We start from the raw sequence: 70353 nt of genomic DNA, 5'->3' as shown, positions 1-70353 counted from the left end.
CACACACAGATGTGTTGGGGGGACAGGAGTGTCGCAGGGCAGGGTCAGTCCAAGGCTCCTGCAGCTCCAGGTCCTCCTACTGAGACCTTCTTCCTGCCTGTCCCCAGGGACCCAAAGCTGGCCCTTCACCCCGGGGACCCCAGCATCATCCTCCCTCCATTCACACGGAGTCCAGTGGACATTCCCCTAGGGCTCTCAGACCTGCCCCATTGCACTGGGTGCTGGGTGGCATCCCTGTGCCCGCTCTCCTGTGATGCCCTCGGAAGCGTCCCCCACCTCCATGCTGGCCCATTCCTGACCCCACAGCTCCCTACCATGTGGTCCCTCCTCCTGCACCCCAAAGCTCCCCACTGTGCACCCCTCCTGCACCCTACAGCTCCCCACTGTGCACCCCCTCCTGCACCCCACAGCTCCCCACTTGCACCCCCCTCCTGCACCACACAGCTCCCCACTGTGCAGCTCCCCGCCTGCACCCCACAGCACCCCACTTACACACCTCTCCTGCACCACACAACTCCCCACTGTGGGAACAGGGACTGCAGAGGTCCCCACACCTGGCCCACAGCCCTGCTCAGAGGCTGGCAGGAGCAACTGTAAGTTCCCATTTGAGTCCAGGCCAAGACCCCGTCCCCTCACTGTCCTTGAGCCTGCCTGGTGCTGCCGTGGGTAAGGGTCCCCCACCAGCCATTGACCAGTTGCACACGTGCAGATCCGTGTGGTCTGAGCTCTCTGCAGGGTGACCTCTGCCTCCCAGCACCTCCCTCGCCGCCTGGGCTGACCCCCTCTGGAGACGCAGGGCCATGTGTTGCCATAACAACCCTCCCGCTCCAGGAGGTCCTTGTGCAGCTCTCCTCTGGGGACTCTGCGGAGTGGCTTCCGTGAAGGAGACTGGAGGCCAGACCCTGCCCTCTGTTCACCCGAGAGAGGGCCAGCAGTGCCCTGGGCCTTCTGGGCACTGGTCAGCACTCAGCTGGGCCACTGGCGCTGGGCTCAGGCATCTGCACGTCCACTGAGGACATTGCGCCATAAAGCCTGGGGGAGAGAAGCGAGCCCAGGGCCCTTTCTCCTGGGAGCCCAAAGCCCCCCAGGGTGGGGTCGTGGCCCTGGGGTGTAGACCCAGGCCTGCTCTTGGTGGTGGTCCTCGGATCTTGGGTGGGCACCCTGCCCGTAGATTAGATGTGACTTGAGCATGTCCCCAAGGGCTCATGTGTCAGGAGTGGCCCTCAGCATGGGGATGTTGGGAGGTGGGATCTGTGGAGGACAAACCAAGGACAATGACAGGAAGAAGCAAGGCTGCTGTCCAGTGAGCCCCTGGTGGTAGGGCAGCCAGTCCCCTGAAGGTCCTCTGACCCCGTCTCAGGAGGCAGCCTCTTCCTCTCTTACATGGCCCCTGTCGTGCCACCGTCTGCCACCGGCTCCTCCCCAGAGGCCCAACTGGTGCCCCCCACTCCATCTCGGATGCGGAACCTCCAGATCCAGGAGTGAAATGAAGCTTGATTCGTCGCGACCTCCGCCTGCCAGGGTGACTCACCCAGGAAACGGTGATGACCAGCTCAGCTCTCCAGGGGCCACAGCCATTCAGCTCCCAGAACCCGGGATCGCTGGGAGAAGCTCACACGTCCGCCATATGCCGGGGGAGGCTCAGGGTGTGAGAAAGACTGGGTCTAGGTCAGGAGGGGCCCCGGAGGACCCTCCCCTGCTGCAGCTCAAAGCCCCAGAAAACAGGGGACGATGCTCGGGCTTCCTTGTCCTGCAGAATCCTGTGGACAGGACGCATAACTCTGGACAATCCCAAGGACACAGAAGTCTCTCTCCACGCACGTAGCCTTCCTGCCCCAGGGATAAGGCCCCGGAAATACATTTACTCTGGGAAACCCTCTTTTGGCAGCTGGGTCTAGTCAACCCTGACTTTCAAACAGGGGCTGTTAAATGCCAATCGCTTTGATTTTACATTTAAACCCAGTTGAAAGCTTTCCAGGCTCCTAAGAGAAAACGCTGGTCAGAGGACTTGGCTTTTCAACCGGTTTCTTTCAGAAACTCTTTTAAAACCGTAACCGCCACTCATAAATTATAGATTCTGTCCCTGGCCTCTCATGTTCGGTTACATAACCTTGTTAACATAAAAATTAAACACGAGAGATGAATCAGCTAAATTGGATTCACTTATATAGATCAAACGCTGAGCCCAACCGGGAGCCAGAGGCCCTAAGTGCAGCCAGGGAGGAATTGGTTCTTGGGTGGGTCTTGATTGGGTGGAGAAGAAGGGGAGGTCTGAGGACTAAGAGCCAGCCTTCAGGGTCGGCCGGTTCTGACCCTGCAGCCTGACAAGTTCTCACAAAGTGAGGAAGGGGCTGCTGGGGTCGACGGGGAGACCTGGGGGGTGTGCCAGGCACCTGGGCAGTTCTGGGTGCCCTCCCTCCCCGCTAGGCCATTTCCAAGCCTCTTTTCGTATATTATCTCCTCTGATGTTCCCCCAGCAGAGCGGGGTGGGGGGAAGCAAGTTCCGTCGTCCCAGTTCTGCTAATTGAAGTGCAGAGGCTGAAAGGCTTCCAGGCCCTCTGTAAACAGGGGCCTCCTCCAACGGAAGAGAATTCAATCAAGCCACTCGATTGTTACTAGTCTAGACGTGGCTTGGCCTGAGTGTCCAAGTCCTGGTCTAGCCCACCATCCGGATGCCAGTCCCCACACCCATCCACCCCACACTCGGAGCTCCAGCGCCCTGGAGCCATCCCTCGTCCATCCCAGGACTCCCTGCTCCTCAGCCCTGTCCTCAGCCTTTGGGGCTCAGGTTGGACACTGCCCCAGAGCCCTGGGTTCAGGGTTCTCCTCTGTGCTCAACAAGTCCTTGCCCTCTGCCCCTCGTAGCTCCATCGTTCCATTTGAGCAGCCTGTCTCCCTGCCTGCGACCCCTGGACTCCAGCCCTGGAGGCAGGTGCCTCCGTTTGGGCATCTGCAGGTGGCTGCACAGCAGGACTGTGTGTGTGTCAGCTGCGAGGCCTGGACACACAGCTCAGGCAGGACCTCAGCCACAGGTGTGGTGGTCGTTCCTCAGCAGTGTCCCCAAGACTGTCTGTCCTCTCCGAGCGGCCTTCTCCCTGGGGGTGCACGGTGTGTGCTCGGCTGGACTCGGGCCTCATCGACACTGGCCCACGTGCTCTCCAGCGCCAGCGCCCGAGGTTCCGACCTGACTCCACAGTGTCCCTCTGACCCCTACGGGCACCTGGCACCTTTTGCAGGAGGGGGAAGCACCATTGCCTTGGACGGTGCTGGGGTTCCCAGGAGGGCCGGAGCAGGGGCCAGGCTGGGGAGTCTCCTGGGAGTGCCTCTGGGGACCATGGCAGTGGGAGGAAGCTCTCCGGGCATCACAGGGTGGGGGCCTGCCACCACGGTCAACACTGGGGAGTCTACACCAGCTCCGAAGCCCAGTGGTTAGTGTCAGGAGCTCAGGTGGGGGTCGGAGAAGGTCTGATGTGGCATTCCCAGGGGGAGCTTACCAAGTTCTCACGTGCAGAATACCATCAAAAGCCCCATCAAAGGCAGGGTGCCCGCTGCAGCCAGCACTGCGTGGCCAATCAGCAGGTCATGCAATGGTTTTAAAGCTACCTGCCAGCGTGGAAATGAGAAGGCAGGCCCAGGGGTTCTCGCAGGTGGCAGGTGACGGGAGGTGGCACGTGAGGGCAGGCCCCACTCTGCCCTCCACACATGGCCGTGGTCTGCAGGAACCTCTGGGAGCCGCCCCTCTGTGGTGGAAAGTAGTGTTCACGTCCCGATAGACTGAAGCTGACCGAGGACTTCGGTGGCTTTGGCTGACCGCAATCTGGTCCCTGCCCTTGGCTCTGGGCAGGCCCTGCTGCCCCACGTGGTGGTTGACACAGCCCCAGGGATACTTTGGGTCTTCCAAGGCAGGGTCATGAGAAGCTCAAAGTGGCCACCTGGGCCTTGTGGAAGATGGGCTCTTGGGATTCCTGCTGGGCAGGGAGTCAGACACCCTGTAACAGACCTGACACCCAGGTTCAGCCACACCGTGAAAGCCAAGCCCGGGGAGGATGCTGACCCTGCAGAGAGAGCACATGCAGATCCCAGAGCTGGGGCCCAGTGCCCGAGCCAGCCAGGAAGCCATCATCCAGGAACAAACCCCAATGTCGAGTCTTCCTCACATCTCAAATGCAAAACCAACGAGATCGTGAGCACAAGAACCTGGCTGTTCCCAGCCCGTGAGCTTCAGAGTGGTCTGTGCTACAGCAAGAGATCCCCAGAGCCAGAGCCCAGACTCCCACCGAGTTCAGAAGGATTTGAGCCCGAGTCCTGAAGACAAGCATGATTAGCACCAGCTCCACAAACCCCCCACTTAGTCTCCATTTTTTTTCCAGTAAATGTCATGCTCCAAGGGAGAATAACCAAGGAAAGTTCAAAGTAATAATATCAGAAATCTGCTTTCATTTTTCTCTTTTGACATTTTATTGTGATATGAAGGCAGATGATGAAGGCCCTGATGGGTATATTTAGTTCCTTTTGTTGGTGAGTGTTCAAAGGTAGGTTCTGTGTTGCCCTGATTAGCACCAAGGATGCAAATACCTGAGCTGCTCCTTCACCACACTGAGTCACGCTGCAGACACGGGGCCCGTCCACCTCCAGGACCAAGCGTCTCATTAATGGGTCCCTTTTCATGAGCCCAGGAGCTTGGCTCCGTCACAAACTCCCCTGGCTCTGGCTGGGGCACAGCCCAGATAGCCCCACACCTGCCCCCCAGCAAGTGCGCCATTTTCCTCAAGGTCTCTAGAGAGCAAGGGATTGCCTCCCCAGTCACATGCCACTCTGGGATTCAGTGAGCACTCTCTTCTGTCACATGTCACCTCTGGGAGCCAATGGGGGCTGTCACTTCAGTCACATGTCACTTTCAGGATCCTTGGGAGCCCCTGGGAGGCCCTGCTCTGTCCAAGGGGCGGCAAGGCCTGGTCAGGGGCAGGACTACCACCTTCCACCTTGGCAGACACCCTCCTGTCTTGGTCAGTGCCAGCAGGTGGCCCCTGCCCCTGTTGTGCGGCTCAGCCTCTCTCTGGCAGGGCTGCTTGCTTAGCCTCGGGGGCCAGGTGGGCTGCACACCGAGGCCTGGCCCTCTGCTGGTGGCCGTTTGGGCATTGCTGTTGTTTTTAGGAGCAGGCTCCTTGGTATTACCTCTTCCTTCCTCACACGGGGCTCTCAGGATCCCCATGCAGAGGGAGTGTGACTGGCCTTCGGATGCTCCATGTCCACCCAGGTGCTGCCCCGGCCGCGCAGGAAGCCATTGGGAGCAAACCTGCTTGGGGTCCCCATCCACGCGCGGCATCTCCAGCAGCCCGCTGGTCAGGGGTTTTCCAGATGAGATCCACGGGCATCACCGGGGCTTGCGCTGGTGGGGAAAGAGAGGAGGTCACCCTCCCGTGTGGCTTAAGTCCTAGGCCAGACAGCCCAAAGCCATCAACCTACGGGCAGGTAAGTGCAGGTACTGAGAGTGACAAAAGAAGACGGGGTGACAGGGTGCCCTGCGTGGGCCAGGGCCTCCAGATGGGGAGGTGGGGAAGGCTCTGCTGGGACAAGGAGGGACCTGGAAATCCAGGCAGAGGGACAGCAAGGGCAAGGACAAGGAAGCAAGGACCTCGGAGCGTCGAGGAGCACCAGGAGGTCAGGACGGAAAGCGCAGGGTGGCCCTCACCCTCCATCAGCCCCCGCGCCATCGGAGGCCAGCTCCCCCCGACCGCTCTGCTAAGAGGTGGCTCCCACTGGGCACCTTTCTGTGTCTAAGCAGCTTTCTAGGCCTCTAGTCCCTCAGCTCCGTCTGCTGGCCACGTCCCCTGCAGGAGCGCAGCGGGGAAGGGTGGTCTCTGCCTTCAGGGCACAGCCCATGCCTCCTGCTGCTCCCGGAGCATGGTGGGTGCCCAAGGAGTCACCACTGAGTGGCTGAGTGAGCGACTCACCCACATGAGCCACCTCGCCCTCGGGGACTTCGTTCCAAGCTCTCCAGGGATGCCAGGAACTGCAGATGGGACCAAACCCTATAAGTGCTGTGGTTTTCTTTTCCTGCCTGCGCCTGGCTGTGGTGACGTTGAGTTATAAAATAGGCACAGGAAGAGATGAGCGAGGACGGCTGATCATAAAATAGAACAGCTGGGACAAGAGACGGCCGTGACGCTCCGAGGTGGCACTTCCTCTGTCCCTCCTTCACTGTGCCATGCTGACCACAGGTGACGGCAGGGAGCAGACACCATGGACACTGGGGGTTTGCTGCAGCTGGGAAGGATTTAGCACGTGGGTGTCCATCTTCGGGCCTGGAGGACAGGCCTCCCGCTGTCCTCGCACACACCATTGTGACAACGGCACAGCCCCACTTGCTGCGGGCTCTTGTTCACCAGGTTTGTCTGAGAAGTTAGTCACCTCCAGGGTGGGATTGTGGTGGTGTCTGTTCTGTGGATGAGGTGATGAGAGCGTGAGAGGTCACACCTCACCCAGTGTCACGCAGATGCTAAGGGACAGGAATGGGACTCTCTGGAATCTGTAGCCTGCAGAGCTCGGACACCCGGCATGGAGCAGGACTGGGTGCAGGGCCTCTTCCCCCCGGCTTCTGCCTCCTGTCTACACCCTCTCTGTCACCGAGCAGCACATCAGCTTCTGTCCCCCAGGTGGAGTGTCGTGGGGCCGTGAGACCCTCTGGAGCCAAACTGGGCTCTACCTCCCGGGAGCCGCTCATCTCGGGCAAGTGAGTATGCTTCCCTGTGCCTGGGTCTTGCCATCTGTAAGACAGAAGTCATCAGGACGGCGGCCTCGCACATCTCTCAGGAGGCTGAGCACACTCATTCTGGAGAAGCTCCGTGTGACAGTGGGGCCAGCCTTGCTGGCACCCTAGAGACAAGGCAAGGTGGGGAATCCAGCAAGGTCCCACCCTTCCCGGTGGCCATGGGGGTGGGGCAGCCAGACAGCCAGGGAGCTGGGTCCCCAAGGGCGACAGCTCCTCTGCTAAGAGAGGGAACCTGTGAGCTGCCTGTCTGGAGACGCACTGGAGGATAAGGTGGTCCCAGGCAGAGAAGGGAGCAGAAAAGCCCTGAACTTTTAGCAAGTTCTGAAGACAGCACGAGGGCAGTGTGGCAGGGCGCTGTGTCCACCCACAGTCACCAGCTCTTCCCAGGTCCTCAGGGAGGGACATGCTGTGCAGGGACTGAGCTAAACCTGCTCGGGACCAGGCTCAGGGGGCCTTGGACGAGGCCACAGCAGGAGACGAGGCATCTCCCACGCCCACACTTTCATAGGGTCAGGGTCAGGGTCAGGGTCAGGGTCAGGGTTAGGGTTAGGGTCAGGGTTAGGGTCAGGGTTAGGGTTAGGGTCAGGGTCAGGGGTTATGTTTAGGGTTAGGGTCAGGGTCAGGGTCAGGGTCACGGTTAGGGTCAGGGTCAGGGGTTAGGGTTAGGGTCAGAGTCAGGGGTTAGGGTTAGGGTTAGGATTAGGGTCAGGGTCACGGTTAGGGTTAGGGTCAGGGTCAGGGGTTATGTTTAGGGTTAGGGTCAGGGTCAGGGTCAGGGTCAGGGGTTAGGGTCAGGGTTAGGGTTAGGGTCAGAGTCAGGGGTTAGGGTTAGGGTTAGGATTAGGGTTAGGGTCAGGGTCAGGGTCAGGGTCAGGGGTTAGGGTTAGGGTCAGATTTAGGGGTTAGGGTTAGGGTTAGGGTTAGGGCAGCAACCGCCCTCTGTCTTGGGGGGCTGCCAGAGTAGGGAAAGAGACACCCCAGCCCATGACACAGGGGACAGAGGCTGCTGAGGTGTCTGGAGCCCGGGGATGGGGTGTGGAGTCTCTGGTGCACTGTGATGACCTTGGTGGCCCCCACCTCTCCACACCAGACGGGGCTTCCTCTGTCTCTGCCACTCACCTCACAGACAGATAAGGAAGATCACCATTTCTGAGTGTCGACCCTGTTTACTCTGTTCCTACTTCCTCTCTGGCATTTAATTTACAGGGCCATGAACCACATACAGAGTGAGAATAAGGCAATCTGTTTTCAAGAGGTAAAGGAGTCAACAGAAGAAGGCCCCAGACGTCGGCGCTGTGGACACTGGCGCTGTGGGAAGGTCAGGCTTGAACGATGCCCTGGTCACAGGCTTATGCTTGATAGAAGGTAGACAGCTGAATGAACAGGAGGGAATGCCAGCAGAGGGTGGACCACAACCATCCAACGGAGTCAGAAGTAGCTGAGACGAGGTCGCGGATGGGCAGCAACTGCTCAGCCTTTGCCCAGTGTCCGCGGCTTTCATCTGCGGCAGGCCCTGCCCTGCCCCACCTCCACAGGGGTTTGGGGGTTCCAGGCTGTGGTCTGTTGGCCCCCTTGTTTCCAGGCCTGTGACAGAGCGAGGCCACTCACCTCACAGACAGGAAGCAAGAGAAGAGGGGGATAGTGTCCACAGTGCACCCCAGGGCACACCCCAAAGACCCGGAGACCCCCTGTGCCCCGCCGCCCCCAGGTCCCACCACCTCCAATGCTCCACCTCCAACAGCACCACCCAGGTACCAAGTCTAGCACATGGGCCTTTGGGTCATTAGGATCCATTTTGGAAGACGAGGACCGTGTGTCTCTTGCTTCCTCTGCTTGGCCGGGCGTTCAGGGCAGGACCAGGCTCACAGTAAACCCACAGCCAGGAAGGTGCCCGGGACTTGCTGGTGGGAACACGGGCAGCTGAGAGCACTTCTTCCCTCTAAGTGGCCCTGATAGGACTGCTGGGCTCCTACTTCACACTAGGGGCAGCTTTAGATTTCTCCCAGTGAGGCTGCGTCACTCTCTCACCTTCTTTGCCTCCCAGGTGGACACTCAGCCACTCCCTCGCCTTCTCTGCCTCCCAGGTGGACACTCAGCCACTCCCTCGCCTTCTCTGCCTCCCAGGTGGACACTCAGCTATGGAGACACCGAGGCCACAGACTGGGGAGAGGCCAGCATGGGCCATCCAAGGCCAGAGAGCCTGCCCTGGCAGCCACATCTCAGCCCCTGCACTTGACCGTGTCCATACCACAAAACAGCAGTCAGTGTGAGTGTCCTGGGGGAGCCCTGCCCTCTCCGGTTGCTGAAGAGCAGAGTCCGGAAGACCCAGCCTGCAGCACCAGTGGGGAGAGAAGGGCCGGCCACTGTGGGCCTCTAGAGCAGCGCAGGCCCTGCACAGCGCCTCCTGCCCATTAATCCCCCAACTGTGCTGGAGGGAGACCCCACGGTGCCCCTTCATGCTGACGGGAGGTTGAGGCTCAGAGAGGCTGTCAGGGTTTTCTCACAGGCCCCAGTGGAGTGTGGGACTGGTTTCCCGCTCCTACCCTCCTGCTGAGATGAGAGGGCAAGAGCTCCCAGGGAGACACAGACACAGCACCCCCACAGGGGAAGGTTGGGGACAGCGGGGACGCAGGCCAAGCAGGGCCACTGCACTGCCGGAGCCTTAAAGCCAGCATCACGGTCCCCTGGAAGAGCCCAGACCTCTGAAGAGGTCCCTGCAGTGGCTGCCTGTGGCCCCTGGTCCTCGGCTGGAAACAGAGTGTCCTGAAGGGAGAGGAGGTGCCCTGCCACCGCAGAGGGAGCCTTGGGACGGGAGAAGACTGGCTTCCTGTGTCGGGCCCGTTCCTCCCCAAACCCCAGGGGCTGATCTAACTGTAAAATGAGCCTGTTAGGCTGCCTGCCCTTGTCACTGTGCTTTTGACGTCACCACCATCACCTTGAATTCAGTTTCTAAGTTACGCGTAGAGTCAGTTGGGTCTTTTGTGGCCAGACAACCCTAGAAGGCAGGTCACAAGACAGACATTGAGGGCACTCGGCCTGGGGTCCCTTCCGCAGTTGACTCCAAATCCAGCTGGCCCTGAACCTCACAGGCACTGTTCCCCCGCCCAGTGCTTCCAAGGATGCTTCACCTGGACTGAGAGCGGGGGTCCTCTCTTCCTGGAGCAGGTAACGACACCCAGGTTTGAGTTGAACCCCGTTTCCCACTTGTCCCCAACGACCTCCCTCCTGGGTAGTCATCTGGCCTCTTGGCTTTGGGTCTTCTCTCTAAGAGGGAAGAGTGAATGGTCCCCACACTTCACAGGGACTGTGGGAGGTGACCGGGGTCTGAGGAGGGTGCTGCCATCTGGGAGGTCTTGATTTTGGAGGAGGAAAGGGACTGTGTGTGGCTGGATCTGGACTGTCCCCAGAGGCTCATGTGTCAGATGACACAGCAAGGTTCAGGTGGAATGACTCACCTCATAAGTGGATTAATCCAGTGCATGAGTTAATAGTCTGAATGGACCTCTGGGTTGTAACTGTGGGTGGTGGGTGTGGATGGAAGATAGGTCACTGGGGGCCAGGCCTCCCTTGAGGGTCATGTCTTGTTCCCTGGTGCGCTCTCTCTCTCTCTCTCTCTCTCTCTCTCTCTCTCTCTCTCTCTCTCTCCTTCCAGCTGCCTGGAGTTGAGCGCACCCTCCACCAGGCCCCTCCACCATGCTGGTCTGCTCCCCTCAGACCCTGGGCAAAGGAGCCAGCTGACCATAAACTCCGAAGCCGTGAGCCCAAGTTAACTTTTCCTCCTCTCGGCTCTTCTTGCTGGTGACTTCGTCACAGTGGGGACCAGCTGACTAACAGGCTTCCTCAACAAAGCATCCTGAGCTGAAGCTTAGCAGCTGGCATTTATCTCTCCCTGTAGGAGGCCAGGAGTCCAAGGTGGAGCTGTCAGCGGGGGGGCCATGCGCTGTTCAAGGCTCTGGGGAGGGGTCTTCCTGGTCTCTGCTGGCTCCCGGTGGCTCTGCCATCCCTTGTTCCTGGGGTTGGCTGCCTTGCTCTCATCTCTGCTCTGTCTTATCACAGCCTCCTCCCTCCCTGTGTCCTCTCCCCCTTTTACAAGGACAGGATTTGGGGTGCTCCCTGGTCCAGGATGACCCCATCTTCACTTCGTCACATCTGCGGAGACCCTAAGTGAAACCACATTCATGGACTCGGCAGTTACAGCTGAACCACAGCAGCAAGGTGGCCTCGCCAGCACCCTGGAGCAAGAGCTCACCTGGCTGCAGGTGTGCCAGTCACTCGGTCTCAGCACTGGGTCTGCAACACCTGGAGGCTCAGAATTAAGGGACCCGGACCCGTGCCTCCCCTGACCCCACAGGCCCTTCCTGCACTTGAAACACAACTCCAATTAGGTGACAGGAGTGCGTAGCGGGAGGCTGTCCCCAGGGACAGCTGGTCTAACGGGCAGATGAGAATGATGTGCAACAAGTACAGGGATCATGAGCGAGCACGCGGTCTCCCCAGGCTGGAGGAAGTTTCCCCCGCTGACCTGACCTGCTGCACGCCTTGGCTTGGGCGGGCTCTTGCCCGCCCAGACCCTCTCCATGAGGGAGCTACAGAGGCACACCCTTCCCCAGCATGGACCCTCTGTCCACCACATCCATCTCCTTGATGCACAGGCAGGCCCTCGACCCCCCGCAGACCCCCATAGCACCCCATAAAGCATCACGCTTTCCTTGGAAGCCTGCGTGCATTTTCACACCGCGTTGTGGACCATGAGGGTTGTGAATGGAGGCACCCCTGCCCCCGGGCCTGGCTGGGTGAAGGTGGTGGGCTGTGCCCTCCTGTGCCCCCTGCACTCTCCTACGCGGCTCTAGCCTGGTTTGGGTGTGAATGACTCCACCTGCACCACCTGAGGAGGCCGAGGGGGAGGTCGTGGGCTGCATGTTTAATTCACAGTGCGAGCGCGAGCAGTCGATTCATAATTCAGACGCTGCTGCCCTAAATTAGGTGCACCTTCTGAGCTGAGTGAGATGGGAGATGGGAGCCCTTTAAAGAAAACCCATAAAGTCCCCGTTTCCCTCCCTCCGACAGAGTTCTGCTCTCCTGGGCGACTCTTCAGCTCCTAGAGAATAGCATCTTGTGAGTAAAAGGAGGCAGTGAAAATGGAAGAAGAAATTTAGATATGAAACTTTAATTAAATCCCTCTTTGATCATTCTCCCCAGAACCAGCCGAGGGGCTGCTCCGTTCAGCCATGAATCCCATCACCCCTCGGGCTAATTAGGGAAGGGATGGCCTGCCGGCTGGGGGCGGGGAGCCTCCTGACCCCACAACAGCTCAGGGGAGCCCTTCTGACGGGGGCGAGGCCAGCCTCTGCCATCTGCCCATCCTTGCGAGTCTCACAGATGAAGTGCTCTTTGTGCCCCCTCAGGTCTCCCAGCCCAGGACTCCCCAGAGAGGGCCAGGCATCCAGGGGTGAAGGTCCCCAATAGCTCTGGTCCTGATTTTGCAGGGCCAGAAGGGTTCCTTTTACAATTTTTAAAAGTGCTTCTCATTGACATGCACTAATTGTGCGTGTGTCTGAGGCTCGGTGTGATAATGCCATTCGCATGTTTGATGCGTAAAGGTCAGATCAGGGTTATTAAGGATTTTCCTATTTTAAATCAGCTCCCTGCATCCTGTTGCAGGCACCTGCATTCCTGGGGGGGATGACACAGTGGACAACCAACAGGTCACAAACGGCCCCACAGCCACACCATCTGGTCTGGGACATTAGCCCAGCCCCCATGCTATGTCACCTCATCGGTCTGAGCCTGCTGCCCAAAAGACAGAGCTCAGGCTGTTTAGAGGGAGCGCACACATGGGACACACATACACACAGGACATGCATATACATGGGACAGGCATACACACCTACACTTGGGACATGCATATGTACTGTGCACACACACACACACACACACAGACACGTGTACGTGGATATTTGCACAGAGGTACACACACACCCAGTGACACACGTATACAGACGCCCCACACACATGTGCACCCACCATGGATTAGGTGCCAGCAGCATCTTCAGGAAGTGCCACCAACCCCCCTCATTTGGGTGTCGTGGTCAACCTCGTCGGACGTGACCCTGGGAAGTGTGTGGCTCTGCCTCGGAGAGGGCGGGTCCCCACAGGGGAAGGGAGCTCTGCAGGGCAGGAGCAGTGGGGGAATTGGTGATGTTACCAATTTGTGGGAGACCAAAGACTTTCCTTAAATGATTTAAGAGAAAGTATTTTGCTAAGTAAACCATGTTGCAAAGAATTTCAGGAGCATTGTTTAAATTATTAAAAGAATCGATTGTTTCCCAGCCCTGGAAGAACCATTTGGATATGATTAATAAGACATCACAAATTATTCCACACCATTACTGCAGGGCCCCGTGTTCCTGAGCAATTTTGTTGGACGATGTCTTTGTTCCATTAGTTTGGGGATAAAAAGAATATAACTAGAATTTTTTATTTGAATCCTGGAAGTTCAACTTTCCTCAGGTTGAGGTCTGCTCTCCGTCTTCATCGACTGACTGGAAGAGCTCCTGCCTCCGTCAGCTCTCCGCTGCTGGGACAAAGAGCCTGAGAGAGCAAAGTGAAAGGAGGAAAGGTTTACTTACTGTCGCGACCCCTTGCCCGCAAGGAAGACGCAACTCGGGAATCTTCTTTCAGCGGTTTATTCAGGCCCTTGATATTTCTTCTACTGATCCCTCGGATGCCCCTCCCAGCCTTAATATAGCATCTCAAGCCCCAATGCGAAGCTGCCACGTGGAACTTTCTCATAGGGTGCTGAAAAGCCATGTGCCAACTCTCCCAAATAAGGAGTTGTTTGTCACAAACCACAGCGGAGCCAGCACCATCTTGTAATGGCGACCATAATCTGCATAAGCGGCAGAGGCGGCTCACCACAACTTACCACGGCTCCTGGCTTCCGAGGTTCCGCTGTGGCTGGTTGGGCCTGCGGGTTTCTGCTGCGTGGGGCAGAACATCGTGGCTGGAGTGTGCCGTGGAGCAAGGCTGCTGGCCTCACAGGTGCCAGGAAGCCAAGAGACAGAGGGAGCGGCTGGGGCCCCCAAGCCCCCAGAGAGGCGCACCCCAGAGCCTCGCTCCTCCCTCCTGCCGGTCCCCACCTCCTTGGACCAACCACCAGCTGGGACTCTGGCCTCCACACATGGGTCTGGGGGGACATCTGTGGATCCACTGTAGCCATCTGTGTGCACACCAGCCCCAGGGAGTGGCGTGAAGCTGTGGTGGCTGTATGTCCCTGGGAAGCTCTGGGCTGACCAGGCATCCTGGGCTGGCCTTGCTGGCCTCCTGCGGGGTGGCTCCTCCAGGGTCAGCAGGGCTGGGCTGGGCTGGGCAGCACCACCTGGGCTTCTTTCTCCAGTCCTCCTGGGCAAGGTGGTCTCAGGAAGCACTCAGGGCGAAGGCCGAGGCTCCTTCCTCGTGGTCACGTCACTGGTCAGCGGGGCTGGGCCACGGTGGCCAGGGGCCTGGCTAAGCCTTCTTTCTGGGTGAACCTGTGGGTGTTTCCAGATGACCTGCCCTGAGCGGGGGAAGGCGCCATCGCTCTCTCGAGGGCTGGAGCTGGACATCAGTCTTCTGGCCTTGGACTGCCAAGACCCAGACTGCAGCTGCCCCCCTAGACCCGGGCACCAGCTCACAGACAGAGGGGCTCTATCCCCATGGCTCATGTCCACGGCTCCAGGGCTGCAGGGACCGTGACCTTTGCATGCGCGCGCGCATGTGTGTGTGTGTACGTGTGCGTGTACGTGTGTGTACGTGTGTGTATGTGTGTGTACATGTGCGTGTGTGTATGTGTGTGTATGTGTGCGCGTGTCCTGTGGGTTGTTTTTCTGTGGATCCCCGACTTAGGTAGCTCCTAAATTCACTTGTCATTTCCCCACACCCCCCAGGTTCAAGGTGAGGGGAAAGGGACTGCACCTCTTAAAGGGGACTGGTGGTCATATTTAATCCCCCACAAGCATTAGCCCACACTTGCGGTTCCTTGGTGAGCAGAGAGTGTTGTGGTCTCTCCAGACCTTGATACTGCCCAAGCTCCTCTTGGAAACCACCACAGAGGAGTCTTTGGATAAGTCCCCCCAGCAGTCCAGAATGTGCAGGTTTGGAAGAAAACTTCAAGGAAAATTACTTTTTTTTTTTAAAAGGATCCTTTCTGCATGAAATGAGGCTTTGGTCAGGTTTTGCTCAGAACTCCTTGCCCGGGTGCTGTCAGGTGAGCCCAGAGGACAGAGGAGCCGAGCCCTTACCGCAGCATCTCCTGGCTGTGCGCTGGGCCGGCTGACCTCGAGCCCCAGGCTCACCATCTCAGAGCACTGCGGAGGGCCAGGTGGGCTCCCCCGCGGCCTTTGTTAACACGGCAGCCAGATGGGGTGGTTGGAGCAGCAGAGACTTAGGGCCCCACAGTTCCAGAGGCTGAACCTCAGGATCACAGGCTGGTTCTCCCGCAGCTCCTGTCTGTTGTGGGGTCCCCATCCTGTGAGTGCAGGAACATTCAGAGGCAAAGTGACGGGACTGTGCGGGCTGCACTCTGATCTGTCCACCCAGTCTGAAGGGCCTGACTGGGGCAGGTGGGAGGGGCTGGAGGAGGAGGCTCGCGGGGGCTGCCTTGGAAGTGTCCTCGGCCCCTTCCCCTCTCTGCTTCCCAGTCGCCCTGAGCAGAGAAGAGCTCCTCAGCCTGCCATCCCCCATGATGGGCTGCCTCACCGAGCCCAAGGCAATGGGGCTGCCCTGCTACTAACTGGATCTCTGAAACCTTGACGCAGAACAAACTTCTCTGAATCGCCCTCGTCCGGACCTGTGGTCCCAGGGACAGACCATGGCTAACACAGCAGCGTCTTCTCCCTGTGTCCTGACTCTGCCGACTACTTTTCTTTTCTTTTACATTTTATACACGTTACCGGGGTGCGATCCCCACAGCCCAACACCCCCACGTGCACACACCGCAGAGTAGTTCAACCATCTCCCCATCTTGAACGCTCACTCCCAAACCAGCCTGGCACCCTGGTGGCCACTTCTCCATCCCATCCCCGGCCCCAGGCCAGGCAGCCTCCGGTCCATTTCTGGCCGTGTAGACCTGCCTATTCCGGCCACTTCACGTACACACAGCTGCACACCAGGCTGCCGTCCAGGCCCCTGTTTCCTCTAGCTTCCCCCCTGCACTGGGCCAGGACTCCTTCTCTGGATGGCCAAGTGACAGTCCACAGTGCACACTGGGCACAAGGACTCGCAAGCTCCCTGCCCTTTCTGTCACCAACGGGTTCTCCCCTAGCTCCCTCCTTCCCTGCGGGCTGGGACAGTAGCGTCATGGCAGACCCCGCATTCCTCCCTGTTCATCATTCTGTCTTCACAGGCCCCGGGCCAGGGTCAAGGACACAGCTATGAACAGCCCAGTCCCTCCTCCAAGCCTGGTTGCCCAGTGGGCAGGAGAAGCCGTGAGGGGCTGTCACAGTGGGCTTGGGAATGCGGGCTTGTGCCCTTGGATCCCATGGGCAAGCTGGGTCCCTCACCCCGGCCTTCCTCCCTGTCCTGGAGGACAGCTGGTGGGCATAGGCTTGCTGTCCATCTCCTTCCTGTCCTGGACAGACTCTCTTCCTGTGCAACGGATCTGACCACCGCCTCTGCTCCAAGCTGTTGGTGGGGGCAGGACTCCCACCTGATGCTGGAGTGGCAGTGGGATCAGCAGCTTGTGAGTCACCAGACTCACAGCCAGGGAGGAGCACGGGCTGGCCATGCAGAGCCACACGGGGTGTAGTTGGGGCAGAGTGACCAGGCAGGGCATGGGAGGCAGGCCTCGCAGTGACAGGGAGGTAGGATGTCCCTGGTCCTGGGGGAGCATGTGATTGGCTTGTTGATCAACTTTGAGGGCTCGAGGGGAGGGGGAAGCTCCCTGGCTGAGGACCAGGGAGGTGTAGCTGGTCAGCTGACCAGGGGACCAGCCAGGTGGGAGGGGATCTCAGGTCAGGCCATGGGCTCAGCCTACCAGGCACCTACTGGGGACAGTCCAGCCCCCACCCCAGCCTGCCAGGGAGGGCCTGATTGATGTGGCCGATGGGTGGGAGACAGGACCAAGGAGACCCAAAACCTGGAGATCTCACTCCCTGCAGGTACACCAGAGCTCCGGGCAGCTGGTGGTGGGCATTCCATCCAGCCCTCGAGTCCCCCTTGCTTGGACATTGGTTTTGCAGCCTCTGCGTTCGGCTTGCCGTGGGCTTCGCCCACGGTGCTCATGTGCACCTCCGAAATCCCCAGCTGGCCTCTTCCACCCTGAGGTCAGCACCAAGCCCCAGATCTGGCTGTCCCACCCACGGGGCTGGCTCGGCCTTTCTGATCCCCACCCAACATGGCCCTAGTAGCCCTGGATGTGCAGGAGGTGCCCAGCTGAGTCACAGCAGGGACCTGGGCTAGAAGGGGAGAACCGGGTGCAAGAAGAGGGCTCCCCTTCCCACTAGGCCAGGGCGTAGTCCCCAGAGCCGTCCTGAGTCTGCCTGCTGCCCAGTGCAAGCTCTGGGTCACCCATGGGCTCCTACACACGGTCACTCATCAGGAAAAGGGGGCCCCTGCGTCCCTTCCTGCACAAACCCGCCAAGTTCGGCCCAAGTTGCTTGAGGCTGAGGCTCGGGCTTTTCCAGAGAGCTCAGGTCAACCAGCTCCAGACTCCACCTTTCCAAGGCGCCATCTGGGAGCTGGGGGTGGGTCCCTGAGAGGCAGGCGGGTGTGGGAACCCAGGACACAGGGGAGCAAGCGCTCACGTCGCGATCATCCTGCACCTACCAAAGGTGAAGAAGAGCAAGGTTAGTGTTGGGAGCGCAAGTCCCAGGGTGTTCAGGACTCTGGGGGAGTTTTTCTCATCACCTAGTGTGTGCCAGGCACGGTCCTAGGTCCCGGGTAGAAAGAGTTCACGGAAAGACGGGGACGGGAGGGGAACTGCTGTTCACTCAGAGCTGACATTTTGTCAGGGAGACAGACCACAGCAGAGTAAATGGCTAGAGTATGTCATGTTTAAAAGGTGCTAGGGACTAAGGTGAGGGAGGTGGGGTGGGCGCTGCCATCCTGGAGGCCAGCCCAGGCAGAACCCCAGGAGGGGCTTCTCACAGGAGCCCTGGAGGCCGAAGGAGCAGAGCCCTGTGGTCCTGCCCGCCACAGGACGGTAAATCCTCTGCCCTTTGCAGTTGGGCTCAGGAGAGGTGGTGCCCCAGCCACCAAAGACACCCTTTCCAGAGACTTCCAGGAGAAGATGGAGGTGGCTGGACTGTGCCCTGTGCAGGAATGTGTAGGGGACCCTGGCGCTCTCCCTGGCCATAGGAGAAGGAGGGTGCTGGGGGCCAGAGAGTTAAAATACCCAGCATGTCCCGCTCCTGCGCTCATGAGCCCTGTCCCGTGCCTGCCCCCAGGGGGACTGTAGGCTGGGCCACTCCTGCTGTCCCAGGCTGTGGTCACTGTTGCCGAGTCTATGACAAACACACGTCTCCCGTACATCTGGGTTGTTTTTCCCCTTCTTGGGGAAAAGAAATTTCTTATTTCTTTTAAAAGTCTATTAATATCGATTTGGTAGTTTTCTCTGTCCCATGTGGAGCGACGCATTTTCTCCCAGGTGTCAACGTGCAAACCCTTGCTCGCCGTGTGTCTGTGGTCTCAGCCTGGCTGACCCACAGCCTCCTCCTGCCTCCCCCTCCTTCCTCCTTCAGGCCGGCTGACTGCAGAGGGCTGGCTCTCAGCAACAGAACTTCCCGGCATCTGGTGCCTGCCCTCGGGAACATTCTGCCCTTCCTGGAAATAGGCCTCTGTGCTTGCCGAAGTCTGCTTTGCCTCCCACACGCCCCAAGGCTCCCCCAGGCTCAGCAGGGTGAGGGCCACAGGCCAAGTGGGGCGGCAGCACCTGCCCCTGGCTCCTCAGGTCTGGAAGAGACTTCCCCTGCATCCAGGATGTGGAGGCGGCGGACCACACCAGTGAGGGCCGCTCTCCTTGGGAGAGGAAGGTAATTCCTGCCCCTCAGTCAGGTTCACCACCTGTCCTTCCCCTGGTTTCATTTTTCTGAAGCGCTCAATCACATTAAGCTACTAGCTGCAAGCACATTTTAATTTTCCTGCTTTACACTCCGTAATAAATAGTGACAGGGTGATCGTGTGGCCTCGCCCTCGGCCTTCTCCTCCTCCTCGCCTCATTTCTCTTCATCGTGTTGCCAAGTGTCCTGAGGACTTCAATGCAAGCACAAGGCCAGGCGGCAGACTGGAGGGACCTTGCTGCACCCGCTTTGCTGGCCACAGTGTCCCCAGGCAGGGGCGTGGTAGGTGAGAACCCAGGACAGCGACGTCTCCCTGCTGATCTGTGGGCAGGGGCTTACTTGGCCCTGGCTCCTGAGCTCTGCACACCCACGCCTCTTCTCAGGCCAGCTCAGGTCAGCTCAGGCCGCCCACAGGGCCAGCTCCCACCCAGTGCAAGCCAGTGGGGGCCCAGGGCCAGGCGCCAAGACCCATCCTGGGAGGTATGGGGAGCACCCAAGGCTTAGCTGTGGGGAGCACCAGGCTGGGTGTCTGCTTGATGGAAAAGTGTCCCCAGGCCCCGCCTGTGTGGCTTCACCCAACTTGAATCCAACACATTTTGGAAACGTAGCATCGGCAGTGAACACGCATGTCACCCAGACCAGGAGGCCCTGCAGCTGTCGACCCTGCCATCACTTTGAATCAGACACGGTAACCAACTCTGGGAGGTTTTGAAATGCACAGCAGGGGGTCTGTCTGCAGGTGCCATGCAAACATGGCTAATGAGGGGCCAGAGCTCGGTGGACGTGGTGTCCTTGGGGGTCCTGCAGTCTGATCCCCCAGGGATACCGAGGGTGAAGGTCTCACAAAATTAAAATGTCCATTGGAGAACCATTTCTGTATCTCAGGTTTTGCTCCAAACCTCGGAGCTGTCTTCCATGCTCACCCTCCATAGAGAGGAGACTGAGATGTACACGTTGTCACCTTTTCAAAGGGGCCACATTTGGTGATGCCCTGAGGAGCCCCCCAGTGTCCCTGGCAGGTGATGGCAACAGAACTCAGGCACAGGCTTGTGGCATCTGGGTCCTGCTTCCTTCCCCAAGGAGTATTCCAGAAGGACTGTTCTAAAGTGGCCAGGGTTTGGCCAGCCTTCGCATCTGTTTCTCTCTGAAGTTCTGGGCACGAGGCTGGGGGTGAGCAAGCCCCTCCCGGAGTCTGGAGGGGCTCTGCCCGCCCCTGCTTGGTCACGGGCTCTTGGCCTCAGTTACTGGTCTCGGAGGCACATTGTTTTGCTCGGCGAGACCCAAAACTGCACCGAGATGAATGCTTCCCTCTTCTCACCTAACCACACACAGGCAGGTGGCCTCATTCTGTGAGCTCAATGAGACCAGGGTTTCTCCCATGCTGGTTTTTGTAGTGTCCCATCACCGGGAACTGTCCCCTCTGCATGGTGGAGGCCAGCCCGCCATGTCCTCCTCACAATCCAGAGAATGGAGGGCAAGGGGGGGAGTAGAGGGTCTCGAGAACTCACATCCCCTTTCCAGAAGGGTTGGTGACCACTTAGTCCAGCAGCCACTTCCACCAGCAAGGGAGACTGGGACAAGGGTCTCTGACCAGCACAGGCACTGTCCACACACAACAAGGCTGGGCTCTGCTGGGCAAGGCAGGCAGAAGGGACAGGCGGTCTGTGTTGAAGGCCATTCTGCCACCCCCCTGCTTCCTGGGAGGAGCAAATGAGGAGCACAGTAAAGTGCTGAGCGTGTCAGGCTGCCTTACTGTCCACACAGATGTACTGCCATCACCACCACCTTCGTCATCATCACCATCTTACTCTCAGATAATCCCCTCTGGACTCTGGCTAACCTGAGAGTCCTGCCGCTGGTTTGTTTTACGACCTGCCGAACCCTCCATTTGTGTTCAGAATTCCAGTGTGAATAGAACCTAACTCCTTGTTCCACGGGGGTTGGCAAATGGTATTTTGATACATTAATTCTCACAGGTTTTAAAAACAGTTTTGATCATCGAAATTCACAAATTCACATTTGCAAATGTGTGTATAGTTTTAAAATGGCAAACTCTGTGGTCCAACCACGTTGCTTTTGAGATTTTTCTGCAGAGGAAATAACCACAGAGAAGGAAGGAGATTTATCTGTGAGGGTGCTTCTCGCAGTGATATTTATAACCATTGAAAAATTGGAAACAACCTAAATGTTGAAGAATGGAGACCTGGTAAGATGAATTACACTCCATCCGTGCCATGAAATACTATATGGCTTAAAAATTATGTTGTCGAAGAATATTCAAATATATGGAAAAGTAGTCGTGATGTATCTGTTAAATGAAAACGCAAATTTCAGAACCGTGTGTGAAATTGTAACCGTGGTCTGTGGGGGGATCACCACTGTCGGTGAAGAACGTGGCTCTGAGCCAAGATTCCACCCCTGCTCAGCCTGGCTCCCCGCCTAGGGCCCTGGCCACAGGACTTCCTGCCTCCGTTTGTGCCTTTGCAGAGCATGGACTCTGACACTGCCCTCCCCAGGGGCTCCAGGCCAAACCCCGCCCCCTGCTCACACATGGCACAACTGCCGGGGTGCAGGACCTCCACCCCGACACCTCCTGCATGGGGCCTGGGCGCCTCCTGTGGCTCTCCATGAGAGGGCGCCTCTGAGGCACACCGGGCTTTAAGTGCACTGAGCCCTTTGGGATGAGCAGAGCTGGGGCGGTGGTGATGGGGCCCATGTGTGGTGGTGGCGGACTGGGTTTCTTGTCTGGATTTCTAGAAGATTCCTGTTCATTGTTTGTGGAGCCCTGTAGGAGGCAGGTGTCTGTCCCAGGATGCAGGGGGCTGGGGGAAATGGGCTCTGCTCATGCAACAGGTGATCTCTGAGCACCTACTGCAGCTGCTGGGCCAACTCCACGCTGCACACTGGGGCTTCAGAGGGGAGGAGAGTCACCTGAGGCCAGGTGTAGCCTAACTGCAGAATGAGGTCATCCCAGAGCAACTTCCTGGGGATCCCTGAGCAGAGCTGGGGTGTCCCTGAGGGGCGGGCTTCCCACAGGGCTACCTGCCAGGCTGCCACTTGAAGGAGGGCAGAGCCCTCGCCGCCCACCTCGGCCAAGTCATCCACACCAAGACATGAGGGGAAGGGCCCCTTGTCCTTCCCTAGCCCTCAATCCACATGTGGGTGAAGGCCCTGAGCTGGAGAGTGGACACTGGGGAGCCGGAAGCCAGCACTGGAGCTCTCGCAGGTCTATGCCACCCGCTGGAGTGCTCCAGGAGACCAGTGAGGAGTGGAGCCCGCAGGCCAGGCCAGCCTCTTCCCCCAGCTGCCATGTCCCTGCTGCATGCCATGAGCCTTTCAAGAGGAGCCAAGGTGCCACCACAGAGACAGGGCAGTCACCTGACCAGGTTGTGCTTCAGGGGGATCCCCCACCCACAGCTGGGTGACAAGTCTGAAGGGGAGGGGTCTGGGCAGGGAGAGCAGCAGCCCCAGAAAGGTGATTTGGGTTTCTGAATAGTGAGAGGCAGGGGCAAGGGGCTGTGGTCAGGAGATACTTGGGAGGAGGGGTCAGCAGGGCCCGGGGTTGGATGGCCTGGCTGGGGGAGGCCTGGGAGGGAGGAAGGGGACTTGCCCTGGGCAGGGGACAGGTGGCAAGCCTCTTACTGCGCCGTGGACTCCGAGGCTCAGCAGTGTGGCTGAAGGTGCAAAGACCAGTCTGCTCGTGGAGGGAGAGTTCCGACCCACTCAGTGCCCAGGTCACCAGCTGCACCCTCTGCGGCAAGCAGCCTCCAGCAGCCGGGACGTCCTCATCGCTGACACGTGCCCCTTTGTTCCTGCTTCCAACTCAGGAACCCCAGAGACAGTCATGCTCCCAGCCAGCCCCTCAGGACACCCTGTCTCCCTGTGTCACCTCCAGTGGCCCAGGGCAGCAGTCTCCCACGGGGCTCCTCCCCTGCCACCCCTGGGTATCTCCAAATGCCAGTGAGGCCAGTGGCCCCTCCCTGCAAGCTCTGAGCAAATGGCCTCTGCCTCACTCAGTCTGTCAACGTCCACACGGGGCCGTGTCCGAGGTAGGACTGAAGCCTGGGAGTGGTGGGGGCCATGGGCAGCGTGTCACGGAGAATCCTGTAGGTCAGAGCCCCAGGCTGGAACTCCGGGGACCCCGGACCCTGAGCAGGTGGTGAAGGTCCAAAGGAAGGAAGATCAGACTCTGGGGGGAGGCCTGGGCCATGGAGGGCGTGTGGCTGGGGCCCTCCCACTCTGCACCTCGGAGGCCTTGTCAAGCCACATGGCAGCTGGTGGAGGTTGCTGGCAGCTCCAGCTGGGCACTGACCTGAGGGAGCCCCCATTCTCTGCCCACATCCGTCCCCACTGCGCACTGATGATGTGAACCTAATTTAATAATCGCCCTGAAAGCATGTGCTTGGTGCCCAGATAGACAGGGTCCAGGCACAAACACAGGACTAAAGACCATGTCCTCCCCTCACCAAGGGCCAGTGGCCTCTCTCTGTACTCTGGACAGCTGGGAACAATGAGAGTCTTTCTTGATTGAAACAAACGTGCCCAGGGAGCATCCATTTCAGTCTTTGGAGGGTTCAGAGTCAGGGCCGCCTGTGCCAGTTGAGGTTGGAGGGTGGTGGGGAGTGTGGGTCATTGTAGTTAGAAGAGCAGGTTCAACAGCATGTGGGGACCACAATGTGTCCTTAACTGAAGCCTCAGATGCAGAGTCAACGCTGCTCACCACCATGCACCTGGTCATCAGCTCACTGGGCCGTCCCTCGTATTTCAAACTCGGCTCCACGTACCATAAACATATATAATTTTTATTTGTCACTTTACAAAAGAAATTTAGAAAAGAGAAATAATGCCACTTGGATTTACAGGAACCAACCAGTGCCTCTCAAAGCCACTTTGATCCCGTGGAGACGTAGGATAAAAGCAAATGACCAGAAGGCCAATAGGGTGGCCGGCCCAACAGTGGCACTGCAAGGTCATCACCGAGCTTCCTGAAGGCCTGCGGGGGCGAGGCTCAGGGCTCCAGGGACCCAGGCTGCAGGGCGCCCCCCCGCCCCCCACACCCTCTCATGTTGTGCGAGGGAGGGAACAGGCACAGGGCAGCTGGTAACTCACAAAGCTCTCGTTACCAGGAAGTGGGTTCAAGTCCATGTCGGGTACCCCTAGTCGGGCACACCGGTTCACCCATGGCGCTGGCCCTTGGGGGCCGTGGGAGGGAAGTGTAGTCCACGGGCTTCAAAGAACCTGTCGAGGAGGAGCCGCAAGACCCGGCTGAAGCGAGGCGATGTTCTGTGTGGCTCCACTCTGCGAGTGATCGAGGACCCCCACAGCTGCTCCTGGGCAGGAACCATGGCTGCCGTGCGGACAGGGGTCCAGGCCTCAGCGACACTGCAGGACCCCGGGTGCCCCAGCAGGACTACCGGGATGAGCATCCGAGCAGGGCTCCCGGCCACCCACCGGAGCAGGAATCCCGGCACGACTCCCACACAGGACACCCGCCACTGCCCCTGTTCAGGAACCCTGGCTGCCACCCCCATGTGGACCCCCATCCACCAAAGTGGGGCTCCTCTGGTCACCTCCATCTTGGGACTCTGCAGCCACTACCATAGTCCCCTACACGCTATAGGTTGCCTGCAACTGAGGACATCACACAGGCACCCACATCTGGAGACAGCCGACAGTCACAACACTGCATGCCACAGAGCCATGTCTATGACACATTGCCCAACACCATGTCCACCACAACCCTCTCCTCATCGCTGAAAGCAGCCACCTCCATCTTGGGACACCTTCATCACCATCTTTAGTTGGGACAACTCCCAGCTTGGAACTCTGGCTGGGCAGGTCCTGACAGTATCCAGCCTCCCCGTCTGCCCGGCACCTGCCACCTGGCACAGTGACTGCCCGATACAAAACAGCTCTCTGGTGACAGGTGCACAGTCCCCAGGGCTCAGCCCACAAGACCTCTAGGAGAGAAAGGTCCCCAGTTAGGAAGTAGAGAGGGAGGGGTGAGTGGGATACAGATTAGAGACTAAACTAGAGACCGGGAACCGTGAGGTCTACAGGTGATATAAGGAGAAAGACCAGGCGCCCACATCAGACCAGCGGGCCCCAGAGGAGATCCTTGGGGTGCTGTCTCCCATCAGGAAGGGCAAGTGCCATCCCCCACCTCCAGGAGCCCCGCACCTGAGACCGGCTCTCCCACCCGAATAACCTGCACCATCCTGAGGGTGGAGAAACCAGCTAAGGACAGACAACCCCCCTGTCGGATGAGAAGGGAAGCAGGAGAGATACTGATTTCCAACAAAAATAATCCTGGTTTCCTCATTCGAGGTTTTTCCTCTTGCTCTTTCTTCTCCTGCCCTCACGTCCCCAACATTTGTGAAACCAACTGCTTTTCATGAACCAGGCTACCGAGGACTGGGAGGTCTGAATAGTGCATTCCGGTGGTGTTGTCTCTTCTTTTATCTCCTATTTTTACATTTTTATTCTTTTTGATATTGGTGTGTGTTTGTTTCATGTGCTCTACTAACCTCCTGCTCACTTGTCTACCCCAATCACTTCCGCTCTCTTCTCCTGCTACTAACCAACTCCCTTAGATTCCTTTTTCAGGCTTTCTAAGATGTAATAACTCTATCCTCACCTCCTTCCCCCTCAACATCTCATCATAACCCCCACCCCCGGTTCTTTGTTCACATCAGAAACTGTAGACCCTTTTGCAAACCTACTGTTTATATTGAAGATAATAATTGAACTATTTCCAAACATTGTGACCAAACTGTATACGTCTTCATAGCAGCTATTTGGTTTCAGGTTGTACTGGTTGTATTGGGGTCTGTTAAGATTATCCTCCCCCTCAAAGGACAGGTATTAAACCCTGCAAGGACACTATAAGCCTGTAGGGTGAAAACGATAAACCATCAGATTGCAGTACTAGAAGGGAAGGCACACAGACAACATAAAAAAAACAAGGGAAGAAAGTGTCCCCAAACCAATCAAGGTTCTACATTATTAGACTCCAGGCCACTACAGCAGAAGGAATTACAGAGAAGGAGTGCAGGGTTACGGTTACGTGATTAAAATGTTCTGTGAATTAAAGGATGACATAAGAGAGCGAATCCAGGCAGCAAAAGACCATTTTAATAAAGAGCTACATAAGCAAATACAGGAAGCAAAAGATTACTTCAATAAGGAGACAAAGGTTCTGAAAAAACAAAAAACAGACAAATCCTTGAAATGAAAGAAACAATAAACCAAATTAAAAGCTCAATAGACAACACCACCAACAGGTTAGATCACTTGGAAGACAGGAGCTCAGACGATTCTTGTCAAAATATATCATCTTGACAAGAACGTTGACCACACAGAGAGGACGATAAGAAACCATGAGCAGAACACTCAAGAATTGTGGGGTAACATGAAAAGACCAAAGTTAAGAATCATTGGGATAGAGGAAGGCATAGAGATCCAAACCAAAGGAAGGAGCCATCTATTCGATGAAATAATATTAGAAAATTTCCAAACATGAAGAATAAATTGGAAAATCCAATACAAGACGCTTATAGGATGCCAAATGTACAAAATCACAACAGATCTCTCCTCATACTGTATGTCTTGCATTTTCATTATGATATTCCTTGGGGTGGATCTGTTAGTTCCAAAAACAGCATGGTATTGGCACCAAAATAGACTTATAGACCAGGGGTACAGAATAGAGGACACAGAGACTAACCAATATAATTACAGTTATCTTACATTAGACAAAGGAGCCAAAAGCATACATTGGGGAAAAGACAACCTCTTCAACAAATGGTGCTGGGAAAACTGGAAATCCACATGCAATAAAATGAAATTAAACCCCTGTCTCTCACCATGCACAAAACTCAACTCAAAGTGGATCAAGGACCTAGGAATTAGACCAGAGACCCTGCACCTAACAAAGGAAAAGTAGGCCCAAGTCTCCATTAGGTAGGATTAGACCCTGACTTCCTTAATAAGACTCCTATAGCTCAAGAATTAAAAACAAAAATCAATAAATGGGATGGATTCAAACTTAAAATCTTCTTCTCAGCAAAAGAAACCACCAATGAGGTGAATAGAGAGCCTAAGGATGGGAGCAAAGTTTTACCAACACACATCACACAGAGCACCAATCTCTAGGGTCTATAAAGAACTCAAAAATCTTAACGCCACAAAAACAAACAACCCAATCAACAAATGGACCAAGGACCTGAACAGACACTTCTCAGAAGAGGATATACAATCAACCAACAAATACATGAAAAAATGTTTATCATCTGTGGCAATTAGAGAAATGCAAATCAAAACTACTCTAAGACATCATCTCACTCCAGTCAGAACGGCAGCTATTGTGAGGACAAACAACAGTAAGTGTTGGCGAGGGTGTGGTGGGACCGCAAATTGGTGCAGCCAATATGGAAAGCAGTAAGGAGATTCCTTGGAAAACTGGGAATGGAACCACCATCTGACCCAGCTATCCCTCTCCTCGGTTTATACCCAAAGGACTTAAGAACAGCATCCTACAGGGACACAGCCACATCAATGTTTATAGCAGCACCATTCACAATAGCTAACCTGTGGAACCAACCTAGATACACCTCAATAGTTGAATGCATAAAGAAAATGTGGTACATATACACAATGGAAAATTACTCAGCATTTAAAAAGAATAAAATCCAGGCATTCGCAGGTAAATGGATGGAGTTGGAGAATATTATGCTAAGAGAAGAAAGTCAATCCCCAAAAAACCAAAAGATGCTGATCCATTAAGGGGATGAGTGGAGAGCATGGGGGGATGGAGGAGCTTCAGATAGGGCAAAAGGTAGGGAGGGTAAGGGAGAGGACAGGGTGGTAGGAAAGATGGTGGAATGAGATGGCCATCATTACCCCAAGTACATGCATGAAGACATGGATGGTGACTCTGAAATGTGTACAACCAGAGACGTGAAAAGTTGTGCTTTATATGGGTAATATGAATTATAATGCACTCTGCTGTCAGGTATAACAAATTACAATAAATAAAAAACAACAACAACAACAAAAGAACTTGTGAGGCCCGATTATGTCATGGCCCAGGCTATGTGGGCAGTGACCAAACAGACTCCATTTTGCCCTGAGCCTCCACGTCATGTTAGAAAGCCTTCTCCCAGGGAAAACCCTGCCTCTGCGCCTGTCAACAGTTGCCTAGCATAGCATGCTTGCCAACACAAAATGGTGATTCTTACACAATGTAAAAGTGTTCTCTCTTGGGTTCCCATCTTCCCTGGACCATGTGCCCTGGCAGAGACTGACTCTCTAGACGTTGGTGACCATTCTGTAACTTGTACACAACTAGGGACCTTTTGGCCACTCCCTTTTCTGCTTATGATTTTAGATCTCATGACGTTTGTTTATGGTTTTGAATCATATCAACAGCCACTTCTACTTTAAGATGGTTTTGGACTATAAAAGGTGTACTCAGACCCCGAGAGGGTCAAAGGGTGTAGACCTGCAGCCTGCCCTTGGCCTGCCTGCTGGTGGATCTGGACCACAGGCTGGTGAATAAAGTTTCCATTCCCGGCTTAGAGATTGACTGAGTGATTTATTGCAATCCCACCTCAACATTTACAGGTCCCTTTGAAAGGATAAAAGAAACTGAAGTTAAAATGTAAAGGACCAGGTATTGTAGAGTTTCTAAGCTGCAAAGCCTGAGTTAAAATGTAAAGGACCAGGTATTGTAGAGTTTCTAAGCTGCAAAGCCTGAGTTAAAATGTAAAGAACCAGGTATTGTTAAGTTTCTATGCTACACTCAAAGCCTGAAATTCCTGTAGCTGTTAGAACAATTCCCGGGACTGCCCATTAAATAATCCTCCTTGACCACTTAGTTGTTTAACAACTTGGACCCTGTGCAGCTAGGCACGTAGGCACCTCAGGGCCCAAACCAATCAGTTTGAATGTATCCCCCTCCTTAGGAGTGACCTATCACTCCCGCCCTACCTGTTCCCGCCAATGAATGTACTAATCATGTTTGAGAGTCGTTGTTTGATTTTCCCGCACCTCATGATGATTTGCTCTGATGTATGCAAAGCCCCCACCCTCCCCAAAAAGTGTACTTAAGCACTGCTCAACCCCTGCTCCGGGCTCTTGGTCGCTGTCCCTTCTTGAGTGAGCCTGGAGCCTCAGTGCACTGGATCCTCAATAAATCCCCTTTTGCTGTTGCATGAGTCGGTCTCTTGGTGGTCTCTTCCTCCATCGTTTGCCAGACCCTTACACCTTTGTAGGAGTGGGAGTGGGTCACACCTGGTTATGGAAGGGGACAAAGCACCCCACCAGCCAGTGCTTCATTCCAAGGTTCCGAGGTGCTCCACCTTAAACAGAGCTGATGACTTTTTAAAAAATCGAATAAATTAAAAGAGATGGACCAAGGCTTAATCAAGCAACTCATTTCAACCTCTCCAGAAATGGAAGGCACTAGAGTATGCAAATCCAGTGTTAATCTGCGCTCGGCTAAAGCATCATCGGCAGCTTGCTTTCTATGCAAATAGGACCCAGAGTGAACAGAACCGGTGACTTTCCGTGGCTGGGCTTGTTTTCTTTGTAAATTGATTTTTACCTCAAAAGACTTGAAATTTCTCACAAATAGCTCACGTGCACACCCCCGCACTGCAGTATTTTTGGTCTGATTTATTTCGTCCATTTCTGAATCAAGAATTCCCTTTAGACCTGCCCAGGACCCTGGGATGCCAGACATGGCGTCCCCCCAGCCCCAGCATGACCATGGTGGCAGGGTGGGAAATTGCGGGAGATGGCACCAAGAGCCACGGATGCTTAAAAGCCACCTCCCCAAGAGTGCTCAAGCACAAGACTGTACATTTTATATGCATATCTGCCTCGTCTTTGAGAGTAAGTGGACACTTAACTCCAGAGCCTTTTTGCAATTCCCTGTTACCCGCAGGGAATCAGCCGTCAGTAAAGTCAAACCCACTTCCTGAACAAAGAGTTCTGGAAAACTTTCCTTTTAGCGAGGCAGTGGACTCACCAGGCTCCTAAGCGCTGCTGAAAGATTCCAGTTTGGACCCAGCTCTTGGGAGGCTGAGCGCCCCCTCCCTGGGCCCTGCAGGGCTGTGCTGCAGAACCTGGGAAAGCAGGCACACCCTGGCCTCCAGCTCAGCGGCCAGGGGCTGGTGGTGTGAAGGAGGAAAGAACCGAAGGAAAAGGGGGCCATGCTTCCAGACGCTGGTGAAGAAAGAGACCTTCTGGGTAGGACCCAAAGCACAGGCAACAAGCAAAACTCGACAAATGGTGCTACGTCCAACTAAAAGGCTCCCGCACCACACAGGACACAGTCAGCAGTGAGAAGAAATGACCTGGAAAACGAGAGGAAGTCTTGCCTGCCATGATCGGCCAGCGGGTCAGTGACAGAATCTGCAAGGAACCCAGGGCCTCGTGACAGAAACCCAGGCAGTCCCATTTAAAAAAAGGGGAAATGATCTGAGTGGACCTCTTCTCCAAAAAAGAAACACAAACAGCGACTTGTGCACAGAAAAGTGATGGGTGTGGTTGTCCACAGGGAATGCAAAATGAAATTCCAACCAGGACAGGGCCATGGAAATACAGCACCTGAAAAGCCCCTAGGTCCATGTATGAAGGCATGAATGGTGTGGCTGGACTTCGTGTCCAACCAGAGAAATGAAAACTTGGGCTCTGTTTGTGTACTACGAGTTGAAAGACATCCTGTCCTCATGTAGAACCAGCTGGAACAAGTAAATGAATGCATTTTAAAATGTGAATTTAAAAAAAACAAACACAAAAAACAACAAATACTGGCAAGGGTGTGGAGAAGAGGGACCCTCGGGCACTGCTGATAGGAGTAGCAGTCGGCACAGCCTGGAGTTTCCTGGGAACTCTAAGACAGCCTGCCTCCTGGTCCAGCCAACCCACGCCTGGGTGGGAATCTAAAGGAAAGAAAAATCAGAATGCAAAAGAAACACTTGCCTGTGTTTATGGCAGCCTCATCCGCGGTTGCTAAGTTAAGGAACTGGTCCAGGTCCCCGTCAACAGATGGATAGACAGGAAAATTCAGGGGATACATGCACAATGGAGTACTATTCAGCCACAAAGAAGAACAAAGTCCTGTCATTTACAGCAAACTCGATGGAGCTGGAGGACATTAAGTGAAGTGAGCCATAACAGAAAGGTGAACACTGAAGAAGCGTCGGCCTCCAAGTGGGAAAGTGGTGGCCAGGGCCTGGGAAGGGTGCTAGGGTGGGGTGGAAAGAGTGTGGCTGGCTTTGATCAGTGCACACTGTACACATGTCTGGAATTGTCACCCAGAGCCCCAGTAACCAGAACTCAGTCATCCAGAACCCAGAACCCAGCCATGTAGAACCCCAGTCACCAGAACCCAGTCACCCACAACCCCAGTCACCCAGAACCCCAGTCCACAGAACCCAGTCACCTAGAACCCAGTCACCCAGAACCCAGAACCCAGAACCCAGCCACCAGAACCCAGTCACTCGGTACCCAGAACCAAGCCACGTAGAACCCCAGTCACCCAGAACCCAGTCACCCAGAACCTCAGTCACCAGAACCCCAGTCACCCAGAACCCCAGTCACCCAGAATCCAGTCACCCAGAACCCAGTCACCCAGAACCCAGAACCCAGTCACCCAGAACCAAGAACCCAGTCACCAGAACCCAGTCACACAGAACCCAGAACCCAGCCATGTAGAACCCCAGTCACCAGAACCCAGTCACCCAGAACCCAGTCACCCAGAACCCAATCACCCAGAACCCAGTCACCCAGAATCCCAGTCCACAGAACCCAGTCACCTAGAACCCAGTCACCCAGAACCCAGAACCCAGAACCCAGCCACAAGAACCCAGTCACCCGGAACCCAGAACCAAGCCACGTAGAACCCCAGTCACCCAGAACCCAGTCACCCAGAACCTCAGTCACCAGAACCCAGTCACCCAGAACCTCAGTCACCAGAACCCAGTCACCCAGAACCTCAGTCACCAGAACCCAGTCACCCAGAACCCAGTCACCTAGAACCCAGTCACCCAGAACCCAGAACCCAGAACCCAGCCACCAGAACCCAGTCACCTGGAACCCAGAACCAAGCCACGTAGAACCCCAGTCACCCAGAACCCAGTCACCCAGAACCTCAGTCACCAGAACCCAGTCACCCAGAACCTCAGTCACCAGAACCCAGTCACCCAGAACCCCAGTCACCCAGAACCCAGAACCCAGTCACCAAGAACCTAGAACCCAGTCACCCAGAACCCAGTCACCAGAACCCAGAACCCAGTCACCCAGTCACCCAGTCACCAAGAACCCAGAACCCAGTCACCAGAACCCAGTCACACAGAACCCAGAACCCAGTCACCAGAACCCAGTCACCCAGAACCCAGTCACACAGAACCTAGAACCCAGGCACCCAGAACCCAGTCACCCAGAACCCAGTCACCCAGAACCCAGAACCCAGTCACCCAGAGCCCAGTCACCAGAACCCAGAACCCAGTCACCCAGAATCCCAGTCACCCAGAACCCAGTCACCCAGAACCCAGAACCCAGTCACCAGAACCCAAAACCCAGAACCCAGTCACCCAGAACCCAGAACCCAGTCCACAGAACCCAGTCACAAGAACCCAGTCACCCAGAATCCCAGTCCACAGAACCCAGATCCCAGTCACCCAGAACCCAGTCACCCAGAACCCAGTCACCCAGAACCCAGAACCCAGTCACCCAGAACCCAGTCACCCAGAATTCCAGTCCACAGAACCCAGTCACAAGAACCCAGTCACCCAGAATCCCAGTCCACAGAACCCAGAACCCAGTCACCCAGAACCCAGTCACCCAGAACCCAGTCACCCAGAACCCAGAACCCAGAACCCAGTCACCCAGAACCCAGAACCCAGCCACGTAGAACCCCAGTCACCCAGAACCCAGTCACCCAGAACCCAGCCACGTAGAACCCCAGTCACCAGAACCTAGTCACCCAGAACCCAGAACCCAGTCACCCAGAACCCAGTCACCCAGAACCCAGAACCCAGAACCCAGCCACAAGAACCCAGTCACCCGGAACCCAGAACCAAGCCACGTAGAACCCCAGTCACCCAGAACCCAGTCACCCAGAACCTCAGTCACCAGAACCCAGTCACCCAGAACCTCAGTCACCAGAACCCAGTCACCCAGAACCTCAGTCACCAGAACCCAGTCACCCAGAACCCAGTCACCTAGAACCCAGTCACCCAGAACCCAGAACCCAGAACCCAGCCACCAGAACCCAGTCACCTGGAACCCAGAACCAAGCCACGTAGAACCCCAGTCACCCAGAACCCAGTCACCCAGAACCTCAGTCACCAGAACCCAGTCACCCAGAACCTCAGTCACCAGAACCCAGTCACCCAGAACCCCAGTCACCCAGAACCCAGAACCCAGTCACCAAGAACCTAGAACCCAGTCACCCAGAACCCAGTCACCAGAACCCAGAACCCAGTCACCCAGTCACCCAGTCACCAAGAACCCAGAACCCAGTCACCAGAACCCAGTCACACAGAACCCAGAACCCAGTCACCAGAACCCAGTCACCCAGAACCCAGTCACACAGAACCTAGAACCCAGGCACCCAGAACCCAGTCACCCAGAACCCAGTCACCCAGAACCCAGAACCCAGTCACCCAGAGCCCAGTCACCAGAACCCAGAACCCAGTCACCCAGAATCCCAGTCACCCAGAACCCAGTCACCCAGAACCCAGAACCCAGTCACCAGAACCCAAAACCCAGAACCCAGTCACCCAGAACCCAGAACCCAGTCCACAGAACCCAGTCACAAGAACCCAGTCACCCAGAATCCCAGTCCACAGAACCCAGATCCCAGTCACCCAGAACCCAGTCACCCAGAACCCAGTCACCCAGAACCCAGAACCCAGTCACCCAGAACCCAGTCACCCAGAATTCCAGTCCACAGAACCCAGTCACAAGAACCCAGTCACCCAGAATCCCAGTCCACAGAACCCAGAACCCAGTCACCCAGAACCCAGTCACCCAGAACCCAGTCACCCAGAACCCAGAACCCAGAACCCAGTCACCCAGAACCCAGAACCCAGCCACGTAGAACCCCAGTCACCCAGAACCCAGTCACCCAGAACCCAGCCAAGTAGAACCCCAGTCACCAGAACCTAGTCACCCAGAACCCAGAACCCAGTCACCCAGAACCCAGAACCCAGAACCCAGAACCCAGTCACATAGCGCCCCAGTTGTGGACACCGCACCGACCAGCTTCCCGTGCCAGCCTCTGCACTGTGTGCCACCCACAGCGCCAGGCTCCGGAGACGCAGGGCCAGGCAGAGGTACACCGTGTGGGGTGCGGCTGTCTCTGCCTCTGGCCCAGAGTGGAGGTCACAGCCCTGGGCAGGAAGGCTCCTGGGGCAGGAGAGCGGGTCATTGGAGGAGGCAGCCCCTGGGCAGAGCCTTACGGGTGCCGAAGAGGCGGTGAGGAGAGGGAACAGGTCAGGACAGCCCTTGCCGGCAGGGGACGGCGGTGACAGTGTGGGAAGCAGCGCGCACACAGTGCCAGCTTGCCCAGGCGCTGGGGAGCAGGGCCCCTCCAGGGAGAAATATGCATCATACAGCCCTTCCTCCTGCTCCCGGACTCCTCACAAAGGCCTGACCTGGGCCCTGGGTACGTGGAGGCCAGGGCAGCAGGGGCAGAGCTGGGAGAAGGCCAGGTGGGCCGGGGCCAGGGCGACGGGACAGCTCGCAGGCCTGGGCAGTCTGAGGGCAGAGCCACGGGACGCTGCTGGCAGGAGAAGGGCACAGTCGGACTGTGCTGGACCCATAGTCCTGGAAGGCCTGGTTCCCCCAAATCGTCCCTGACCTGCCAGACACGGTGCCACCAAAGGCTGTGGCAGGCACTCAGCTCCCAGGGAGGGAGGCAGGCCCTGGCCTGACCACGAGAGAGAACTGGGGCTGCCAGAGCCGAGGCTTGGTGAGGTGGGCGGGTGAGGTGGGCAGCTAAGGGAGGCAGGGGAGGCAGGCAGGTGAGTGAGTGGGTGAGTGGAGTGGTGAGGAGGCAGGGAGCTGGCAGGGAGGTGAGTGAGGCTGGCAGGGGAGGCTGGCAGGGGAGGTGAGTGGTGAGGAGGCAGGGAGCTGGCAGGGAGGTGGCAGGGAGCTGGACTTTGCGAGACAACAGCAGGCGTGACAGAACCCACCCAGTGGATAGAGTGTGGCCCTGACGTGGCACACCTGGGGTGGGAGGAGGATGCCCAGCACCATGCTGGGTCTGGGAGAGAAGCATCTGCCTTGGCAACAGGCGCCCACAGCGCACCTCACGTCCTGCAGGCGCACAGCGGGGCCCCTGCTGTCCTCCTGGCCAAGGGACTCCTCTGGATGTGATGGCCACAGACCCAGACCTGCCCTACCCATCAGGGCCCTCCCAGGGAGCAGGAGTGTCCAGTCGTCCCCACCAAGGCAGGAGAGGACGAGGACTGTGAGGGCTCAGGACAGACGGGACCAGCGGAGCCACGGGAGGCGCCAGGCAGCCCAGCGGGTTAAAGTCAGGGCTGACGGGAAGGAGCTGATCTGGGCCTCTCCCACACCCCCTGGGGGCCTGGCGGGAATCTCAAGCTCTGGAGCCCCCAACCCCGACCCAGGGACCCGGAGTCCCCCACCCGGCCTCCCAGCCTTCCCAGCAGGTCCACTGGTGACAGAATCACAACACACTCCCTGGCAGAAGGACTTCCCCAGACCGCGAAGCCCAGTTGCTGTGTCCTCAGATCCTGCACCTGGGGCCAAGAGAGGGGACCTCACAGAACTCATCACATTTCGCAGCAGAGCCGGCGGGCTGGGGCGGAGAGTAGGGCAGTCAGCCAGACATGTCTCCTGTGGCTCTTGTCAGGACACGCGGCAGCGTCTGCTGCTGTCATGCGGCACCGTGTCTTGCTGCGGTGAAGGCCACTGTGGTCATATCTCTGCTCAGAACACGCGTCAAGCACGACGTTCTGGGGGCCATGGTCATGGTCGAGTCAGGACGGAGAGGGACGTGCTTTCGTCCCCAGCCCTGGCTGGAGGTCTGCCCAGACTGCGCACGGAGAAGCAGACCACCAATGCAGCGTTGGAGAGGCAGCAGCAAAGGTCAGCGCTGTCCATGGTGGCCTGGCAGCCACAGGGAAAGCCCAGGGAAACGGCGGTCAACTCTGGCCCAGATGAGAGGGCCTGTCCAGGCAGCGACCCGAGCCCAGCACCGATGCCTTCTGTCCAGAGATGAAGGACACCAAACCCAGCGCTTGGAACACCCATCCTCGGCAACAGGGGACAAGCCCAGGTGCGGACAGTAAGCCCCCAGAGACCGCGACGGGGCCATGCACAGAGCTCCACAGAGAAAAAGGCGCAGTCTCTGGGCATCGCCCACCGAGTGCATGGCCAGAGCCCACGCACTTCAGTAAAGACCCAAACAGGGCTCTTCACGGAATCAATGATCCTGCTCTGAGAGCCACGAGGAAGAAGGGAGAGTTGGGAACACGGAGGGCCTCTGAACACCAGGCAACGAAGAGGGGTGCTCCCTGGGACAGGTGGACAGGTGGTCCAGTCCTCAGGCACAGAAGGAACGCAGACCGCTACCCCCAGGACAGGGACTGCCACGGTGCAGCGAGGAGGCCACGGACCCACCAGGTCAGGGTGAATGGCGACAATGGAGAAAATGATGGAATTTCATTGACGGGTCACTGCTGCATGTCACCTCCTGGGGACAGAACGAGACAGCGAGCCCTTCACTGCCCTGACTCACGTGGATCAGGAAAACAGCCGCAGAACAAAGCTCTGGAAAAGCCAAACGTCACTTTATTTCTGGGGAGCACGGAGCTGGAGGGCTGGCTGGTGTGGCCTGAGGGTGTCCCCAGGACCCCAGGTCCTGGACTCTGGCTTCCTCTCGTGCCATGGGATGTCCCTCTGACACACGCTACCCCCATGAAGTCACGCATTCCTAAGCCACCTGATGGACTGCCCAGCCTTGGGCTTTCCTCCTCCAAACCTGAGAACGGAATAGACTTTCTTCTCTGATACTTTGTTACAGCTGCAGGAAATGGGCTAAGCCAGCGCAGGAATGAGCAATCCTCTAACGGCCTCCTCGAGGTGGCCAGGCCTCTTGTCCAGTCCCAGATATGCTGGCAGGCAGCCTCCCTCTGGTAGAGCATGGACCACCCTGGAGGACCAGGGAGTGCTCAGAGAGCCGCTCCTGAGAGCAAAGGAAGTTACCAGACAGGGCTGCTCTCCAAACCTGCGATCGGACGGCCCCAAACTTACAGAGGGGACAGGGGTGGCAAAGCGACCCAACCCAGGGGGCAGTGGGCAGAAACAGTGGGAGAAGAGCCCCTCTGTCACATGCACATGTGAGCGCACACACACGCGCGTGCACACACACGCGCGTGCACACACACACACACACACACACACACACCCCTCAGGCAGACCCCAGAGGTATGAGAGTCGGTAGCAGAATCTCTAGTGAAACACAGAGGGTCATGCCACACAGAGAAGAAGTGTTTTTAAATGAGACGCAAGAGGAAAATCATTGAGAAGAAATGGATACGTTGACGACATTAGAATACGAGGCTTCTGGAAAGATTCTCTTACAAAACGAGACAGTGTAATAAAAAACCACAGCTTGACCTTTGTCTCTGTCTGTCCACTCCAGCTGCCATGACCGGGGCTGCGGACCCATGCCCAGACCTCAGGCAGTCACAGTCCTTTCTCTTCTCTGTGCTTGACCTGGGGAGACAGGAAGTCCCTCTCGTAAGGACACAGTGCTGTCACGCAGGCCCACTGTCACATCCTCATTCCACTTCAGTCTTTCCTCAGAGGCCTCATCTCCAAACATGGCCATCCTGGAGGTCCCAGCTTCACCATGTGGCCTTGGGGACAGGGGCACTTGGTCCATGACACAGGTAACCATCTCCCAGCCAATATCCAGGCTGAGTAGGAGGCCACGTTGGCAAGGCCTGAAGAGGGGTCCACTGTGGGGCAAGGGAGATACGGGGTCAAGGGAAACCCCAGGTCTCTGGCACAAGCCACTGTGGACGGAGGTGCCCTTCCCCCCACGTGTGCAGTCACATGCTCTTACACACCATGTATATTAAAATACACGTTTACACTCACATGTGCACCACATGTGCACACCTAGATAACACGTGGGTTGCACGCACACCGATATGTGCGTACATGTCACACATGTGCATTCACTCACAGTGCGTGTCCACACACTCATAAGGCATGTTTATACTCGCCCTCCACACACCCCACGTTGACCCACAGTCCACATGTACATACATGTATGTCCTGCACATGGCCACACACACCTTTCCCCTCCCTAGGGACAGAGGCAGGCCTCCTGTGGGGGTGGGGGACGCTGACTTTTTTGGACGTGGTGACATTTTGAGACACAGAGTATCTGTGGGTCACCCTGGAGAGGTTAGGGACAGGCCACAGAGACGCTGGGGGCCAGAAGCCCACCCAGTGCTTTGGAGCTGAGGTCGGGGATGGTCGGCCTCCAGGTATATGACACCGTCCAGGAAAGAGGTGGAGGGACTCTGAGGCCCAGGCAGCTGGCAGGGATTCCTTTGTCCCCCAGCCATGTGACCGCTGGCCAGGAGTCCCTGTGGGCTGGAGCCCCGGGCAGTGGCTCTTGTTCCCTGTGCTTCCCTGGCTCCAGGCTCCAGGTGCACCCCCTAGGACTCAGCCTCGGCCCACTTGGCTCTGTTCTGGGTGACGTTGGGCACAGTTGGTCACAGGCCCTCTGCTCCCTGCCCCGCTGACCTCCCGAGGCTGCTGTGAAACACGGGAGGACACGGGCAGTGAAAGGCCAACCCTGTCCCGGGCTCAGCCTCCGTATGAGCGCCTGCTGGGGGCAGGGATCTCCCTGGGCCTGAGAGGGGAGGCCCCGGGTGAGGATGGCACTCCAGGCCTCACAGCCCTAAGGGACTGAGGCAGAGCTGTTGGCACCTGTCTACACCTGGGCCAGCGAGTGCCTTGTAAAATGCAGACCCGCGAGCTGTTGTGGTGATTTTATCCCGGGGCTCTCAGATTTCTGACCTCTTTCTCACACCATTCTGTGGACACCATCCTTTGCTCCTTCCTCGGTGTGCAGACCCCACGGTCACTGGATTCTGTATTCCACCAGAGCTCTGATACCGTCCATCATCCCGCAGATGGTGTGGGTATTAGACTGGGGCTTGGTGGAGGATCCCGGAGCTTCTGAGCAAATGGGTGGTGGGATCCAGGACAATGCAGCAGAACGGGGGGCACTGACGCGTCTCCCTCAGCCTCCAGCTGGCTGGATGCCTGGCAAAGAAGCCAACTCCCACGGGGGCCAGCTGCTCAGGACCCTCCCGTCATCGGAGCCTTACAAAACCACGGCGGCCCAGCTGGCCCCGGGCTGGGCTGGCTGAAGGCTGGACTCACCAGGACGTCCATGGAAATGAAGCTGGGCGTCCTCACAGCTGGCCTCTTCCACTGAGTCTTCTGTCAACAGAACCTTGACCCTGGGCCTGGGGGTTGGTGGAGGAGGCCACTGGGCCTGGGGGTTGGTGGAGAGGCCACAGGCCCTGGGGACCCGGCCAGAAGGAAGCTGAGCCTGGGCTCACTCTTGTGTTAATGGGCGATTCCACAATTACAGCCACTTCTCCACCTGGTTTGGTTACCGCTGGTGCCACAGAAGCCACAGTCCAGGGGATTTCGACCACGCATCTGGGGGATGGAGGTTTAGTATCGAGGTGCAGCAGATGGGCGTCTCCGGGGTCCCTCCTGGGCTTGCGGTGCCGTCTTCTCCCTGGGTCCTCACGTGGTCTTCCCGTGTGTGCTAATCCCGTCTTTTAAGGTCATCGGTCCTGCAGGAGAGGGCCACACCACAGACCTCCTTACCGTTTGTGGCCCTGGCCTCCGAACACAGTCACGTTCTGAGGACAAGGAGAGGGCGCTATGGGGACCAGCTGCCCGGGTCAGAGCTGCTCTCAGAACCAGGGACTCGGGCCTCTCGTCCTCCTCCCCATACCCTGCCCGGCCCCTCCACGTCAATGACTGAAGACACGCTGCGGTGGGGCAGACCTGCGTGCGCCTCTCCCAGGGCTGGGGCTAAGGGGCAGCTCGGCCATTTCTCTTTCCCTCCGTCCTCTAACCCCAGAGACTGCAGATGCAGCAAGTCTGAAGGTGCTTGGAATATTTGAAAAATGGCCCCCTGGAAGCCAGAGGTGGGGAAAGGCCAGGGAGTGGCGGGTAGAAGGAGCACAAATTTCGATAGGTCACCCTTCATGCGCTCTGAGTTATTGGGCTGCTCCTTCTTTAATTTCCTCCCTGGCGACAGCCGGAGCCTTTCCCGGGGTGAGGCTTTCCCATAAATCTGGGTGGCGCAGACTCTGGTCCCATCACGCCAGGACCTGGCGCACCACCCTTGCTGGCCGCCTGGAGTCCCGGAGACCTGTCCTAAGACAGGACCCTTGGGGGAGAAGGCAGGAACTGGCCTGCCCCCCAGTTCTCCCAAAGTGAGCCGAGCGCCTGTCGCCACCTCAGCCTGGAAACCCACATGTCACCCGCCAGCGACCTGGGAACCCACCAGAATGTTCCTTCCCCTTGATCCAGTGGGCCCCTGATGGCTCCAGGCTTCTAGCCACAGCTGGGCTCTTGTGGTGGCCGGCTACGCCCGGGAGGGCCAGCCAAAGCCCAGGAGCCCAGGAGCCCTGTTTCACGGGGATGGAAAATGTTCCCTGCACTCGGCAACCAGCACGGGGTCGGGAGCTCTGCTGCAGGAACCAGGGCAGAGACCAACTATCCAACAAAAGGCTCGCCTGGCCCCTGACACTCAGGGAGTGACAAGTGAGGTGCAGTGTGACAGGAACTGGGGACAGAGATGTATTCACAGATGCATTTCTTATTTCACAGAGATCTTGTGAGATTAAAAGCTGAAAACCCAACTCGACACCAGACTGCAAAGCTCCCAGTCCCTTCCTGGCTGGTGTCACAATTCTCTGCCAGAGATGAGCCCTGGAACATCCTCAGCCGTCCCCAGGCTGCACGATACAGGCAGGACCTGCTCCTCTAAAGGGTGCACCCAGCACAGAGGGCACAGAGGGCTCAGAGGACTCAGAGGGCTCAGAGGGCACAGAGGGTGCAGAGGTGGCCCTGTCTGCAGAGCCTCGCCGTGCACATCCTGACTGCAGAGAGCACAGCATGTCAAGGGGCAGCCCCTGCTCTGCACCGTGGGGACCAGGCAAGGACCACTGGGCACTCGGCAGTGCACCAGTGCAAAAGGCTGGACTTTTTCAACATAACTAAATAGTACCGAATGTGGACAGTTGGTTTTGCTCACAAGGCACAATTGCTGTGTCTACGGTGAAGTTCCTGGAAACAAAGGCACACGACAGCCCGCGGCTCTCTCAGCAGCCAGAGAAGCCACATCAGGACTGCCCAGCCCACCCCGCCACGGGCACAGCACTGGGCACACAGCACGGAACTCCAGGCACAAGGCTCTCCGGCACCACTGCTCCTCTGCAGGGGCAGGAGTGAGACGTCTGTGCATCGAGCAGCAGGGTCTCCCGCACACACCAGGTGTGTGCACAAGTGTATCATGTGGTGTTTACACGTGTGCAGTCACACATACTTACACACCATGTGTATTAAAATACAAGTTTATGCTCATACACACCACGTGTGCACACCTAGATAACACGTGGGTTGCACACACACTGATATGTGCACACATGTCACACATGTACATTCACACACAGCATGTGCCCACACATGCATAAGGCATGTTTATACTCACACTGCACATACACCCCACGTTTATCCACAGACCACATATGCATACCTGTATATCCTACCCATGGCCACACGCACTGTACGCACCTGTGCACACACGTGTGTAACACAATGCACACACATCGACACCCACACCATGTGCACACTCACACTGCAGGGTATTGTTTTACACACACACATCATGGCAGGATGCACACCATGCTGGGTGAACACTCACCGTGCACATTGGCACAGTGCACACACCCACCTTACACGCACTTTCACACCTTTCTCACACCTCCGTCATCACACCCAGCATCTCTCACTCCTACCGACACACCAGGCTGTCACACACACATACACTGCCTCACACCCACCCACACTTCACTCCACACACGCCCTCATTGACACTTCCCGAGACTGCCGAGACCCAGAGGGCCCGCACACCTGCCTGCTCACCCACAGCCCTCACACCTGGCACTCTCCTCTCCTCCCATTCCTGCTGCACACACTCACGCCGGCTCTCACACATGCTCATGGCCTCTCACCATCACACGTGCAGAGCTGAGCCGTGTGTGCAGATCAAAGGAGTGATCATGGCTGATGGACGGGGTCAGGTGAACAGGGTCACCCTGAGCAGGGGACACGCACTGTCTAGGCTTCGGTTTGGGGGGACAATGATGCCAGAGGCAAATTGGGTAGAGGCCTTTTGGTTCAGGAGCCCAGAGTGTCGATCCCTGTGCCCTCGTTCCTAGGGCTGGTCAGGGGACAGACCCGGGACCAGAGCGGGCCGGCTGCCCTTCTGATAGCAGGGCATCTGCTCTTCTCATGGACGAAGCTTAGGGCTCTTGGTAAGACCTAAGTCCTCCGGAGCAGCCAGGTCACATCGTCACAGGGTCCTGTCCTCCACTGAGGCCCCCAGGATGGCTTTGCCTGCAGAGGACCTATGAGCGGCTCCCGTGGGTGCCAGCCCTGCTCCAGTCCTTGACCCAGGGCCAAGTCCCCCCACCCCTCCAGGGTGTTCCAGCATGTGCAGGAAATCAGTGCACAGGAGACGGGTGCAAACCACCTCTGGGGTGACTCCCGACAGCAGAGAGCTGTGGGATGGAGCTCAGGGAGGCTGCCTCTGAGGGACAATGGACACTGACCAAGCCAACAAGGGAGGAGCCATGGAGCCTTCCGGGGATGGTGCACAGGGAGGAGGGTAGAGCAAGGGCAAAGGCCCAGGGGCAGACCTCAGGAGATACCGCGCTGGAAGGGGGCAGGTGAAGCCTCTGGCCGGCTGGGGGCAACTCGGGTGATCACCAGGGGATTGGTAACTACTAGAGGCTCCAGTCACGGTCACCAGCACAGCCCAACACTGGAGCGGACAGCTCTGGAGGGGAAGGTATGGGGTCTGCACAGCAAGGGGTCCCTGCAGGGGTTGGGAGGGGTCCACGGAGCCTTCAGTGGGTTCCTGGCTTGGGACACACAGGAAATGGGGGGTAGACGCACACGTTGAAATATTCTCACTACACAGGACACTCCTGGCTGGGCTTGAGTCCCTGCGGCCAACCGCTGATGTCTGAGCGCCACTTCTCCGTTTTCCTGTGACTTCCCGTAACCCTCTTCCAGAGGCACCCTGCCAAGGACCGTGGCCCCTCAGGCGTGAGTCTCAACGCTGAGGTGGCCAGACGCCCAACGGCCCGCGCTGTCGACTTCTTGCCCAATCCTGGGCCAGCAGCATGGAAACAATTCCCCCAACAAAGATCAAATATTAAAAACCAGAGCGAAGGAGGAAAGGCAGGCTTTATTAAAATGCCTCCATCATCCAAACAGGTGCCTGCAGGACCTCTTTAGTAACTCATCCTCCTAGATGGAAATTATCACCCAAGGAAGAAGGCTAATAAAACTGGCGTCCCCATCAGTCAGCTTAATTCACAGCGTAGCGTTTTCCCTGGCCCATCACGGGCCGTGACTGACAGCCAGCTGAGCATCGCTGTTCCCCTGGAGAAGTGCCTCCAAGGGCGGGCAGCGCGGTGCAGCACTGGGCGCTGTCTCTTTCAAGTCGGGGAAGTGCCTTGAGGAGCAGCCGGCGGGGAAGGCACCCTCCCGCCCTTCCTTCCAGACAGACTCGGGCTGCACATGGCTTTTCAAGGTCTCCCCAGGTGAGTGCTCCTCGCACACCTGCAGAGGGGGAGATGGGCTTTATAACGAGGCCCCTCTGCACATAGCCGGCAGCCCCTTCTTCCCAGTGGAGCCCTCCACCAGCCTGGGCTCCCTGAGCACCCTGTTGCCCCCCACCCACATCCTGCGGGGATGCAGCTCTGGGCACTGATGACCCGGGGCTCAGAGTTACCCAAGAAGTGCCAAGGTTGGGGGCCAGGCATGATGCCCGGGATGCACAGGCCAGATGAAAGACACAGTCCCAGGCTCGAGCTAGAAACGGCAACGTCGACGCCCAGAGAAGCGTCTTCAGGACCAGACTCAGACCCAGGCCTGGCCTGGGGTGACGTGAGAGTCGGGTGGAACCTGAGGTCTCTGACGAATGGGACCCGAGGCCAGAGCGCGGGTCCCCGGGGGGGATAAGAAGGGGGTGTCGTCAACAGCTGCAGAGGGACCCTAAGTAGCCCCAGTCCCACCACAGTGGCACACTGGGCACCGACCTCCTGCTGCGGGCATGGACGGCTCCCAGGACTCCTGTTCAAACCACTCACTTCCCTCCCCATGTGTCAGTTCCTCCACCACCAGCCGAGGGGGAGGCGGCCCCAGTGTGCCCCCCTCCTGGGTCAGCCTTCAATGAAAGTGCTTTCTTTGTGCAGAACCGAGTGCTGCAGGTGTCCTGCAGGCGTCTGGTGCCTTGGGCAGCAGGCAAGCCCTGCTCCATATCAAAGGTACCCCAGGCTGGGGGCTTCACCAGCAGAATGGGTCCTCGCCAGGCTCTGGAGCCCTGTGGTCCCTGGTCAAGGTGTAGGCAGGCTGGGCCCTGTGAGCCCACGAGAAAGCGCCTGTCCCCGAGCCCCCCAGCTCTGCGTGTTGCTGGCCCTGCTACCTGTAGGGCCGCCACCCGGCCATGGCTGTCTTTACATGGTGTCCTCCCCGGGTGTGTGAGGGTCCTTCTCCCTCTGTGCCCTTTCCGTGTCAGAGAAGAATTGTGGACAGGAGAGAAGAGGACCCCAGGTGCCCACACAGAGGGGCTGTGCCCCACCCAGGGCAGCAGAGCCCTTCAGGGAGGGGGAGCGAGAGGCTCAGGGGGTTGGTGGATGGAGACTTCTAGAAAGCACACGGCAGGGTGGGCGGGCAGGCTGCAGGCAAGGCAGAGCCACGGTCAAGGTCAGGGTGACCAGGACTCAGGGAAGGAGTGTGACTGGTGGCTGGTGGAGGATGGAGGCCTTGACCAAGACACCGGGACCTCCTGGGCTGAGGCCGCCCTGGACGGGCCCAACCTGACATTACCAAGACCCTGTTTCCTTCTCCGAACAGCTGCAGGTCCAGGGAGCCAGGACTTCTGCCTCACGGGGGCTGCAAGCCACCCCACCCAAGAGAGAGCTCCTTTACCTTTAAAATACCCATGGGGAGGACCTCTGCAGATCAGGGCTGGACTCAGTCAGGGGCTACTGTCCAGGGAAGCCATGACCTTGTCCTGGGCCAGGGGGACTCAGAGGAGCGTGGCCCTGGCCTGGTCCCAGGGCGAAGCCGGAGCACACCTCTGCAGGGCTATCCTCCCTGCAAGGAGTGGCTTCCACCAGTGACGGCTGGGCCTGGAGGGATGACCTCATGGCCTGGCTGCTGGGCTCTGCTCCTGTCTGCCGGCCCGGCCCCCCACGCCTGTGCCAAGCACAAGCTCCAAGGAAACCAAGGGACAGGGACGAAAGCCCTGGCTCCACGTCTTCCTGACCCTCCAGCTCGACGCCCTGAAGAGGCCTCCGCTGACCAAGCGCAGCTGACCTCAACTGAACTGGGCTGTGCAAGGCAGGGTGCCCCGGGCCGTGAGGGAGCCCCTGCTTCTCCGTGTCACCTGCCTCCCACGACCCGTTCAGAGCTGGAGGCCAGGTTCCCTTCCTTGATGGACAGTTTCCCAGTGACCTAACCCGGGCAAGGCCAAGCTCTGAAATGGGAGGAGTGACGCATCTCTTCCCATTCTGCCTTCCGAGTCTGGGGAGGGAGAGTTCTATCTCAAAAGGGCTTTTTTCCCAGCTCCTGAGGGGTGAGTTGGAAACCTCAGGAAGTGACATTTTGTGGCTCCTCTAAAATGGAACAAAACCAGTGTGTGAGAGTGCAGGAGAAACGGAGAGGACGAGGGCACTTTATCAATTCCTTTTTAAAGACCTTCTGTAAGCAGCCAAGGGTCTTCCAAATTGTGAGACAGAATGACCCTGAATCTTTGGAGGATAAAATTTTGGGCTCATTTGAGAAAAAATCCTCCACATGTTTGCACTGCCTGGTTTCTATGGGAACCTGCGAGAGCCCCACGATGCCCGGGAGGGCTATTTTTATATGAAGCCCACCCTTCACGAAGGAAACGGACAGGGCAGGCGGGAGGCCGGGACGACCCTGGGATGAGGCTGAAAGATGGCGCATCTGCGCTCCAACGAGAGGCTAGCATCACGGATCCCGCATGGGCAGGCAGACGGGGCGTCCCTTCTGTTTGCAAGAAGACTCTGAGCTGTGGTCACTGTGTGCCATTGCCCCTCAGGGAGGACCGCAGTCCCTAAGCTGCACCTCCAAACTGGGATCTGCAGGTGGACAGGGACCCTGACTGCGGACAGGGACAGGTGAGGGCAGGAGGTTAGTTGTGGGCTTACAGCCCTCAGGGAGGGTGCCCAGCTGACTGGGAACAGAGGGTCCCGTTTTAGGAACTGGTGCAACCCCCCACACACACAGCAGCCTGCCCTGGGCCTGCCCTGGTCACCTGACCTGGAGATGTCAACACAGGCCCTTCCCTCTGAGAAAGGAAGAGAAGGAACTTGTGCAGACAGACAAAGGACACCAGCGGCGGCCAGTGTGTGTGGCCAGCTGCAGCTGGCTCCCTGGTTCCTCCTACCCCCGCCGGGAACACGCCCTCCCGCAGCAGCCCAGCAGCTGCTGGAGTAAATACCGTGGGTCTCTTCCAGGTCACATTTCCTCCAAAATAGACCTATTTTAAAAATAATAAGTGAATCAAACAGTAACAGGAAGCTGATGAGGCTAAATGTGAGCACCTGTTTTTTTCTCTCCTACACAAGAAACGAAAATAAACTCACTGTAATGAGAATCAAGTGCAGAAAATGGTGCCTCATTAATGGAGTGCCTGGCTGATTAGCCGCGTTCCCTAGATGTCTCTGTGTCTTCTCTACTGATTGACAGCGCAGGGAGAAGAAGAAAGGGGTTCCAGTCAGGGGCGACCGGCCAGGTGCTGGGCTCCATGGAGCACTGCCCCTGCTCAGCTCCCAGCACCCGGGACCCGTGGCCTCCAGCCCCGACTCTGCCCACCTGCTGTGGCCAGCAAGGGAAGGTGGCCGGGTGGGGCCGCAGTGTCTCAGTGACCGCTGCATGGCTGGGACCACAGAAGACTCTCCACGCCCTAATCCAGCACACATCCCTCCCAGATGTCCCACTACGTGCTGGACACGGTCTTCCCGTGGCACCGTGAGCTCCACACAGGCGGGGGCTCAGAGCCTGGCCCCGGCCCCTTCCTCCCACGAATTCAGCAGCTGCTACGGTGGCTGCTATAGCAAGCACTTGGCCAGTTTTGGCTGGACATAGGGAACTTGTGTCAGATTCCCAGTGGGTTCGTGTCTATGGCTGCTGTAACCAAGTGCCCCAAAACAGTGGCACAAAGCAGCCCAAAGCTCTGGAGGTCAGAGGTCAGAGGTGGGTCCTGGTGGGCTACATTAGGGTGGGGCAGGCAGCCTCTCCTGGGGGCTCCGGGGCAGGACACAGCCCCCAGCCCTTGCAACGTCCAGTGGTGCCCACACCCTGGGCTCAGGGCCCTTCCTCCATCCAAAGGCAGCACACCCGCCCGTCTCTCCTGCCGCCCTCTTTCTGAGACTTTCCCCGGTTCCCTATTTCACTGTGAGCACCCTGAGATTCCGCCGGACCACCCAGAGAATCCTGGATCATCTCCAGTTGCCGCATGAGGCAAGGTAGTCCTAGAATTAGGACTTGGGCGTCTTTGGAGGATCATTATCTACCGAGCAAATTTCTATTATCAGACCCAACTGGAGATTTTTGAGAGAAAGAAGAAGAGGACAATGTTGGCTTGGTGGCGTGGGCACCCTGTGCTGTCCCCACGAAGCAGGTATTTGATCAATAAATGTTTGTGACGGAGCCTTCCTCACCAACAGGACCTGCACAAAGTGACAGCACTGTGTCATCCCAGTGACCCCCCGTGGTAGCCGCCACCAGAGCTGCCATTGCCGGCCAGCATTCAGGGACACTGTCAAACCCGCAAGGTGCTCTGCAACCGTGAGCTTCGGGGTCCGTGTTCCCTTTTGTAGAAGAGAAAATGGAAGGTCAAAGACCTGAGGCACACAGTCGAGCTCTACCCTCAATTGCCACGGTGTGTCACATGATCTACAGGGAAAGCCGCTCCCGCTCGGCCAGAAGCTCCCGGGGCTCCGAGAGGAGGTCAGCCACCTCGTGCTGCCTGACCCGGACTCAAAGTCTGCAGGTAAGAGCAGCAGCTCTGGCGCATTGGCGGCCCATAGAAGGGCATCGTGCAAAGAAGGGCCAAAGGAGTTACCCATGGGGACAGAGGGTGCGGACTCAAGAATTCCCACCCTCTGTCCCCTGTGCTGTCTCTAAGTCACTCCTTGACACGGCCCGCAGCTGCCGCACACTTTGTCTCACGTCCACTGATGAGACCCCATCTACTTGAAAGTGCTGTAGAAAGTCCCTCCAGGCCTGGGGCCCTGACTTGCCAGTGGAGGTCAGTGACTGCAGGTACAGGTGGAGGTCAGAGTGCAACCTGGGGCGTCCTCTCCTGCATTGTTCCATCGGGGGCTGATCATCCCCCGGGGGGGGAGGGGAAAGGAGAGGGCTGAGCAGGAGCTGCACTGCGCCTTTGGGTCCTGTTCTTCTGAGCCTGATGAGAACAACGGCTGGGCTTCCTGGGAGACGGAGAGAAGCCTTCTCCTCCTGCTTTCCCAGGGGCCCAGATTTTCTGATGGCACCTGCAGGAGGGAGAGCAGGAAGGGAACCCCAGATGAGGAAGCCGGCCTGGCTTGCCCACCCCGACCCAAGGTGGCACTGCCTGGGGCTGGGGGTTTCAGGCACCCACACGGAAGCCGCTATCTCACTGCAGAGGGAGCAACGCACTTCCAAGACAACGGCAGCCTGTGCTGACGCGGGCGTCCAGGGCATTGCAGTGGACAGTGACCCACAAGACAACCCGCCCTCGGGAAGTGGCCCCCGTGGGGCAGGTCCCCAGGGTACATGAAAGGAGCAGGGGACATTGGAGGTCGATTCCCCAGGGTAATGGCTGAGGTCATTTCAAAGTCACCACCAAACCAGGCAGTTAACAACCCCCTGATTCATCGATTTGCTCATTTGCAGATGTGACCTGCTGGGGCCAGGCTTGATGCCAAGTGACCAGAGCACCAGCGGGTCAGGCCTGTCCAGCATATCTTAAAACACAGAACCCAGGTTCAGCATCATTTCCTGAGAGGATGAGCTCCAGCTGCAGGTATGCTCCAAGGGACGGGTCCTCGTCCACCAGAGTCGGTGCAGGTAGGACTTCGCAGGGGGCAAGTGGCTGGGCTTTGGCTGAGGCAGCCTCTACCTTTTACCCTAAGTCAGATTCGCGGCTCAGCACAGCCTAACGCCGTTCAGTTGCCTGCAGATCCTCCCAGGATGGGGTTTGGGTTAAATGAGATTAAACTGATGGGATTTTTAGAAGGCCAAGGTGTGGCCACTGTTTCACTGGCCACTGATTCAGCCTCCGCTTGCTGCAAGTATGCCCGTCAGTCCCCTTGGCATGGAGAACGGATGTCACACTGTGCTGAGCATGCATGGTGCAGGTACCTGGTGCCCGTGCTGCTATCCCCCCTCCCACATCCCCTGAAGTCAGGGCAGCACTGCCCCATGGCAGACTGTCTCCATAGGGCACTCAGCAGGGGCCCCTTGGCACAAATATTTCACCAATTTCCACGAAGTCCTGGGTTTGGCTCTAAGTAGGTGGGACACGCTGATCTGTAACTGCAACCTCTACCAAGAGGGGCAGCATGCCCGGCTTGGGGATCCACCTCTCCCTGCCATGGCAGACACCCTCAGCAATCCGGCCGCTTCTGGCCAGCCCACAGCACTGACAGATCAAGTGTTTCTTTACCAGGCAGCAGCTGATTCGTGGACTTCAAGACGGGAATTGGCTGACCACCTCTTCAGGTCAGTGCAGTCGGTCTGGTCAGCTTCACTGTGCCCCATGGGAAAGGCGGCCTGGCTGGCCTGTCCATGCAGCCTCGCTGGGTCCCACTGCAGCAGAGCCTCGCACCCCATCTTCATTAGGCTGCCCAGCAGCCTGCTCTCAAGAGGCAGGCAGGAAACCCCGTCCTGTACTCATGGTGGCCTCGGGGTTGGACATGCACCATGCCCTGGTCCCCTCTGGCACCAGAGGCTGGCTCTCTGCAGCCTCAACCTCAGAGGGAGTCGACCCAGAGCCCCTGGAGTCAGGGGCTTGGAGAAGTGGCTCCTCCGCATTCATTCAGCCCAGACACCTCCAGTGAGCAGGCCTAGGGTCATGGGGCTGGACTCCAGGACACTCGGCATCCAGTTCAGACTTGGAACTGTGCCTCCTCTCCAACGCTGCTCCCTCCTCGTCCGCACGCCCGTCGCTGCTCTTTGGAACACCTTTCCTTTGCCATATGTTACATGTATATCATTTACACATATCAGGGATTATCGACACTCAGACGGCGAAGACGGCCCTCCCAGGACCGGAAGAATAAGCACGTGGTGGAGAGGAGACAAGGGCTCCGACAAAAGTCCACCTGAAGCCGAGAGTGACCCAGCACCAGGAGTAAGGGCCAGGGACTGACCACCCAGTGCGCTTTCTGGATCTCTTCACCCCCCACGTCTTGAGGTTTGCCTCCAGGTATTTTATTCAGAATGAGCTTCAGGGGCCGCTTTCCAGTTCACAAATTCTTTCACTTCCACTTGGGGTTTAAAAAATGATTTTCCAATGATTCTATTTTTTATTCCTAGGATCCTTAATTTGGCTTCTTAAAATAATGGATCTATGTTTAGTTCATATCTAATTGATGATTTTTTTTTTTTACTTCAAATAGAGAAGAGATACAGAAAATGAAATGAGCTTCCAACGTACACACGGAAAAGAATAAGAACATAGCAAAGGAGCGACATTTGAAGACAGGTGGCCAGAAATCCTCGAGGTTGGACAAAGAATCAGGAGCTCTGAGTTAATGAGCAGACCAAGTGCTAGGCAGGAAGTGTGTCGGTCACGATGACAGTTACAGTGCAGAAAGGAGGAAGAAAAGGCATTCCAAAAGAAGAGCAACGAGACTGCAATGCAGCGTCCTCAGCTGCGATGTGTGTGTGAGGACAAGGAGTGAGCAGCCTCGACGTGCCAGGAGGACTGTGGATATGGTCCTCGGAGTTCCCTGAAACTGCTGTTCAGGGGCAAGGGCAGAGGAGGTCCTCAGAGTTCAGAGAAGGGAACAAGCTTCCCCCCTGGAGATCATTAAGGAGAAAGCTGCTAGGGGACATAGTCCAGCCAGAAGATAAGTGACCGCAGGGGACAGAGCAGCCCGCTACAGACAATCCCAGGCAGAGGAATGGAGAAAAGGGTTGTGGCCAATCTATTGAACCCCTGACGAGAATTATTTATTTAAGAAAATTGAATCAAAATATAGGGTGAGAGCAGCGAGAGAAGGAGGTAAAGATGAAATAACTTGAGACTGAATTAGGAAAATAAAACATTGTCATATCAACAGCTTGTGTTTATTGTGGTTTAGGTAAGAGGTGCCCCCCAAAAGCTCATGGAAGAGACAGTGAGGCCGGTTCCCAGGTGAGATGACTGGGTCAGGAGAGCCTTGACCCGTCAGTGGTTGATCCCCCATAGGATGGACTGGGTGTGGCTGAGCGAGGTGGGTCCCTGGGGGTGGCTTTGGGGTTTCTATATGGGTGAGCTGAGCTCAGTCTCTGATTCCCCATCACCCTGGGAGCACTTCCCTCCGCCCCGCTCTCCGTCATGACATGCCCAAGCCCTGAGGAGCAGAGCCGGCCACCTGTGGGCGGAACCTCTGAAAAGGCGAGTCTCAAATAGGTGTTTCCTCCTTTAAAATGGCCCTTGTCAGGATTCTCAGTCACAGTCGTGAAAACACTGGGTAGAACCCTGTGTTGTAGTTGACTGAATACACGGGGAGAGGTAGTTCAATGGCTCCAAACCAGAGCCAGACAGGATCACTAAAACTGTATCCCCGCGGCCAGAGCCACGGCAGGGAGACAACATGAGCAAGTACTGGGTAGAGCAGGGTCAATGCGGCCAAATGACCTTCCAAAGCCTCTGGAGTCTGTGTTACCTACTTAGATAATGCACGAACCTTCTATGTGCCCCTGGAGGGAGAAATGCTGGAATCCAAGTAGCCGAGAAAGTTGACAATAATTAGAAAAAGATTCACTGAACCATACTTCATGGATCACAGAACCAATCAGGGTGTCAATAACCAAATATCTAAAACTGCTGGGATGAAGTGCCACTTGGCATTAGAACTCCTGAGACATAGCTAAAGCAGCCCTTAAAAGTAAACTCATAGCTCTTGATGCATTTTTAAAATAAGGCTATAAAGCCGACCAGTTAATTATTTGATTTCAGAACCTTCTAAAACAGAGTGATCCATTAGAGAGAAAAAGGAAATAATAAATAAGGGCAGAAATTAACAAACAAAAAGTCAGACAAACTGTAGACGATCCATAAAATCAAAGCTATTTCTTTGGAAACAAATGGAAAAAAAAATCGACTGAATAGGAAGGTCAAGGTCAAGGGAATAAAATAGGAAGTGCAGGAACAGGAGGAGTATAGAAAGGGTTCACAGACGCATCAGGAACGCTAGGCATCGAGAACGTCATCAGTAGCTGTTTCTGGTAGTAAAATTGAAAACTTACACAGCATTGTAAGCAAAACCAAATTTATAAAAATCATTCGGACGCCAGGTTCTGGTGATTTTTTCAAAGAGAATTTTACGAAAGCTTCAATGAACAGAGAATTGTTTCCCTTACACAGCTTGTACCTGAGAATAGATAAAACAAACAAAATATCTGACTCTGTTCGACACTTGCATGATTTGAGATCAAGATTGAACAAGGACACTGTGAGACTAGAAAATCCCAGACCAACCTCACCAATAATCTAGGTGCAAAAAGACAAAAAAAGGTAAACCCTATTTCTCAACGTAGTAACAAGTCCGGAGTCAAGCTTGTTTCTCCAGGTAGGTGACAGAGAACTGAGGGCACTGGGACTCTTGTTGATGAGGAGGATCTGCCTTTAGGAGGATACAGGTGGCAAGTCCTCTGCAGGATTCAGTGTCCAGCACATGTAAGAAGCCAAGCAGGACAACAGCCAGGAACCAGAATCCGCTGGAAAACCCGTAACATCAGAGTGAAACCCTTCACTTAATAAAAAGGAACCAAACTGGCAAAGATGAGCTTGGTGATGGGACATACATAATTTCTTCTCCTTACTGGATTCTACCTCTCGCCCTGTACAAAAGTAAACTCAAAATGGATCAAAGACCTTCATGTAAGACCTGACACTTTGAAATTGCTGGAAGAAAACAGGGGTAGCCTTTCAAGATGTAGGCACAGTAAACAATTTCCTGACTAGGACTCCAACAGCTCAGGATCTAAAAGCAAGAATTGACAAATGGAATCGCGTCAAATTAAAAAGCTTCTGCAGAGCCAGGGAGACAGTCCACAGAGTACAGAGAGAGCCTGCATGGGGAGGAAATCTCGCCAGCCCTTCGTCTGACAGAGGGTTGCTATCCAGAGGATACAAAGGATTCAAAAAGGCTGAAAAGAATGAGAGCGTGTAAGTGATCTGAGCGCCCATCTCAAAGGAGTACAAATGGCCAATAAATATAAATCAATCAATCAATCAATTAATCGTGTCCATCTACAACTAAAAAAAAATTTACAAAAGAGACACTTACACCCCCATGTCCATTGCAGCACAATTCACAATAGCCAAGATATGGAATCAGCCTAATGTCCATCAACAGATGGATGGCTTTAAAAAAATATGGTATGCCGAGCACAGTGACCCACACCTGTAATCCCAGAGGCTCAGGAGGCTGATGCAGGAGGATAGAAAGTTCAAAGCCAGCCTCAGCAACTTAGCGAGGCCCTAAGCAGCTCAGCAAGACCTTGTCTGTAAATAGAATTTTAAAAAGGGTTATGGATGCCACTCCATGGCTAGGCATACCTGGCATCAACTCCCAGTATCATATGTATATGTATATGATGGGAATTGAACGAATACACACACACACACACAGTCACACACACACTCACATTTATATATATATGGAAACCTGCTGTTTGGGTCCCCTCTCACCCTGCGAGAGTCTTGCTCCTATTTCTATTCCTAAATAAATCTTACTCCTTTAACTCTTGCAAAAAAAAAATGGTAAATGTACAAAATAGAGTATGATTCAGCCACAAAGAATGAAATCCTGTCATTTTTTCAGAAAAACGGATAGGACTGGAGGAAGTCATATTAAGAAAACTTAACCTGAAACAGACAAATATCACATATTTTCTCTCATATGTGGGGAAAACGACAGGAAAACAGAAGAGAGAGTCTTGGGGAAGAGCGAGGGGATGGGAGGGGGTGAGAGGGCTGGAGGGAGGGTCATATACAGCTGTGGAAGCCACTGATTTGTGCAATCAATATGGCTGAATAATTGTAAGAAAAATAAGTGTCTGTAAGGGAAAATGCTACTGTGTTTATTTATATTTAAAATCGGATTCACACTGAATCTAATTAAAACTGATTTGTATGGAGAGTTAAATCTTGGTAGAAAAATTGTGTGAGAATCGTCGGCTCTAGATATACTAAAGGTTATATTTTGAAATAAAATATCAGAAACTTATCCCAATGTTGTCACAGTGCCAGTAACAGTTGTACCACTAGGAAAATCCATCCTAAAATGAAAAATTATCAGACATCATTGTGAACTTCTGACTGATGGTGCTTTTTGTTTTATCAGCTAAAATTTTAAATTTAAATTTAAACAGTAGTTAAATTTGAAGAAAAGTGAGCCAGAAAAATCTTAGAATTGAGATCACGTATCTAATATGTTGTGTAAGATCATGACCAAATAGTATTCTGCAGTCTTCAGGGGTATGTCAGTATCAGGCATCATTATTACCCCAGTATGTCATATATGCAATGAAATATTTTTAAAAAGAAAAACTGAAGGATATTTGTTTTGTGAAGATGTTTTCTTAACTTATTTTTTTAAGTCAGACAAATTTAGTTATTTCATATAGAACAGCAATTTCTTATGCAAAGTATTTTATTATATGATCAAATTAAATTCACTATAATATATTGCATAATATATTAATGTTATTAAAATATTAATATATTGCATAATATCTTAAATGTGTTGCATATAGATAAGTGTTAAGTATTTATTTTATGTGTTCTAACAGATCATCATTTGTAGCAATATTGAAGGTCATTCCTAACCACAGATCTAATAACTGTTTATCATTGTGAAGTTCTTTATTTGCACTTTTTTGATACGTTTATGTACAACTTAATTGTTTTGCCTCTTTTATCCAAAGCAGAGTTGGGGCTTCAGCTTTGCCAGCTTCCTTTCACTTGGACTCCAACTGCACTAAACTAACGTAAAGCACTAACAGCCCGGCACCCAGCAGCCTGCAGTGGGGAGCAGGCCGGCTGTGGCAGACGGCAACCCGGGGACTGGGCTTGGATTGGCAGGAGGCTGAAAGGCAGGAAGGAGCTGGCTGCTGTGGCCAAGGCCCTGGGCAGGGTCTCCACCCGTGGGAAACTCCCTGGAGAGCACCCTTCTAGTCTGGGGGCAGAGCAGCGGGAATTGGGACCTGAGCTGTGGGTCCCCACCGGGGCCAGGGCTCTGTGTCCTCCGGCTCTGCAGAGTCCTGACGTGGTCCAGTAGGTGTGGCCAGTGGGGGCGTCCACTGCGCGGTGTGAGCCAGGGCTCCCTGGTCTCCTGGGCTGCTCTCTGCACGCAGCGGGGACTCCAAGCCTGTGGTTCTGACGGCGGCCAGCACCACCCCGGCTCCACTCTCGGCTCTCGCCTCCTATCCAATGGCCCTCTCCTCTTGTCCAAATCCTACCCACCCTGGGCCAGCGTGTGTCCTGTGCTGGCAGTGCCAGGAGCCTCTGCTCATCCCTGAGAGCCACCTGGGCCCGCCCTCATCCCTGCCGGGGCTTCCCTTGGCTGACGGTGGAGACAGCCCAGCGACAGCCACCCCTGATGGGAGAGTGAGGGCAGAGGCCACGTCCCGACCCACTTCTGGGGTCTTCAAACCCCACCTACAAAGTGGAGCCAAGTGTCCAAACCTCAGGCCACTTGCCTGTGACAGTGCGGAGCACTGAGTAGCCTCTCCATTAACAGCCGGCTCGTCTCTGGTGTGCTTTAATGGCCTCCGGTCTTCTGCGCACAGACGTGGAGCGGGGCAGGACTGTGCTCACCTCCTTCCATGCCCACCATGTGCACAACAGGGGCTGGTAGTGTGAACCGCATCACCACGCCCCGTGAGCTCCAATGACTGGATACCTGAGTGGATCCCACAGCCTCCACCAATGCCCTTGATGGGGAGGCAGAAGGGCCCGTGTCTAGGCCAAGCTGGGCCAGCTGGGGTGCTCCAGAAATGACTCCATCCATCACTGACTCCAAGAGCTGCGTTCTGGATGCTGGCTCGTCTCTGCGGGATGGAAGCCCTGTGCCCGCAGCCACATCAAAGGAGGCCCCAAAGATCCCGCAGAAGAAAGCAGCCTGACTGGAGGCAGCACTTACGGTGTCAGAGGTGGCTGACCTGACCTCGTTTGGGCTACCAGTCTGCACATCTGCTCTACATGGAGGTGGGTGCCCAGGGCGGCTGACATCCAGACACTCAGCTTGTGTGGTGAAGGGGGAAATCTCAGCAATTGCCGGGGTCGAAGCCCCCAGGGAGCCCTGCAGCGTGGGCCTGGCTGACTTTGATGTCTGTTTTCTCTCAGGGCAGTGTGGACAGAGATCGGCCACTCAGGACCTGGACTTCAGGTCCCTCGTTAGCTGAAATGCCCTGAAAGGGCCTTTTGTGTCAACTGCTGGGGATTTTTAAAGTCCCAGGTCCTTTCCTGACTCCGGGGACAGATGGGATCGATGGGCCACTGCTGTGGCCTCAAGCAGGACGCAGCTGGCCCAGGGTCCTGCACAGGCCAGAGGCAGGGCCACAAAGATGAGGACTTGTGGCCCTGCCTGCCCTAGAAGCAGCCCAGCAGCCTCTGTCCACCGTCTCTATTCGGGGTTCTGTTTGGAGCTTGCGTGTCCCTCTGAGTCCTATGAGGGGGAAGGAAGCCAGGGCTCAGCACCCCCCCAGGGAGATGGACTTGTGCAGCCCGCAGCCCTGGGTGACGAGGCAGTCCTTAGTGCCAGAGACTGGGCAGTGGCTCCACTGAGCCACCTCGGATGGGCCGTGCCCAGGGGGACGACACTTCTGCAGCTCCTGATGTCCAAGGCCAGGAGAGGACAAGGGCCCCAACTCTGCCATTCCCTTCTATCCTGACCCCAGCGATGGCAGGGCGAGACCCAGGCCCTGCTCAGGGCACAACTTCCGGGCCACCCTCCTGGGGACGCGCCCTCACTGAGGCTCCTGGAAGCAGTGTTCCACCAGCTCTCTGGGTGTCCTCGTGCCCCGAGATGGCCTGCCGTCAACCCCTACAGCCCGCTGGAGCTCCCCTCCTCTTTCCTCCATGCCCACCCCAGCCCCTTCCCCCACCCTGCCCTCTCTGGACGCTCTGAGGACCTCAGGTCCCACCCCGAGCCTGCCCCCGGCAGCCCTCTCTGCCGCTCACCCCGGGAAGGCCCGGCTGGCGGACTGCTGCAGCCTCTGCTGGCCCCACTCCGGCAGGGCTCATCCTGGACCCCAGCATGGACAGGTGTGGGCTGCAGGGCCAGGAGGGACCTGGGTGTGCTGCCCTGCCAGGTCCTCCTCTGTATCCAGGCCCAGGGAGGACTGGGAGTGGAGAGGAGTTGGACGGGCACAGGGATCGGGCAGAGCTTGCACTTTTTCCTTCCCCTCCCACGTCTGGTGAGACAGGAAAGGGCTTGTTGTCCCTTGCTGAGGGGGACAAGATGGGGAGCAGCTGACAGCAGGTGCCTGAGAAGGGAGATGAGCTTGACCGCCCCAGGTCGCTGCCCTGTGACCTCACCTGGCTGCCCTTGGTGACCCTGACTTTCAAGCCACAGATCCTGGCAGTCCCGCCCCCCACCCCAAGCACCTGCCCCAGAGCAGAGGAGACCAAGACCTGGACGTGGGTTTTGTGAACATTCCCTGGGAACTTAGGGGTGCCACGCCCAGTCACCACAGGTACACAGTCAGGGACAGAAAGAGCAGTCCTTGCCCCTCAGTGGCTAGGTGAGCCCTGTGTCCTAGGCCACCCCGAGGCAGCTCCCACCCCTCCCAGTGCACCCAGCCCCAGCCCCGCCTGCCCCCAGGCACTGCCCCTGCTCACTGAAGGCTCCTTGTCACTGGGCTGTTTGTTTAAAGGCACAGAACCCCTGATCACCACCAGCAACATCTCAGGTCTGCATGGCCCTCTGGGGACCAGTCTGAGTGTCCTTTCACTGTTTGGCTGCTTTTTATTGGCTGTGGGGCTGTTGGAAAGACAATGAGGACGACTTATCACGCCCAGAGGAAGCCTGCCATCAGCAGTGAACGGCTGTCACCAGAGGGGAGGGGACGTTGGGTGGGAAAGACACCGTGAAAGCAGGAAAGGGAAACTGTGAGGAAAACGGTCTCTGCACTCTGTGGCAGGGACGGAGAGGCCCAGAGCAGAGTTCCCCAGCAGAGTCCCCCCATGAAGGTCCTGAAGAAGCCACCATCAACCACAGGCGGCCACATACCTACCTATTGGATGCTCCGCAGGACACTGAGAGGCTGTGAAGCTGTGGCCAGCAGCAGTGCAGCACCAGTCTGGGTCCACGGGGTGCTGACCTGCAGACAGGGGTGCAGACGCCTGGCCGGCACGTGCCTTCCCAGCACAAGACAGCACTGGGTGTAGACGCTCGTTCCTGAGCTGGGCACCCCAAGGACCCCAGGGCTTGGAGGACAGATGCCAGCCAGCAGGTTTCCAAAATAGCCCATAACACAGGGTTGGGCTGCAACAGCGGGAGGAAGGAGGGAATTAAAAACCATCAATCACAGAAATCAACCCCAAATGGATCAGGGGTCGAGGTGTGCAATGTAAAACTACAGAATTCCCCGCAGATAACAGGAGGAGACCCAGGTGACTTGGGTCTGGTGGTAACTTTTTAAACAGCAATATCAAAGGTACGATCCATGGAAGAGAGAACCGATAAGCTGACTTCATCAAGATTAAAAACCTGTGCAAGATTAAAAACATGTCAAAAAACGAGAAAACCATCTATAGACCGGGAGAAAATGTTTGCAAAAAAATGCATCTGATAAAAGACCGTTACCCACGTCGTGCCCAGGACTCTAATTCAGCAGTAAGAAAATGAGGAGAGAACAAGAAAACCTCACAACGCCTCGCCAGACATGCAGGGCACCAGGGAAGTGCCGATGCGATGCCAGCACAGCCCCATCAGGGCGACCAGATCCAAGACACCGCCGCTCCAGGGCCAGCGAGGATGTGGAGCTGCAGGACCCTCACGCACTGCAGCAGAGAGTGGGAAAGGGGCGGACCCTTGCGTCAGCAGGTACCAATCACAAGGCCAGGAGCAGGGCCTGGGAGGCTCACCCTCTGCTCAGCTCAGGCTGGGCCAGTGGACCTGGGTTCCTGGGTCATAGCTGAGCCCAGCTACACAGACCCTGTGCCCAGGCCTGCGGGAGGGGATTGAGAACCCACTGAGGGATGAGAACCCTCCCAAGGGCGTACGTGGTCTGTGAGTGAACAGCTGCAGCAGTGATCTGTACCCGGGAGCCCCTTTCAGCCTCTGTGCTTGGGGTGTGGAGACGGTGGCTGGACATCTCACCAGGGAGCTCCCGTCGGTAGCACCACTAAAGACCGTCACTGGGTCTAGACGTTGGGCAGCGTATCATCAGCGTTTGTTGCTATAACTAAATACTTGAGGCGGGCGGCTGATAAAAGGAGATTGTTCAGCTCACAGTTTGGGAGGTTCAAATGGGATTCCTGCGTGGGCCCAGCTCTGGGAGGGCCTTCTTGGCTGTGCCACCTCTCGGCAATGGCAATGGCAATGGCGGAGCCATCACATCTGGAAATGGGAGGCCTGGGAGGCTGGGTAGGGCCAGGCACAGGCTTCTACCAGTAACCTGGTCTCGCAAGAGTCGGGCACACCACAGCGACCTGAGGACCCCCCACCAGTTCCACATCCACCCGGGGGGCCACCCCATCCAACCCCAGCAGGCAGGTTTCACAGGTGACGATACGGGAAGAGCAGACCAGGAGAACAGCAGTGGGCACGGTGTGAGGGCCGCTACGGCCCCTCAGCATGTGCAGCCCTGACCCCACGCAGGGGTAAAGCAGGTGGGGCTCTGGGGGTGGCTCACGAGTCTCACAGGAGGGCTCGGCACCCTGATAAAAGAGGCCCGAGAGACCCTCGTCCTTGTACCATGTGAGGAGGCAGCGGGAGCCGGAGGAAGAAGAAAGGGGGCCGCTTGCATGTGGGGTGGACGCGGAGGGCCCCGTGGGGAAAGCCAGGAGGTGTCGGAGGGGAAAGAGGGAGCCCTGGGGTGCAGGGCCCCTGCACAGGCCACACGGTGTCCAGAGTCAAGACTGGGTGCCAGGGCAGGGGAGCCAAGGCAGCTGGACTGGGGGAAGTGGTCACCCTGCTGCTGAGCTGCCCTCTGGAAAGCAGGACCACCTCATTGTGCTTTGGGTCTTCAACCCTCTCGGCTAATGGACTGACGACGGCTGTGCACGGTTGGCAACGAGAGGCCTGGCTCTCGGGAGCTGAGGTGGCTCCCTGTCTCCGTGGGACCTGGGTTCTCGAATCTTTCACGGGAGTAGAAGATGCCGGCCCGAGACGTTCCGAGGCATCCCCCACCGTGAGCCTCCTCTGCGGGTCCGTGGAGCACCCACCCTCGGTCTCTGTTGTCCTGATGAAAGCAGGGCTTGCCTTGCCCCAGGCCCCGGGGCCAGCGCAGGGCAGGTGGCAGGCAGCCCGCAGCCCCCACCCCTGCACCCGGGCTCCTGGCGCTCCCTCCTTCCCTGTGCAGCGGCGGATGATACTTGACTAGTTGCCAAACATTCTATTTTGGTCTCTGAGCTCATGTGACTGAGCTGTGACAAGGAGGCCGTCTTTCACACCAGCCGAGTCACGGGTAAGGCTCTGATGTGGGTATTTTTGGTGTGGGTCAGAACTGTGCTGTTTCTAAATGTTCTCTTTCTCCTCCCCTAAAACCAGCAGGAGGCCCGGAGGGGAGGCAGCTGAACTTCGGAAAGGGGGTCACAGAGGAGCCTGAGGAAGGGTCTGGGGGCCCCCTGCAGGGTCGGGGCATCCCGGCTTCCCTCCAGCCCTCCTCCAACACGGGCTCCCCACACACTGACTTTGTGAGCTAAGCGTTCCTCATGCCGCAGTCCCTGGTCTTCTAAGTGACATTGATTGAGAAACCTGAATGGGCAAGGGTGTTTATGAAGGACACTCAGCACTGACCGGGCACTGAGGTTGGGGCTTGCATATTGAGGAGGAGCATCCTGGATAATTAACCTCTGAGGCCTGGGGACCCCAAAATAGTCGGCAGGGAGGCCTCCAGGAAGAGCAGCGGAGTCAATGTGGTCAATTATTTGTCATTTACAATTTAAATAAACCCCCGTGATCCCATTAACATCTCAGTCAGAATCCGGTAAGACGCTGTGTGAGGTGTGAGGTGTGCAGTTGTTTTTCTGGGACCAGGCCAGCTCCTTCCTGGACTTCACCCGGAAGGACTGGGAGGACTGGGGCTTCTCAGCTGTGGGCTGTGTCCGGAGTGGACTGGACCCGGGAAAGGAATCCAGGAAGTGAGGGTGGAGCGGAGGGTGCCAGGGGGTGCAGACAGGGTGGAGGCGGCTCAGGGGGGCAGCTGCAGGGCAGGTGGGGCAGCAGGTGAGGAGGAGGGTGTTAGAGGACCCCCCTCCCCCCAGCCGGCCAAGCACAGGCCCCAGCAGGAGCGCATAGGACTCTCCTTTTACCACAGTCCAACCTCCACCTTCTGTCACCTGCCTGGAGTAAGGTGATGAGCCCTGAAGGTGCACTTTGGGCAGGGCGTGGTGAGAGAGGAGTGGCCCCTCATGGGCCACTGAGCGGCTTGGGCTGTCCAGGGAAAACTTTCTGAAAAGTCTCATGTGCTTTTTTTTCATTTTTTTTTCAGTATTATTTTCAAAGGACCAGCTGGCAGTTGACATCTATTGAAAGGAGAAAAGATGATTACCAAATCAAAGTGGGATGCCAGCCATGTGCTATGGGGACCGGAAGAAGAAATCGGAGCCTTTCCACCTCTGTGAGTTGGGATTCCACCCCTCTTTGTGTGTGCATATGGGCGTGTGCATCCGTGTGTGTACGTGTGGGTGTGTGCGTGTGCTCTGGGGACCCACAGCCTCAGGGGTCGAGGAAGGCCTGTTCACACAGAGAGGCTGCTGAGAGGGGCCGCCTCATGGACCCCCTGGGTGGTTTGCACCCCGAGAGGAAAGCCCTGGACAGCGTTTGTGAGCGCTGATGGGGCCGCCCACTGTGCCTCCTGCCCCACCGCCTCTTGGCTGAGCATGTGAGGTCTCAGCTCCATCTGTGGCATCTCCTGACCTCGCATCCAGCTTAGTAGCAGCCTGTGCTCCAGGCAGACCTTCACCCAGCCCGACCTCAAGAGCTTGATAAGCTCTCCATTATTGGACTTCCGGAGGAGCTCTCTTCTGGTGGAGAGGGAAGAGAGAGGGTTACCCCACACAGGGGCCTCTGCTCCCCAACACCTGGGCTGTATTTTTCCCAGGAGGACTGTGGGACCAGAAGACACCCCTTCAAGTCCACCAAGAGTTGGCAAGAAAGACCCTTGATCACCAAGGGACATAGGGGACTCCTCTCCAGGCTCCCCTGGCCTTCCATCAGGAGTCTGACCTCTTTGTCAGGAGTCAGGACTTTTCCAAAGCCTTGCTCTCGTTCTCCATGGTGAGATTCAGAGATGGCCCAGTAGCTTGGTGCTGACACCTAGGTGTTCCCAGGAGAGTCCTTCCCGGCCTGCCTCCGGGTCACATAGCATGGGGCCAGCTCTGATGATGCTGGATCTTCCACCTGGGGATGCCCTTGGGTAGCTGGAGATGACCGTGGACTCCCTGGATGGCTACCCAGGAGGGCTACCCCATGCACACTCACAGAATTCTGCAGCTAAGTCAGTGTCACCATTGGGCCATCCAGGGCTGGGCTGCCCAGTGGAACTTCCTGTGGTGTGGAACCACCTAGGTGGCCACTGTCCAACATGGCGGCACCAGCCACACATGGTTGTGAACACTTGAAGTACAGCCAGTGCAGGTGACCAAAGGCACCCCGAGAAGTCCACTTGGGGAGTCACAGCACATCTGTTAGGACCACAGCATCACGGAGCCTTGTGGCTCCTGGGTGCAGGACACACCCTCTTGTGAGGATTTGTTAGACAACCACCCCCCAGAGAGGGCCAAGCACAGGCCCCAGCAGGAGCGCTGGCGACTCTCCTCTTTCCACAGTCTGTCACCTGCCTGGAGTGAGGTGCTGAGCCCCCTGAAGGCACACTTCGGGAAGAAGGTGGTGAGAGAGGAGTGGCCCTCATGGGCCCACGGGGAGCCCTCGGCTCTAGCTGACCACACAGCTGGAAAGGGGTGGGCTTGGGGGCAGCAGGTGTATCATGGAATGTTCTGGACGAGCTTTGGTCATGGGGAGAAGAAGGCCAGAAGGAGAAAGCAGTCAGGGCGGGTCCCAGGCTGGGGCAGCTGGCACTGGGAGGTGATGGGGAAGGCCACCACCCTCTCCTCCTCCTCCCAGGCACCCACCTGCAGCCCCAGAGCCACCAGATCACGTGGCCTTTCCAGCGTCGGCAGGGGATGGCCTCTTCTGAAGCCAGTCGACTGCCCAGCCTTGCTGTTGGCACTGAGTTCCAGGCTGTACCGGTGACCTTCCCAGCCCAGGTGCAAAGCCATGACCAGCTGGTGGCTCCAGGTGGCCTGCTAGTGGCTGGGCAGGAGGGGCTTCTAGCTGGGGGAGCGAGGAAGCCAAAGCCAACCCCAGCCTTCTCAGAGGCAGGTCCACTTGGAGAGGCCAGGAGTGGCCCCCAGCCCCAGTGAAGGGGAGCACCGCAGCCTGGAGCAGGTGGCTTGTGGGCAGCTTGACTCGCATGGTCAACACAGAAAGCCCACGGGGACAAGGACACCAAGGCCCAGGAGGCTCAAGGGAAGGTGGGGCTCACAGCCTCACTCCTGGGACAGAGGATCCAGGCTCTGACCAGGCTCCAGCCCACACAGCCAGTGACCCAGGCGAGTCCCTAACCTCACCGTGCCTCAGTTTCCATGGCTGTAAATTGCTCAAGCCTGGGCCTCATCAGACCCTGGGGATGGCCCTCCTGGGCCGGACCAGCCTTCCCGGGTCAGTCTAAGCACAGGCGCTCAGGCAGCTGCTCCACAGCACAGCAGGGAAGATCCACTGCCCAAGGGCCTTGACCCAGAGGGGGCTGTCCCTCCTCTCTCCCCAAGGGCAGGGTCGAGGCCAAGGGGCTGGGCACGGGGCTTCCAGCCTCCTGTTTGAGGTCACCAGCTGAGTCAGTGGGTGTTCACCAACTTCATCTGGACCCCAGGTGACATCCTTGTTCAGAGAAGAAAAGCCAGGAGCCATGAGGGAGGGGGGACCCCCCTCCAGGCCAGAACCCCGGTGCTCTCAGGGGACAAAGCCAAAACACATCCAGGAGAGCCCTGCCTGCCAACCAGAAGGCCCAGGGGACTGTCCACGGGAGTCCTGACTTCTCTGAGTGGAAGGGGGTTCTCCCTACAGGGGCGTGGGGCAAAGTGCCTGCTGTCCCCTCCCACTGCGTGTTCAAGTCCTGGGGCCTGGTGACCAGGGCGAGCCATCACGTCAGTTGGAGTTCTTCCTGGGATCTGGCCTGTGGTAGGGACTGAGCTGCATTCCCCCAAAGTCCACCATTGACGTCCTCGCCCGCCCTTGCCGCCTCCGAATGTTCCTCTGTTTGGAAATAGGGTCCTCACAGATGTCACTGACCAGGACAAGGTCACAGAGGAGTGATGCAGACTTCCTTCCTCAAAGGCTCACGGAACACAGCCCGTCACCCAGGAGAAGCCGGGGGAAGACCAAGGCAAAGCCAGGCTGCTTGTCCCTCCAGCCAGGCATCCTGGGGACTGCAGCCAACCACCAGAAGCTGGGAGAGAAGCTGGGAGAGAAGCCGGGACGCGCTCTCCTCCCACCGAGGGAACGCGCCCTGCCGACACCTCCGCTCACACCCCTGCCCTCCATATGGTGAGAGCAGACGCTGCCTGTGAGCCACCATCTGGCATGGAGCAGGCACAGCTTCCTGCAGCTCAGGCAGAGCCAAAGCTCCAGGGCCCGGGGGCCGCCAGGGACAGTTGTGCAGCTCAAGCTGGAGCACTGAGCAGCCAGCTGTGCTGAGGGGGAGCCCGGGCACCCTGGTGGCCCCCAAATCCTGTCCCCTTCCCCACAGCTCCAGGGACCAGCCCTGCCCTCCCCTGGACTCCCTCATGTCCGGCCAGCTCCCTTCTCCATCTGCTGGGCGTGGGCACCCTCTGAGGGTGGAAGTGGCAGGGGACAGCAGGAGTTCACTGTGGGAGCGTTTTGATGAGGCTCGTCTTCAGCAGTGGACTCCTGAAGGCCAGGGCAGGCTCCCAGAGCTGAGCACTTTCCCGGGGTTTCTGGCCCCAGGCAGCCCCCGAGACGTCCACCAGGGCAGACACACTGCCATGTCCTGTCCCCAGGCCACTCCCGTTTCCTCCTGGGCAGAAGCTCTGCAGCTAGGGCACAGGACTGCACCCCGGTGGAATGGACGTGGACCCAGGTCTGCCTGGGAACACCACAGGTGGCCTCTGTCCCTGGATGGTGACATTCCTGCTGTGCAGTTGGTGGAAGAAGGAAAATGGGAGCCTGCGGGCCTTAGACCACACGATGGTGATGCTGAAACGGCAGACCCTGGACCCGGCCTTGACTGCTGGCTCCTGGGACGTGACGCGCCTGTCCTGGGTGCTCCCCCAGTGGGTCTCCTGAGGAGTGAGAGCCTCCCAGCCTCCAGGTGCACAAAGGGGACAGGCCTGCCCTGAGGGAGCTGCTGGGACGCTCTCCATGGTCCTGACCTACGGGCAAGGGAGAGCCCACAGCAGACCCTAAGGAGGGGCAGGAGGAAAACAGGAAGTCACCTCCCTCGTCACCCCGAGTCCTGTTCTGCAGCTCCCCACCCCAAGCCTGGCCCGGCAGTTCTGGGGAACCTGGCCCCCGGGGTGCAGAGCCCACCACTCCACCTCGCAACCCTGGAGTGAGTCTGTTAGAACTCTCAGCCACGCAGAAGTGACACTGAGGTGGTGACCGTGCCTGCTACGTCATCTTTCTTGGTCACCTAGGAACAGCCTGAGCCCTGGCTTCCCCCTCTGGCTGGGGAGGCTCCTGGTCTTCCATGGTGGGGAGATGGACCACAGTGCTGCCCAGCAGGGACACCTCAGGGGTCCAGCTCTTGGTGCCAGCAGGACCTGGGAGTCCCCTGAAGGGTGGGAGGTTTTCAGAAGACACACACCCGCTCCTTCACCCCTGTAGGGATGCCCCGGCAAACACGGCAGAGTGGGTGGCTTAGGTGACAGAAGGTATTGTCCCATGGCTCTGGAGACAAGGATTCCAAGACAAAGGGCCAGCAGGCAACAGCTCTAGGGATCGTCTGACCCAGGCCCCTCCCCATCTCCTGGTGGTGACTGGTGATTTGATAGCAGAACCCTCACCCCCACCTCTGCCCTTGGCTTCACACAGCCTGGTCCCTGCATGGGTCTGGGTCCAAATTCCCCTTTTCATAAGGACAGTCACATGGGATGATGGCCCACCCTGATGACTTCAATTCAGCTTGACTTCCTCTCCAGGGAAGGTTATGGGGGGTCAGGAACAACCTGTCTTACTGGGGACACCCTCCCACCCACCCCCAACTTAGGAACAAGTGGATGGTTTGGCAGGAAAATACGAGTCAGAGAGAAAGAACAGAACGGGAGCCCTGGCAGCTGGGGGGGTCCACCAGGATCCTGACTTAGAGCCACAGCCAAGGTGGGGCCCGAGTTGAACAAGCCCCCAGGCCCCCGGGTAACCCACAGCCTGATGGCCTCACTGGTGGTCAGGCAGGTGCAGGGACAGCAGCCACCCGGCCCTCGGAGAATCCCTGACCCTGGGGCTCCTGCTGGCAGCCCTCAAGACCCACCTGCCCCTCCTCCATTCGCTCCTACCCCCAGCCCCCAGCCGCCCAGCAAGGCCGGGACAGGGAGGGGCGCCTCAGCTCAGAGAGGAGCCTGGTCCCCCCGCCCCCCACACATCTGAGCACAGCACCATAAATTGGGAGCCTATGACAGATGGGTAAAGCTGTGCAGCTCAAAATAAATGACACCATAATGTCTGTTCAGAGACTGAGTGACAGAAACGTGCTCTCAAGTCCCCCGCGGGGCCCTGCCTCCTGCCCACTGGCCTTGACCCCCACCTACCGACCAGTGTGCCTGAGTAGGCACCTGCTGAATACTGTTGGACGACACAGGCAGATCAGAGGCCAGTCTGGCCTTGAAATTAAACATTCTTTTCTTATGTTTCATAATTAAAACGTTTTTGGTTTTATGAACCTGAGTATGAATGGTAACAAGTGTGTGAATAAATTTTTTAAAATGAATTCTGTGAAGAGGCATCTCAAGGGACTGAGGCCAGCTGCACAGTCTGAGGGAAGAGTCCTCCGTGGCCACCTCGCTTCACAGGCCAGCTACAAAGCAGGGGTCCCTGGGCACCCTCACTGCAGACCCCTGGCTAAAGATGTGAAAGTGTCCCCAAAAGTACTATCACGTAACTCCCCAGAACACTCAAAGCACAGGACAGCAACGCCTGCATTTAGGGTTTTGTGACAGCAAGAAATACCGTCTAGAAGCACTTGGGGGAGAGGTGGTGGAGAGGGAGGGTGGGAGAGTGCCCAGTGCGAAGCCCTGTGTCCCCCGGCCTTCTCGCCCCAGTTCCAAGGTGTGACCCTCCACACCAGTGCCACCCATCGGGGAAGCCTGCCTGAGCATCACAGAGTTCCCGAGCACTCAATGGGCTGGTCACCAGCCACGTGGCCACTCTGACTCCTGCCGTTCCCCTCCAGGAAGTCAGCTGAAGCCCCTGTCCCCTACCCCCAGCCTCCATCCTGGTCTTTCTGGCCTGACCAGTGGACTTCCTGAGTCTTGTCATCAGCATGGAGTAGCCAGGGGCCTGCCACAGGTCAGGCTATCAGCACAGGACATGACAAGGGGCCGAGGCCACTTCCTAGGACTAGGACAACGGGCAGACCTGTGTTCAGGTGGGTCGCAGTCTTCGCGACACTGTGACCTCTACTTGCGATCCCCGTGTGAAGGGTGCGTGTGTTCTGGACACCTAAGGAGACGCGTGGGAGAATTTGTGGCAGAGTTATTGGACATAATGGAGGTGTGGACATGGGTGACCACACACGGCTGCCCGAGACATTCTGTCTCCAACAGTCTCCTTCGACAGAGAGCTACCCCCGCAGCGTCGGTCCTCTCAGTCCCGGTGAGTGGCAGCCGCAGGCTGCAGGGAGGGGCGAGCCTCGTGACGACCCCTTCCCTTCAGAATCCAGGGTCGGTTATCAAACATTGCTCCCGATGACAGCTCCTCCTCCCCAGCCTTGTGCAGGAACCTGAAGACTCTCAAATCCATTTTTAAATATTCAAAAGGCGCTGTCATCTACCTAAGTAGATGGGCTGAAGCGCCAGGAGCCGTTGCTGAACAATCAAAACTCGCTCAGCGGGGGTTACAGGTTGAATTGTGCCGCCCCCCCAATTCTTAGGCTGAGTTCCCGACCCCCAGGCCCTGCTGGGTGTAGGGTCGTGTAGAGATTAGTTTAGGCGAGGTCATGTGGACTAGGGTGGCCCCCACCAGTCCGCCTGGAGCCCTTATCAGAAGAGGAGACCAGGACCCAGGCTCATGGAGGGACGGCCCTGGGGTTCAGGGTGAGCCCCTGTCTGTGGCTGAGGAGAGAGGCCCAGGGATGAAGCACCCCCCACATCCTGGACTTGGCCTCCAGGTGGTAGGAAGCAAACGGTACTGCCCAGGCCGCCCCCCAGTGTGCCAGGGCAGCGGGGTCAGGGGCACTGGCCTCGGGTGGAGGGAAAACACGTCCCACAAACACACTGCACCCTGTTGGCACGAACCTGGCTTCTCCCAGAGAGATTGGCAGAAAGAGCACTGAGCCCCCATCCAGGGTGAGCCCTCAGAGGCCCTGGCCCGACCCTCTCTGCTCCACCTGTTGATTTAGGAGATGGGGCATCACTCACCCGAGTTCTGCCCGCAGCCTCATCTTGGCATTTTGACCAATGCCAACTCCGGGGTGTACCTGGGCAGCCCACCCCACCCCAGGTCCTGGAGGCCATGATGAAATCACTACACCCAGCCCAGGGACCACCCAGAGAAGAGGGTTCTGAAAAGTGGGAAAAGAGAGGAATTGACCATCCGTCACTTGGAGAATCAGGCACCGAGGCGATCGCGTCCATTCCAAGGATCATTGTTTCAACTGACCATGTGTTTCCAGCCCTCAAACAGGGAGGCCGGAGAGGCCAGCAGGGAGACCGGGCAGCCCGGCCTGATGGGTGCCACCCCACAGTGTCTCTGACTACAGAAGCAGCGCGCAGGCTCACAGGAGACGGGCGGGTGCTGGGAAGTCCATCCACCCTCACGGAGATGAGCTTAGGGCACTAGTGCAGGACGGTGAGCTAGACGTGCTGTGGGGAGGTCTCTCTGCCAGGAAGAGGAGGAAGGAGCCGGTTGACGGAATCAGCTTCTCACTTCTGCCCTTGGTTTAAGGGACGCTGCTCTGACCCTGTTCCCACCCAAAGCTTGGTTTGCCTCTAGGTTCATGTCAGCGGGAGAGATCCCCAGAAGGGGAGTCACCAATCTCAGGCCAGTCACTCAGCGGGAAGACTGCCCTGCTCCCGGAGAGCAGCAGTGCCCAGGAGGGCCCCCCACTGACCCAGGCTAGAGCAAGGTAACAGTAGACCAGAGAGTTTCCCACTCGTCTCTGAAAGTAGTCACACCTGGGTGGCTGCCAAGGGCCGGAGCTGGGGATCGGCTCAGGACGCCTCCAGTCCTTGTCTGCACCTCTGGAGGTCATCTGAAGGGTCTGTGCACTTGACAGCCCATTCACTGGCCTTTGCTGGCCCTTCAGCTGCAGCCTGGTCAGTGCCCACCTGGACCCAGCCCTAGGAAGAGACCCCTCGGCCCCCGTGCTGTCCAGAGCTGTGTGTAAGCGCGATCCGGGCGAACAGAAACGCGTTTCCTCTCTCCACTGGCTCCTCTCCTCTTTGCCAGGAGACAGACTTTGCTCTCCGCAGGCAAATGCATTTGGCTCCTGAGTAAAGACGGGAGATTCCAGGTGTTTCCAGGC

The 70353-nt window shown here is 56.9% G+C and overlaps 3 long non-coding RNA genes across 4 annotated transcripts in view; 1 reads left to right on the top strand and 2 right to left on the bottom strand.

Moving 5' to 3' along the window:
* LOC144371872 (uncharacterized) overlaps positions 1-1593 on the bottom strand; it is a 13359-nt gene extending 11766 nt beyond the window's left edge. The window contains exon 1 of the long non-coding RNA XR_013431973.1: positions 1532-1593. This is a non-coding gene — a long non-coding RNA (uncharacterized LOC144371872). The remainder of the gene's footprint in view (positions 1-1531) is intronic.
* A 53603-nt stretch (positions 1594-55196) lies between these two features.
* On the bottom strand, positions 55197-58435 carry LOC144372128 (uncharacterized). The gene is made up of 2 exons (XR_013432186.1): positions 58271-58435; positions 55197-57095 (listed from the first exon to the last, which is right to left on the bottom strand). It is a non-coding gene; the product is annotated as an uncharacterized LOC144372128 (long non-coding RNA).
* A 2936-nt stretch (positions 58436-61371) lies between these two features.
* On the top strand, positions 61372-67599 carry LOC144372127 (uncharacterized). 2 transcript variants are annotated; one of them, XR_013432184.1, is made up of 4 exons: positions 61372-61738; positions 62089-62217; positions 63723-63865; positions 64925-67599. It is a non-coding gene; the product is annotated as an uncharacterized LOC144372127 (long non-coding RNA). The 2 variants fall into 2 exon arrangements; XR_013432185.1 differs by lacking the exon at positions 63723-63865.
* Positions 67600-70353: the final 2754 nt, after the last annotated feature.

Source organism: Ictidomys tridecemlineatus, chromosome Y, assembly GCF_052094955.1.
Source record: "Ictidomys tridecemlineatus isolate mIctTri1 chromosome Y, mIctTri1.hap1, whole genome shotgun sequence".
Lineage (NCBI taxonomy): Eukaryota > Metazoa > Chordata > Mammalia > Rodentia > Sciuridae > Ictidomys > Ictidomys tridecemlineatus.
Note: the sequence above shows the minus strand (reverse complement) of the source record. Positions and strands in the feature narration are given on the sequence as shown.